Source organism: Protopterus annectens, chromosome 3.part0, assembly GCF_019279795.1.
Source record: "Protopterus annectens isolate FY-2018-M chromosome 3.part0, PAN1.0, whole genome shotgun sequence".
NCBI lineage: Eukaryota > Metazoa > Chordata > Ceratodontiformes > Protopteridae > Protopterus > Protopterus annectens.
The window spans coordinates 1,654,807,058-1,654,879,146 of NC_056731.1; positions in this window are offsets into that span (position 1 = coordinate 1,654,807,058).

Below are 72,089 nucleotides of genomic sequence, written 5' to 3' on the forward strand. Positions count from 1 at the left end.
TATAACAGGCAAGGTTTAAGTCTTTAGAATAGGTAATTATGGTGCTGTTTGTTTTGCATATATGCAGGAGGTCCATCAAAGTGGGGTCCAGTGATGCCTTGTATGCCAGGTGCAGATTTCCCCTCAACAGCTTGGAGGAGACAGAATACAGGAAAGGAATTTGAGGTGGTCTGCACAGGCATGTTATTTACATCCTGTATTCTTTCACTGATGAAACTATGTGGATGCTGCAATTGCTGTATGAACCTGGTTAGGCACATACCAAAGGGGGTATTGTACTAGATGATAGGTGTGAAGAATTCCAGTGCTGCAGGGAGACAGGGTAAACATAGTGCTGAATTTGCCTGTCCGTATGTTTGCTATATCTTCTGGCTTAGGATAGGTGGCTCCCTTAACTATAAACTCTGTACACCATTGTGTATTACCTTTGAGGTTGTGGATATAGCTAAAGTATGCCTTGTGGTTTTATTTGGTCTGGGTGGCCAAATTAGCCTCAAATTTGACTTTGGTAGACTTTATTTATCTTCTGAGTTGTTTGTTTATTTTGATGAGAGTGCCTTTATCCTGCTGGGTGCTACACCTCCTAATTTTTGCCATGATTTTCCTCCTTCCTTTATTCATTTTGTTATTCTTTTGTTATTTTGTTATTTTGTTTTGTTGTTCCTGTTGTTTTGTTTATCTATTGATGTGATTCCACCATGATTTCTTGTTTTTGTGTTAGTTCTGTACTTATTCCTGGTAGGTACAGCTGCCTCTGTGCAGCCATTGACATGCTTGTATAGGATTTCTGTGAACTGTTCCACATAGGCAACAGGGTTCTCAGAATTGAGAAGGGCTTGAAATTTTGCCAGATATTCACCTAATAGTAGGAAGTTAGTCTTAGAGTAGTTCCTGAGGATTCCAGGGTTATCTGAGGTTCTAGGTTTGATTGTTTTTTCTTCAAAGAAGACCGTTTTGGGGTCTTACCTCACCAGAGAGGACATTACTGTAGGTGTGTGCAACACTGTCCCATATTAGAGAGGACCTGATCCAGGATGTTTGCACCTTTTGTCTGCATACTGAAAGTCTGGTCCAGGGAGTTTACAAAATCCAGGAATCTTTGTGCCTTACATTTGGTGTCATATATGATTCCCAGTTAATAGTAGGGTAATTAAAGTCACCCATGAATATGGTATTGGGTTGGATGGTGAGTGTTTCCAAAATGCTTGAATACATGCTATGGTTTCCCTGGGTTGTAAATTTGGACCTATAGCTTATGTATATGGCTTACAAAGAAGTGGTATGGGATTTTACCTGTGGTAATTTGAACATAGAGAAATTCAAGTGCATTGTCCTGTTTGACCAACCTTGAGGTATATTTATTTTTGATGTAAATCGGGTCACTTCAGCCTTTAGTTCCTGCTGTGTAGTAGCTGGTCTAAATGTGTGACAGGGCTTGTAGCCTTGCATTACTGGGGTGCTCTCCTTGGCTTTAAACTATGTTTCAGTGACTGTACAGATGTCAGCATTCTCTAGGGTGAGGAGAGCTTGTAGAGAATTGAGTTTCTTGATTGGAGTCCTTGCACTGAGCAGTAACACCTTTAGATTTTTTTGGTTTTGATTTGCCATGTCAGAAGTATTTTCACTCTGGTATTGCCTAAAAAGGCACTATGGGTAGGACAATGTTTTAGCTAATATGTGAAAGCCTAGAGGGGAGAGGTGCAGACCATCTCTGGCAAAACAGCATGGTCTGTTGACCATCTCCATCCATGCTGACAAATATTGCACCTGCTTAATGTGACAGTATTGCACCCCCTTTCAATCTGCACATTTCAGGACTCAGCAGAGTTGTGATATTTTAAAAAGTTACTGTTTGTTAACACAATTTGATAGATATTATGTAATTGTTGGAGGTGATTGGAATACCTACCAGAATCTGAAGTTGGATAGATCTTGTCCACAAAGAGCATTTAACAAGCATGCTGTACTAGCACTGAATGATCTTAAAGAAGACTTTCAATTATATGATCCATTTCACTATCTGAATAACGATAATAGCACAAGTAATTTTACCTTTTATTCCCCATGTCATAAAATGTGGTCTAGAATAGATTTCTTCCTGATTTCAAGAGTATTGATCAATCTAGAACCTACAGTTATTACACATGCCCGTTATCTATCAGACCATTCAAAAATTTAGTTGAGTTTTACTAAGGGGGTAAAGGATACTTTGAGTCAAAGAGGTTATAATTGGTCTCAATCCAAATTTATTGAATAAGGAGGATATAATACTGGAAATTACAAAGTACCTGAAAGACTTATTGATTGGTTTAGGGAAACAACAATATGCCCCAGATATTGAATGGGCAACAGTTAAAGCTCAAATAAGAGGGACACTTTTGCAAAAAGCATCTTATTATAAAAAGATATTAAACAAAGATATTCAAACTTTAGAAATAAAAATTAAATTACTTGATGAAGAACTGATTAAGGATTTTGATGAGCAAACAGAGAAGGAACTGATCAAATGTCAAAAGGATCTCTTTTTACTTCAGAATAGTAGATTAACATTCCAAGAGTACAAGTCGTTAGTGAGGTATGCCAATCATGTTCAAACACCATCAAGAGTGTTAGCTAGGATCATTAATCAATCGAAACCAACCATGCAAATTTCAGAAATACAATTTAATAATAAAATATATTCTACAACTGAGGATGTTCTTAATATCTTTGAGAAAATATATACTAATATTTATGATGGACAAAAGGATATGACCCCTAACAGAAATTATGAACATTTTCTACAGTCAATTAAGTTTCCAACAATAGGAGAGGACATTCAGAATGACTTGATTAAACCGATATCTGAAGAAGAAATAGTATATATAATTCAGCATATGAAATCACATAAATCACCAGGTCCTGATGGCTTGACAGTGGAGTTTTATAAAAAGTTTACAGATATTTTCGGTAAGATACTTTCAGTTGTGTTTAACTACATAATTAGGAATAAAATTAATGATCCTCATCTTAACGCCTCAAAAACTATTTTTATACATAAAGCCAATTCAGACCCTCAAAATTCAGATAATTATAGACCAATATCATTAATAAACATAGATATGAAAATTCTAACCTCTATTATTGCATCTAGACTGAAAAGAATCATGACTCATATCATTTCCAAAGAACAGGCTGGTTTTATGGCAGGTAGACAAACCAGTGATAATACACTTACATTACATACTATGTTAGAGCATGCTAAGCAAAATAATTTAAATATTTATGCCCTTATAATTGATGCCCAGAAAGCCTTTGATAAGGTTGATACAAATTTGTTGTTTGATCTTTTACCATATTTTAATATATCACATGAGTTTGTTCAAATGTTACAAATATTATATAGTAATCCCTATACTACATTGTATATTAATAAAACTTCTAAAAGAATACAGATTAAGACTGGAACAGGCCAGGGTTGCCCTTTGTCCCCTTTATTATTTAATATCTATCTTGAACCATTGCTTTTATATATTAAACAAAATGTTTATCATAATGTCCCAATAATTTATGGAACTAAAATATTAATGGCAGCTTTTGCTGACGATCTTAGCATTTATTGTGCATCTCCATTATCAGACACTGAAAAATTGTTGAAGGCTGTTGATGATTTCTCAAAAGTGTCTAACTATAAAATTAACTTGAAAAAAAACAATATCTTCCCTTTAAAGACACCTAAACTCTTTTCGTTACTGCCCTTAGTGGGACAGGTATCATTTAAAGAAAGTATTAAATATCTAGGTATTGAGTTCTCCACAGATAATAAAGACACAATAATAATATAAAAGCAATCTGGGAACAAATAATTTCTGATTTTGGGAGATGGAAAAATTTACGACTGCCAATATTAGCAAAAGTTTCAATTATCAAAATGAACATATTACCACGATTACTGTATATTTTTAGGTCAGCCCATCTATTACTTTCAAAGACGTTTTTTTAAACAGATTCATAAAGAATTGACTAAATTAATTTGGGATCCAAAGAAAACCAGGATATCTTATGATAAATTAATGACCCCAAAAAATAGAGGAGGACTGGAATTACCTAATTTTGCAATATATTATTTAATTGTAAACTCCAATAGAATTTTAAGAATTGCCAATTATGATATAAATAATACTAAATGGACACCACCTTGGGTAGTTTTGAATTATAAATATATTCTAAAGTTAAATATTAATCCTAAAGCAATACTTTTTTTGGGTAAGGATATGTTGAAACTATATGGGATTATTGAACACATCAAAACAAACATATTTCTTTACATAACTTATTTCAATCATTAGATCTGGTTCAACATATGATGGTTTTCCAACCCTTTCATAAGAATCCAAATTTAAAATTGAATAATCAACTAATTGATCTTAAAAAGTTTCCATTAATAGCCAATCTAACTTTGATTGATATATATAAACATCTTGACAGTTCGGCCAACCAAATAAGACAAGAACTTAATTTACCTAAAAATTATCTAGTTATTCTGAGACAAATTAGAGAACTCACTATAAGTTATTTAAAAAATTTTAAACCGGAAGAAGAGGCTGTAAATAGATGCTCTTTGTTGTGGCAAGCTCTCCAACAGGATATTAAATATATCACGACAGCAAATCAATTAATTAAAGAATTTAAATTTCATGATAAAATTTTGTAATCAAACTATTGGGAAGAGAAAATTTTACTGACAGATAGAAGTAATATGTTAAAAGCAATTGACTTGACCATCAAATCTACTTCTCTTCAAAAATTAATATATACCCAGTTGATGATTTGGAACAATGCATATTATACATGCCTTGCCCTGCATAAATTTAATCCTAAAAATTCCCCAACTTGTCCATATTGTAAAAATCAACCAGCTGATCTTCTTCATATGTTCTGGAGTTGTAAATGTATTTTCAAACTTTGGAATTCCCTTAAGATTCAACTTCAGAAGGTGGGTTACCAAAGTACAATGTTATCATGAAAATTTATGATTCTGCATATTCCCCCGAAAGAGATCCCTAAATCATAAATTATTATATATATTAATATTTTTTTATTAATGAAGCTTTATATAGCTAGAAATTGGTTAGACCCATCTAAAACTTCATGGCAAAACTTTAGAGTTCTAGCGACAAAGCATATATTGGCTCATAAACTACTGTTAAACCCACATAATAAGAATGTTAACAATCCAAAAATTTGGGAACAGATTTTTAATATCATACTAGCATAGTATTTTCAACTTGGAAATAAATAATTATTTATGTGTGTGGGGAGAATTTCGTAATCAGCTGTCTATTACTTGCATTTACTCTTATGTTTTTTTTATATTTAAATGTGTTACATGGAAGCATTCTTGTAAATATTGTATATAGGGTGTGGTTATTAGTGATATTAGATAATGGTTTTTGTTTTGTGAATATATGTTATTTTTGTTCTTCATTGTGTATGAAAATAATATAATAATAAAGATTTATTATGGAAAAAAAAAAGTTACTGTTTGTACTGTTTGCATAATTTTTATACACTGTTCTGTTGAGAACTACCTCACTGTCTTCCCTGACTCGTGGCTGGAGTTAGCATATATAATTAGCATAGTTGGAAGTGAAAGGGGGCTTGTCCCCCTGCAAGAAAATATGTTTTTTACTAGTGTTTAAATTAATGTTTTGCTTGTGCTGAGATTGCCGCTTAGCACTTGCAGATGTTTGTCGAGGTTTACGTTGTTGATGCTTCTACTATCGTTTTGGTCTGTTTATGTAGTTCAGTAGACCCATACAGTAACTTCCCTTTATCCCCTAGGTCTCAAGTAATTTGCCCATAACCCATTCACTCTACTGTCAAGATGAGAACCAGGCATCTTCCAGCTTGGGCGAGAGCTCTATGACTCATTAGTTTCCTGTCTGGATAGACTATGTATACATATATTATAGGCACATGGAGTCTGTAACATTATGAGAATGCCACACTATCACTATTATATGTACATGAGCTTCAATATTTGTGAATGTCTGTCTCTGCATAGTGAACAAATAGCAATAATCCAGTACAAATTATATGTTCTACAGAGCATAATTTTGTTACAAAAAAACATGTAATACTTTGAACAATGGATGCCTTTAGCATCTCATACCAGATACTTTTAGACCTTGCCATGGCAGATTGATATATTGCCCTCACATTGGCCATGTTACAACTAAGTATAATGCTGAAAAGAGATGTTATCTAAGCCAGCAATAACCATCAAATACCCAGTGAAGGTTTTGTATGAAATGCCACCTATTTAAGCATTCACTGTATAAAACCGTAAAGCTTATGTAGTGAAGTTCTATGATATATATGCAAATGACTACTTTAAGGACATAAAAGGTATTTTGGCTACATTACTTCTGAACTTTAAGTCTTTATTGATGCATTCAGGCCAATAAAATCAAAGTCCACTAGTTGCAGACATGCACGTTTTGCCTTTTTTGACTATCTCAGTACAGCATACGTGGATTGTTTGGCTATACTTTAGAATGACAGAGCTTAAAATCAAGCATGATGTCCATAAATATAATTATGCACGCTCTGTGTTTCTAAAGTAGAACCAAAAGCCCCCTTATGCTCTACTGCTGAGGTTAAAAAACAAACAAAAAAACCCCTCTGAAACATGCGTATCTACGCCAGTAGGGTTTGGTTTTTAATGGCTTGAATGTACCCATAAAGACCAATTCAGAAGCCATCTAGCTGAAACTTTGTTACAGCCTTAAGGATTTATTTGCATATATGTCATGGGTCTCCACTACAGGAGGTTTAATGTTTTGCACAGTGAAGATTTTAGCTTGGCTGAGGCTCAGCTTTTGCAGTATTATATGAAAGTGGACACAGGATTAATGGTTCAAAGACAAGTCCTACACAGTCACCCTGTAGACCATTACAAAGATAGTCAATATACCATAGTTTCATAGTTTCATAGTTTAGTACTAGGCTATCTGCCCTGGGACATTTATAAGCCTAACCATAGTGATGTGGCTTTCGCCACCCCATGTAATGGTACAAAAGTGTACAGAATAGATTTAGAATACTGTGCCTCTGTCTAGTAGTGACACAGTGAGGACCCCCTTACATAATATAATTAGTTTACTGTGCCTCTGTCTAGTAGTGACACAGAGATGACCCCTGGGGTAAACCTATGATCTCCCATCCACTCGTCAAGATTTCTCTTGAAGACAGTCAGTGAGGGGCTCTGCATAACATGAACTGGGATTCTATTCCAGAGTATGGGAAGCCTCTGAGTTATGAATCTGTCCCTCCAGCATGTCCTATTCATATTTGTGCTGAGGTTTAAATCTTTAGCTCTCGTGGTTTTGACGGATTTGGATTTTTTGAGGTGGAGCATGTCCATCAATTCCTGATTGGACATGGCCTTGTACGTCAGGCACAGATCACCTCTGAGTAGGCGGTATGCTACTGAATAGAGCTGGAGTTTCTTTAGTCTGGCAGCATATGACATATGTTGGAGACCCTTGATCCTCTTGGTGAGGCACTTCTGGGGTCTCTCTAGCTGTTGCAAGTGCCGGGTGAGGTACATACCAAATGGGGCATTGTACTCAATCATGGGCCTGATAAGGGAGGAGTATAGAGGTACAATGACCTCCTTTGATCTGGATGTGAATCCCTTCATGATAAGGTGGGCAAGGTAGAAAGTCTTTCTAACCACTTTGGCAATGTTGGTGTCAAATGAGAGGTCACTATCGACTTGGGTCCCCAGGTCTCTGATTACTTTTTCCGTACTCAGTGGGTTACTGTCTATGTGATAATTTGTGGGTACTTTGTTTTTCCCAAAAGGGGATGACTATACATTTTTTGGCATTTAGTTTAAGGTCATGACTCCGGCACCAGTTGTCCATTTCAGTGAGGCCTTTCTGTAGGATGTATGTGTCAGCTGGTGTATCGACTATGGTGCCTAGTTTGCAGTCATCTGCGAACTTTGTCAGCCACAACCCTCCCATGTTTGCTTTCACATCTGAGAAATAAATGCCGAACAAGAGGGGTCCCAGGACAGAGCCCTGTGGGACACCACTTGTGACTGGCTTTGAGTCTGACATGGCTCCAGCGATTTTGACTTTATGGGTTCTATCCTTTAGCCAGTTTGCAACCCATCTTGTGACATATGGATTTACATTTAAGCTGTTGAGCTTGTCTATGATCCCTGAGTGGGGTATTGTGTCGAAAGCTTTAGCCAAGTCCAGGTAGGCTGTATGGACTGCTTTGCCCTCATCAATGGCTCTAGTGACTGTTTTGAAAAAGTCAATCAGGTTCATATTTAAACATTTCATCCAACCTCAACAAGGGTAGCACAAGGTAGTCCAGGAAGGGAACCTGATGTTGCTAATCTGATTTTCTTCATCTGCTTTGAAGGTCTGGCAGTTAGTGCAGTGTATTAAAGCTCCAACTGTTAACAAATTACTTCCTGCAACCAAGGGTACAATGTTTGTGTCCTTCCATCTCCATTTGCCTACTGCATAGAGCAAGTCACTTAATCAAGTAGTGCTCCAGGGACACTCATGAAAATGACTTCTGTCTAGTGAGCTCATCTGAACTGTACAAAAAGGTGGCAACAGCGCTAGTCTGCTTGACATATTGTGGAAGTTTGTTTCTGTGGTGTGAGATTCAGTGAGATATAAATCTGTCACATTCATATGACTTATTTACCTGTTGATGATGATATAGGAACTTCAGCTGAGTGTTTGTGGAGAAATTGGTTCTGTAAAGGCATAGGATATCAAGGATGGTCAGGTCTTTCATGACTTAAAATGCTAGACACAGATTATTATGGAGGAGAACACAGGAGACCAAGTACAGAAAGATGACTGCTAGTCTGTCAAGATAATCAAGAGTCTTAAGGCCATTAATCTCTTATTTTTTTATTAGGAATTTGTTGTTGTTCTCAATTTGTGAGGTATGAAGTTTGTTTGGAGGGAATTTCTGAGGTCTCAAGTGCACATCAATAATGGGTCTGATAAGAGATGAGTAATGTGGATTTAAGACTGTTTTAGTTGCAGCAGGCAAGCCTTTGGAAATTATTTAGCTAGGTAAAAAGATTTCTGAACTACTATGGATGGTCAAAGGATTATCAACAAAAAATTGTAAATCCCTTATGACAGTATCTGCCTGGAGGGGTGTATTATCTCTTTTGATTTTGTTTGAGACCCTTGTTTTTTCACCAGTTGTTAACATAGCTAAATCCTTATAGGAGCACATGTGAATCTGAGGAGGAATGAATAACAGCACCCAGTTTCAGTTATCCTCATGCTTAGTTGACCATAGCAATGATGGACTGAAGGTCTGAGAAACAGATGGCAAGTAGCAAAAGGTCCAGAAATTAGCCTTGTGGCACATCATTAGCAACTTTGTGGTTTCAAAAGTGTCACCTGTGATTCTACCACATGTGTCCTGTCAGTCAGTAGAGTTACAAGTCTGTTAATAATAACTGCATAGGGAATTGTCAGAAGTCTTAGCCAGCGCCAGGCATATTTTAGGTACTGTATAAATGCTAGCTACTGCTGTGGTGATTTCTTAAGAAATGAATGAGTTTAAGGAAGCTGGGCCTGCCTTTGACAAACCTGATTTGATGAGATACCATATTTAAGAGATTTAAAATATCGAAATATGAGATAATACATTCCATAGCTTTTCACAGAAAGTTAACGAGGCTAATGGGCCTGTAGTTACCTGGGTCCATGGTTGGACAACCTTTGTCTGACAATATTTCAGTGGCTGTTTTTCAGGTTTTGGGAATGCAGCCAATGGAAAGGCTTAGATTAATCAGGGTAACTATATTACCAGATTCTATAGATAACATATTAGATTTTGAGAGGACCAGGAAAATTTGTTTCATAATATTATAAGATTTGGTTAGGACTGTGGAATCTGTAGAATAGTTATACCTATGAGCAGTGAAACATTTGCACTAAATTTGTCAGCAAGGATATTAGCTATTTTCTTTATGTCACAGGTTTATAGGATGATACTAAACTATTGGCCCAGAGGCCCTTATAAGCCTAGCCAAGAATTTCGCCCATGTTCCCTCAAAGCCAGCACCTGTTTCTCCTGTCCAGCAGGGACACAGGTGGATCCCAGGGGTAGATTTTGTCAGAGCAGAAAGTATTGTTATTGACTAGCTCTGAATAGTGCTGAATTAGTTCCTGATTTCCTGACATAGATAATGAAAGGTTTCTTGTTATTTTTTGTTTTCCTTGTCTGTTTTACGTTCATAATCATCTTTGAGCTTCCTAGTAGAACCCTTATTGTCTTTGCTTGTTTAATTAAATATGCTCTTAAGGTAGGTAGAATGGGACCTGTTATAAGGAAAAATGTAATTTATTTCTCTTGTTATATAATTTATTTATGCAGTATTACACCACAGGGATTTATTTTTAAATCTTCCATAATGTTCATTGTGGATAGGGACAAACTTATCAACACAGCTATTTAAGTGGAAGTAAAAATCATAGGCATAGAAGTTGCTTCAGCAATGTGGTCTGTCAAAGACAGATTACAGTAGAATTTATCCATCCTTCGGATAAGATGTTAAACTGAGGTTCCATATGATGCAGACTGATATCTTTCTATCTCTCTTTTTCATTTTTTTTTAAATCTCTTTCATGGGCATATGCGCGCACACACGCATGCACACTCACACACACACACACACACACACACACACACACACACACACACACACACACACACACTCATAAAACCATATTATACCAAACTTTTATTTTCCTTTTCCCATCAGCTTCATGTATTTCTAACTTCTATAATTTAATTTTATTGTTATGTTCTTTTTTGTCCATCCTGTCATTTTTTCTTTTGCCTTTTTTTCTTACCATATATTTTTATAATTTTTATGTAGATGTTGCCTATCATTTCTTTTCTCTTTCTTTTACCTTTCTCATTAATCAAAATAAATGCAAACATGCTAAATGCACCACTGGATTTTTTAAATTCAAACCAGCTTCTTCATTTTATTATAAATAATCATTCTTCTTACTGGGTTCGGCCTTGAGCTCCAAATGAAACTTAAAAAATCTTTGACACCTCTTTTCCATTTGAATGGGAAATATATATAGTCCATCTAAATGTGCTATATTATATGCTACATAAATATGCAATTTTCCTAATACATAAGTATTCAACATATATGTCTTTTTCTGAATTGATAAATAAAAACGTTTCTACAAAGCTAGCAATTATCCCTCTAACATGGTGGTCTGGCACAAAAACATGCAGCACTATGTAGAGCTAGTTTTTTGGCTGTGTTGAATGCTAATGAGGTAGTCAAGGGGAGATGCAAATTCTAATTAGCCATGTGATCTCTCTTTTATAGTTATTTTTAGGAAGTCATGTAAATCACTCGGATGTGTATATCAGCATGGTCAGCCCCATCAAATCACAGTAGTATCTACCAAAATTTAGAATGTTATAGAAATTGGTGGGGTGAGGAGATCACTGGACACCAGGGATAATACAATTGTGCAATAGCACCATCAGCAATTTGGGGCATAGGGGTGAGGAAACTACTAGCCACCAGGGACATGAAACTTGTGTCATAATAGCACATAAACAAGTATGGGGATCAAGGGGGTGGGGAAAACATTACCTAGAACTGATAATACAATTGCACCATAATGGTACCAATAGCAGTACAGGGAATGGGGGTTGAGGGAAACTCAATCACCAGGGAGACTACAATTGTGATATAATGCAACTTAAACAGTTAAGGGGATTGGGTGGGGAGAACATTACCCACCAGTGAGACTAAACTTGTGGTATAATGCCACTTAAGTAAGTGGATTGGGGTGGGGAGAACATTAGCTAGCAGGGATACTACACTTGTGGTATAATGTCACTTTAATAAGTAAGGGGATTGGGGTGGGGAGAACATTAGCTACCAAGGAGACTACACTTGTGGTATAATGCCACTTAAAGAATTAAGGGGATTGGGGTGGGAAGAACATTAGCTACCATTGAGACTACACTTGTGGTATAATGTTACTTAAACAAGTAAGGGGGCTTGGGTGGAGAGAACATTAGCCACCAGGAAGACTACACTTGTAGTATAATAGCACTTGGAAAGTACTGGGATTGGAGGTGGGGGATCCAGTACACACCAGGGAGACTACACTTGTGTTGTAATGATACATAACCAAGTATGGGGATTGGGAAGTAGGGGGAAACACTAAGTCATTGAAGGGCATACTCAGGGACAGGTATTAGGACTGTAGTGTGTGGGGGGGTAGGGTGTTTGCCTGGTTTATTTGTTTGTTTATTTTTGAATGTGGACTTGAGTTTGTGGGAGAGTAACAGTGGGGAATGCATATGCCTGCATTACTGCAGTTAACAATTGTATCCTGCAGATCAACAATAATCTGCACATTGTGATACTAACTATGATTCAGAGACATGCAAATTAGCTGATAATGAAGGTTGTTCCTCAGCATGGCTAACATGTCCGTGAATTGGAAAATAGCATGTTATGGAAGAAGGGTTTCTAGCATGAGCCACAAGGCTTGCACAAGGCCTTTTAATAAATCCCCATGTGTATCATATGCAGATTAAATAGCCATTTTGTCCACATCCATTGCTTTGTTGACCTTCTAAAAGAAGTCCATCAGGATGAGTAGGCATGATCTGCCATTAACAAAACCAAATTTGGTAGGGTCCACTGTCTGGAGGTTTCCTATATCATTATTGATTGTTTCTCTAATAGTTCTTTCCATGGCTCTGCATATGAGACTACTGAGACTTATGGGCATGTAGTTTCCAGGGTCTGTTGATGGCCTGCCGTTGTGCTGAAGGATGATTGTTGTTCTCAATTTGTGAGGCATGAAGTTTGTTTGGAGGGAATCGTTGAATAGTGATTCCACAAGCCTGATAGGTCATGTTTCATGCTATGTAGAAGGTAGTCTGGGATATTTTCAGGACCATTGCTGCGGTGTTCATGGGTTTAGAGAGAGAGAGAGAGAGCACAGAGGACTTGTTCTTTATTGATGGTAGGGGGAGTTATATTGATGGTATTTCCTGAGGGGTGGCTGGAGGGAGAGAGGGTAAACATAGTGCTGAATTTGCTTGTCCGTATATTTCCTATATCTTCTGGCTTAGTATTGGTGGCTCCATTAACAATGAACTCTGCACACCATTGTATATTGCCTTTAAGGTTGTGGACATAGCTAATGTATGCCTTGTGGTTGTATTTGTCCTGGGTTGCCAAATTAGGCTGACATTTGACTTTTCTAGACTTTATTTATCTTCTGAGTTGTTTGTTTATTTTGATGAGAGTGCCTTTATTCTGCTGGGTGCTACACCTCCTAATTTTTGCCATGATTTTCCTCCTTCCTTCATTCCTTTTGTTATTCTTTTGTTATTTTGTTATTTTGTTTTGTTATTCCTTTCGTTTTGTTTATCTATTGATGTGATTCCACCATGATTTCTTGTTTTTGAGTTAGTTTTGTACTTATTCCTGGTGGAAACAGCTGCCTCTCTGCAGCCATTGACATGCTTGTAGAGGATTTCTGTGAACAGTTCCACATAGGCAACAATGTCCTCAGAATTTATAAGGGCTTGAAATGTTGCCAGATATTCACCTAATAGTAAGAAGTTAGTCTTAGAGTAGTTCCTGAGCATTCCAGGGTTATCTGGGGTTCTAGGTTTGATTTTTTTCTTCAAAGAAGACCATTTTGTGGTCTTACCTCACCGGAGAGGACATTACAGTAGGAGTGTGCAACACTGTCCCATATTAGTGAGGACCTGATCCAGGATGTTTGCACCTCTGGTCTTCATACTGATAACTTGGTCCAGGGAGTAGACAAAATTCAGTAATCTTAGTGCCTGACATTTGGTGTCATATATGATTCCTAGTTAACAGTAGGGTAATTAAAGTCACTCATGAGTACGGTATTGGGTTGGATGATGAGTGTTTCCAGAATGCTTGAATACATGTTCTGGTTTCCTGGGTCATAAAGGTGGACCTATAGCTTATGTATATAGCTTGCAAGGAAGTGGTATGGGATTTTACCTGTGGTAATTTGAACATAGAGAAATTCAAATGTATTGTCCTGTTTGACCATACTTGAGGTATATTTATTTTTGATGTAAATCGAGTCACTTCAGCCTTTAGTTCCTGCTGTGTAGTAGCTGGTCTAAATGTGTGACAGGGCTTGTAGCCTTGCATTACTGGGGTGCTCTCCTTGGCTTTAAACTATGTTTCAGTAACTGTACAGATGTTGGCATTCTCTAGGGTGAGGAGAACTTGTAGAGAATTGAGTTTCTTGATTGGAGTCCAAGCACTGAGCAGTAACACTTTTAGTTTTTCTTGGTTTTGATTTGCCATGTCGCAAGTATTTTCAGTCTGGCATTGCCTAAAAAAGGCACTATGGGTAGGACAATATTTTAGCTAATATTTGAAAGCCTAGAGGGGAGTGGTGCAGACCATCCCTGGGAAAACAGCATGGTCTGTTGACCATCTCCATCCATGCTGACAAATATTGCACCCACTTAATTTGACAATATTGCACCCCCTTTCAGTCTGCATATTTAAGGACTCAGCAGAGTTGTGATATTTTAAAACTGTACTGTTTGCATTAGTCTTATACACTTGTTCTGTTGAGAACTACCTCACTATCTTTCCTAACTCTCTCTCTGTATATATATATATATATATATATATATATATATATATATATATATATATATATATATATATATATATATATATCAGTGGCGGCTGGTGGTGTCAAATCAAAGGAGGGCTGGAAGAAACAGCAGAGTGGGTGTGGCCAACGAGAAGGGGTGTGACCAATTAGAAAGGGGTGTGGCTATGCTAAAAAACACAAAAATGGGGACTGTCATTATGTGAGTCCAATCAAGACAAAATGAAGTGTAGAAGAAAAAAAAATCAATGCATTAGCTACATGACACCTTATTTAATATCTAGATGGAAACAAAAAGGTTGTGAGGCATGAAAAAATAAATTACTTTTTAAATACATTACTGGAATGCCAGTCAAAATCAGGTATAAAAAAACAAGCAACACTTAACGCAAACCACTTCTCCTTGCACTGCATTCTAATTGTAATGTATATTCAGCTTTATAAAAGTACCAAGTAACATGCTGAAAGTAGCAATCTCTATGATACCCCCACTTGTAAAAATGTTTCTTATCCAAAAAAGACTTGCTGCCTGACAACAACTGTCTACTTGTTTCATGGGGAAAACATGATCAAAGTAAAAAATGAACAGCAAACAAGAAACAAGCTCAAGATAAATTGCTTAAAGGATTACTGCACAGGTTATGGACCACACATGATAGATTGGCATTATGCTTAGTTTACAGGTAAAGCCTGCAAAGATGACTGCAAGTCTCCAGCAAATATAATGAACTTCTGAAAATACTGTAATCCTGTCTTTTATTACAAATACTGTCATATGCATTTTAATTCTCAAGGCTTATACACTATCTAGTTATGTAAATATTCTCTGCATATCAACAACAAAAAGGCTTTCAATGTTGGTAATTCTTTAACAGTATGCTTATTAAAGCTTACTTGGATCTTACAGCTGATAGTCATTAAAGCATTGCTACTTAAACACAGAGCAACAGGCACTGCAACAACATGCATTTTCTGAATAAGAAGCATAAATCAACAATATAAAAATGACAGAAAACCAGAGCATTCTGCAAAATCAAGGCCAGATGAAAAGCCACTGTAGTACTTGTGTCTACCTTGGATGGGAGGATACTATGCACACTTAACACAGAATAACTGCTCCTTGCCTTGCTTGGACATATCCAGAGTCACTAAGTGGGGAAGTGGGGTGCAACCAGTATGTCACAATTTGAAATGTCTCTGGCTGATGGTGATGGCCTTGACAGATTTGTCATACCTCTCATCCTTAGAGCAAGAAATCTTGACAAAGCCATAAATAGAAGTGGGACAAAAGCTCAAAAAATTAGGACAATTTTTAAATATTGCTCTTATAAACTGAGAAATATAATTAGGTCTTGCGTTAGTATGAATTTTCTGAAGGTAATGAAATCTGAAACTCAAATGTCTTTCATCATTTTCTAACTTCAATCTTTAATGATTTGCCACTAATTTGCCAGAAAATCACAATTTTGAAAAACGGACCAAAAATGTGATGCAAAAATATAAAATAGCCACACAATACAGCTGGGAACCTGTCAAATAAGGGACACTTTTTTAATATTAGTACTGTTAACTTGAGCAGCTGACAAAATAAGAGAATCTACATGCATTTCTGAAATTGAAAGTAATCTATAACTCTGATCATTACAATTATTTATTAATTGTAAACCCCCCATGTTTTCTTCCAAATTTGCCATTTTGCAGAGGGATTATTAGGGGGAGAACAACATTTTGAGCCAAAATTGAGGACATTTGAAATGTTTGGATATACCCAATTCTATAAAGCGATTTGCGCATATGTCTTAACTCAGGAAATTTGGACAAGGCCAAATATAATGGGGGAACATACAAACACTACTAAAAATTGCTCTTGTATAAACAGACAATTGACAGAATAACAGGCCTTGCATGCATTTTTCTGAAGGGTATGAAGTCTTGAAACTCAATGTCTGTCATTATTTAGTGACTTCATTCCTAAGTGATGTCAAAAAACTACAAATGTTATGAGGAAAAAAACAAAAATAAGAAGCAAAAATCTATTCATTTTGCAAAATTCTGGACAGTTGAGAGGTATAGTTCAGCCAGGGCTGTTTGAGTTTGCCACCCCTCCCTTACAAAAACCTGGTCGAATGGGGCCTTCCCCCTGCAGCTATTACAATGTCCCATTACTTGGCTATTTCACCCCATTTACCATAACCACTAATGTGTATACTGCTTTATTTCTACAATTATTTGGATTTCATTTAAAAGTTTTATTTTACATTTTATAGCACAAACACTAATAGACATCTGCTAAACAAAGCAAGGCAGTCTCCCAATGAAAATAGACTTGACATTAAAACTTCTCTACCCTTGAAACTTACATTCATTGAACAGCATTGAAACCCACATTCAAAGAAAATACATCTGGCCAGTGGCAGATAAAGATTAACTTTGGGCTGTTTTCAAATCATAGGCCCCTTGCACAGGAAACATACATGTTCTTTCATACAACTTCCTGATTGTATTAAATTATATTCCTTGTATAATACAGTACAGCTGTTAGAAGGCATTTTAAATTTGTTTTGAACATTTGTCCAGTAAACAATGAAACAAAATGCATGCACCAATAATGACAAAACTGCCCAATTCAGAACATGTCCATCATAAAAGTCTACTCAAACTTCTACAATCTACCAGTATCAGTAAATATGCACATTATCTGCAGAAGTAAAAGTCATCTAAATAATTCCACATTAAAGAGATCTGTAACTAATGAAGAGGTTGCTGTTAGCACACAACTTTATATTTCATTGTTTCATCTACAAATAAAGTACCTGTTGCCCTTGAGGAATAAAATTGCCTATGTTACATAAAAAATGATAAGCTAGTAATATTGCAATAGGGAATGGATGGCAAACTGATAACAGGTTCATTGTTACTAGATATCTCCACCAAAGAAGACATTCTCAGGATGGCAGCATCCACCGCCTTTAAAAGTGCAACACAGTATAGTATCAGCAATGGATCTATATATTGTGGGAGTAGAACCCATAGCCTTCTGCATCAAAAGCAAGTAGATTACCTGTTGTGCTATTAATAATGCAAGCATATTCAGCATAAGCAGCACTAAACTTCCTTCAAGCTCTCAGCTCCTTGTAAAATCCACTTGACACTCAACTATATCTCTCAACTTTGAAGCACAAGAAATCTGGAAAAAGCCAAAATTTATTGGGGCGGACAAAAGCCCAAAAATTAGGGACACATTTTAAACATTGCTTGTATAACACATTGGAACGTTGCTAGAATAAAATGCTGTGCTACCACCATGCGTTTCCCTGCCAAGTCTTGAACCCAGGACCCTGTGCACTACAACCAGAGCAACATATCACTATGCCAAATCAGCTGTTTCTTGAAAGGCAGGTAGACTGAAACTTAAAAGGCTATCATTTAGTGAATTCAGTTCTTACCATAGCTCTCAACTTCTTAGCACAAAACAAAGACAAAGCCAATAACGGGGGAATACAGCGCCCCAAACATATTCAGTGAATTCAGTTTTCACCGTAGCTCTCAACCTGTTAGCACAAAAAACTGGATAAATCCAACAATTATCTTATAAACAGAAAATTGCTAGAATAAAAAGGTTTTGTGTTACCATGTGTGTTCTGAAGAATATGAACTCTGAAATTCAAATGCCTGTCATTTTCCAGAAAAAAAACACAGATTTTATGAGGAACAGAATAGCAACATGAAGTAAAACTTTCACAAGTGATGGTATATAGGGAATTCAAGCTCTTGTGACCTACTCTCAAGGTACAGGGTTTGAGTCTAGCTACCACCAGGTATAATTCCCAAGTTCTTCTAGTCACTGGACACACACACACACACACACACACACACACACACACACACACACACACACACACACACACACACACACACACACACACACACTATCTGCCTGAGCTTAATTCCCTTCCTGCAGCAGCTCCATTCCACTTATATCCTACCAAATGCGCATTTCAAAAGGCCAGCAAGATAGCAGCAAGGTCCTTGTCCCTGCGAGAGTGGATGCCAGCCTGCAGATGTTGCAGTCCAATCCCCTTCCAGTCTATGCAGTTGTAACTGTATAGACTTCTGGGATCTCTGTACAGAGAATGGCTGTCTTCCTATCCAGACTGGTTCAACAGTAGTCTGGATTCCTGTGTGCATGCATGATGTTCCGGGAACACTGATCACGCATGCACAGAAGTTCTGGGCTCACATTTGTTTTTGTATTTCTTTTCAATTTTTTAATTGTTTCATTTTTTTTTAAGTTTGTTTTATTTTCTGCAGACCAATAGCACGCGCTGCCCCTGTATTTATGTATATATATATTTTATATATATATATATATATATATATATATATATATATATATATATATATATATATATACAGAGAGAGAGAGAGAGAGAGATAGAGATTTATTTGGGGGAACTGCATTTCACCAAAACCCTGTTTAGTTGATATCTCTGTAGTCCACACAGACGTTTGAAAGATGTGTGAGATCACACATTTCTCGTGGCTGGGAAATATGCCCTTTCCTTGACATTGTGCAATCTTTGTTAGCATATATAATTAGCATGGTTGGAAGTGAAAGGGGGCTTATCCCCTTGCAAGAAAATATGTTTCTACTACATTTTAAATTAATATTTTGCATGTGCTGAGACTGCTGCTTAGCACTTGCAGAAGCTTGTCGACGTTTACGTTGTCAGTGCTTATACTGTCATCGTTTTGGTCTGTTTATGTAGTTCAATAGATCCATATAGTAACTTCCCTTTATCCCCTAGGTCTCATGTAATTAGCCTATAACCCATTCACTCTACTGTCAAGATGAGAACAAGGCATCTACCAGCTTGGGCGAGAGCTCTATGACTCATTCATTTCCTGCCTGGATAGACTATGTATACATATATTATAGGCACATGGAGTCTGTAACATTATGAGAATGCAACACTTATCACTATTATATGTACATGAGCTTCCACATTTGTGAATGTCTCTGCATAGTGGACAAATAACAATAATCCAGTACAAATTGTATGTGCTATATAGCATAATTTTGCTACAAAAAACATGTAATACTTTGAACAGTGAATGCCCTTAGCATCTCATACCAGATACTTTCAGGCTTTGCCATGGCAGATTGATACATTGCACTCACATTGGCCATGTTACAACTATGTATAATGCTGAAAAGAGATATTATCTAAGCCAACAATAATTATCAAATTCCCACTGAAGGTTTTGTATGAAATGTCACCTATTTAAACATTCACTGAGTAAAATCTTAAAATGTATGTAGTGGAGTCCTATGGTATATATGCAAATGACACTTTAAGGACATAAAAGGTATTTTGGCTACATTACTTCTGAACTTTAAGTCTTTATTGATGCATTCAGGCCAATAAAATCAAAGTGCACTAGTTGCAGACATACACATTTTGGCCTTTTTTGGCCATCTCAGTACAGCATAAGTGGATTGTTTGGCTATACTTTAGAATGACAGAGCTTAAAATCAAGCATGATGTCCATAAATATAATTGTGCCTGCTCTGTGTTTCTAAAGTAGAACCAAAAGCCAACTTATGCTATACTGTTTAGGTTAAAAATCAAAATACAAAAACACAAAAAAAGTCTGAAACATGCGTATCTACAGCTAGTAGGGTTTGGCTTTAATGGCCTGAATGTACCCATAAAGACCTATTCAGAAGTCATGTAGCTGAAACTTTGTTACAGCCTTAAGGATTCATTTGCATATATCCCATGGGTCTTCACTACAGGAGGTTTAATGTTTTGTACAGTGAAGATTCTAGCTTGGCTGAGGCTCAGCTTTTGCAGTATTATATGAAAGTGGAAACAGAGGATTAATGGTTCGAAGAGAAATACTACACAGTCTCTCTGTAGACCATTAGAAGGATAGTTAATATACCATATTTAAACATTCCATCCAATCTCAACAAGGGCAGCACAAGGTAGTCCAGGAAGGGAACCAGATGTTGCTAATCTGATTTTCTTCATCTGCTTTGAAGGTCTGGCAGTTAGTGCAGTGTATTAAAGCTCCAGCTGTTAACAAATTACTTCCTGCAACCAAGGGTACAATGTTTGTGTCCTTCCATCTCCATTTGCCTACTGCATAGAGCAAGTCACTTAATCAAGTAGTGCTCCAGGGACACTCATGAAAAGGACTTCTGTCTAGTGAGCTCATCTGAACTGTACAAAAAGGTGGCAATATCGCTAATCTGCTTGACATATTGTGGAAGTTTGTTTCTGTGGTGTGGGATACAGTGAGATATAAATCTATCACATCCACATGACTTATTTAGCTGTTGATGATGATGTATGAACTTCAACTGGATGCTTGTTGAGAAACTGGTTCTGCAAAGGAATAGGATATCAAGGATGGTCAGGTCTTTAATGACTTGAAATGCCAGACACAGATTATTATGGAGGAGAACACAGGAGACCAAGTACAGAAAGAGGACTGCTAGTCTGTCCATACAACCACTGGTCTTGAGGCCATTAATCTCTAATTTTTTATTAGGAGTTTCTGTGGTCTCAAGAAACAAGTGAGATATTTTCACAAGTGCATATCAATAATGGGTCTGATAAGAGATGAGTAATGTGGATTTAAGACTGTTTTAGTTGCAGTGGGCATGCCTTTGGAAATTATTTAGCTAGGTAAAAGGATTTCTGAACTACTATGGATGGTCAAAGGATTATCAACAAAAATGTGCAAATCCCTTATGACAGTACATGACTGGAGGGGTGTATTACCTCTCTTGATTTTGTTTGAGACCCTTGTTCTTTCACCAGTTGTTAGCATAGATAAATCCTTATAGGAGCACATGTGAATCCGAGGAGGAATGAATAACAGCACCCAATTTCAATTATCCTCATGCTTAGATAACCATAGCAATGCTGGACTGAAGGTCTGAGAAATAGATGACAAGTAGCAAAAGGTCCAGAAATGAGCTTTGTGGCACATCACTAGTAACTTCTGGTTTCAAAAGTGTCACCTGTGATTCTACCACATGGGTCCTTTCAATCAGTCAAGTTACAAGTCTGTTAATAATAACTGCGTATGGATTTGTCAAGGGTCTTAGCCAGCGCCAGACATACCTTAGGTACTGTATAAATGCTAGCCACCGCTTTGGCAATTTCTTAAGAAATGAATGAGTTTAAGGAAGTTGGGCTTGCTTTTGACAAAGCTGATTTGATGAGGTACCAAATTTAAGAGATTTTAAATATCCATATATGAGATAATACATTCCATAGCTTTTCGCAGTAAGTTAATGAGGCTATTGAGCCTATAGTTACCTGGGTCCATGGCTGGACAACCCTTGTCTGACAATATTTCAGTGGCTGTTTTCAGGTATTTGGGAATGCAGCCAATGGAAAGGCTTAGATTATTCAGGCTAACCATATTACCAGATCCTGTGGATAAGGTATTAGATTTTGAGAGGACCAGGAAATTTTGTTCCATAATATTATAAGGTGTGGTTAGGACTGTGGAATGTGTGGAATAGTTATACCTATGAGCAGAGAAAAATTTGCGCTAAATTTGTCAGCAAAGTTATTAGTTATTTCCCTTAATTCTTAGGTTCATAGGTTCATAGGATGATACTAGACTATTGGCCCGGAGGCCATTATAAGCCTAGACAAGAATTTTGCCCATGTTCCCTCAAAGTCAGCACCTGTTTCCCCTGTCCAGCATGGACAATGGTGGGATCCCAGGGGTAGATTTTGTCAGAGCAGGAAGTATTGTTATTGACTAGCTCTGAATATTGCTGAATTAGTTCCTGATTTCCTGACATAGATAATGAAAGGTTTCTTGTTATTTTTTGTTTTCCCTGTCTGTTTTATGTTCATAATCAACTTTGAGCTTCCTAGTAGAACCCTTACTGTCTTTGCTTGTTTAATTAAATGTGCTCTTAAGGTAGGTAGAATGGGACCCGCTATAAGGAAAAAAGTAATTTATTTCTCTTGTTATATAATTTATTTATATAGTATTCCACCACAGGGTTTCATTTTTAAATCTTCCATAATGTTCATTGTGGATAGGGACAACCCTATCAAAACAGCTATTTAAGTTGAAGTAAAAATCATAGGCATAGAAGTAGCTTTAGCAATGTGGTCTGTCAAAGATGGATTACAGTATAATTTATCCATCCTTTGGATAAGTTGTTAAACTGAGGTTCCATATGATACAGATTGATATCTTTCTATCTGTCTTTTTCATTTTTTTTTAAATTTCTTTCATGGACATATGCGCACATACGGGTGTGCACACACACACACACACACACACACACACACACACACACACACACACACACACACACACACACACACACACACACAAAACCATATTATACCAATCTTTTATTTTCCTTTTCCCATCAGCTTCATGTATTTCTAACTCCTATAATTTAATTTTATTGTTATGTTCTTTTTTGTCCATCCTGTCCTTTTTTTCTTTTTCCTTTTTTTCTTACAATATATTTTTATAATTTTTATGTAGATCTTACCTATCATTTCTTTTTTTCTTTCTTTTACCTTTCTCATTAACCAGAATAAATGCAAACATGCAATAAATGGAAACTTCTGGGTTCTGGCTGGTGTGATTCTCAAACAATCTGGAAATATATTACTGATTAATAAGTATATTTCTTGGCATTTTAACCTTTCAGAGTCCTGCATTGTCTTAATTCTGCCTGACTGAATTATTGTTTGCCTGACAGAATTATTTTATATATTTTCTGGCATTGTTTTATGTTTCTCACCTGTCCTGAAACTGTTTTTCCCCCTCCCTCCTCCCTCCCACCCTATTTTTGTAGAGTTGCTATAGTTGGTGGCTTTGCTGTTGCCCGCCCCTACTGTAAATTTGATCTGGGACACCCCTCCCAGTCTGGTGTTCACTCTACTTAATACAGAGAGAACATCTGAGAAGGCCAACCCACTTAGGTTCTTAACCTCTGCTCCTCCGTCCTCTCTCCTTGTACTTTACTAAAAAAAAAAAAATGCACTTTATTTTGCTTTTGCCTCTTCTTAAAAGTACTCAATTCTATTTATTCTGCTGCATTTATTACTGCTTGATAGTAGCCTGATTAAACTGTAACTGTTATTCTAAACCTTTCAGTTTAAGCACTTGGGCTTTAGAGCAGTTGTTTTACATTAAGAAGGTTTGTGGTCTGCACTGTTGCTGCAGGACAGGTAGCTTACATCCTTTTAAGTTAGGAATTGCTGATTGAAGGCTCAGTGTCTGTTATTCTAAAAGTGTATTAGTTATTAGTTCTGTTTTAAGCACTTGGGATTCGGGCTAGTTATTTTACATTAAGAAGGTGTGGTCTGCACTCTTATGAGAGGAGAGGGTAGATTCTGCCCTTCTGAGCTGGGAGTTTCTGGTTAAATGGCTTATTGTGCCTGCCTATTTGAACTGTTTCTTTCTGAAATTGGTACACCTTGTTTGCTGTAGCATAGACTAAATTCAGACCTGCTGAATCTAGCTTTGTTTGTATAACTTGAGCACTAATCCAGACCATCTTTTTAGGAGAAGGTTCCCCTGCACTGTAGTGGCAGGAGTGTGAAGTTAGAACTTGTTTAATTGAAGACTGCTGGAACGGGGCTCAGTTTTTAGCTTTTTATTGGTTAATTTGTTTAAATCAGTTTGCTCATTTGCTACTGTTATATTTAAACTTTATGCATCGCTGTTTAGCTAGGGTTAAACTATTCCTGGTGCCATAAAGTCTAATCTTCAAAATTTCCCTTAGAACTGGCCAGTTTTTTAGTTTTAGCACTCAGATCTGTTCCTTTGAGCTCAGCACCTGTTCAGAACTCGTTGTAAGTACTAAATAAACTACAAATCACTACAGCACTCAACTTTCCTCACTTGTCTAGAGGAAAACAGTTTTTATTACTTAATAAATAAGCACCTATCCCGGCGTGTCTAAGGGTCAGCTTCCGGTGTTTTCTCCTGTCTACCTGATGAATCTGGGCATCTTGGGGCAATGCAGAAATTGCTCATGTACACAGACAACCCTCTCCTCCTACCACCCAACACTACAACCTGTGAGAGTTGCACTTATATAGCCAAACTGGAAGCAAAGCTCTCTTCACCCAAGACTGGACCAGACAGTCAAGAGGAGAAGGTAAACACTTGCACCACACCACACTCATCACATAGTCCCTCAAAACCTACACCACCAAAACACACATAGCAACACAAAACACACACCTACATTTGTGGAGGCTCTCAATAAAAATCTGCTCAAGCAACAGACACCTCCAAAGCACAACCCAAATGACATATAGCCCACAAACTGAGTGTACCATTCAACCACAGTCCATAAGGCATAACAACATACCCAACACTCTAGTCATAGGTGACTCTATAGTGTGGCACACTGATGTTCCACTCACCAGGCTAAGCAAGGAGAAAGTTACTGTCAGCTGCCTGTTGGGTGTCAGGGTCTACCACATAATGCACGCACTCAGGTCACTCCACAACAAGTACAAATATGACTCTGTCATTGTGTCATTGTCCATGTTGGTGTGAATGACCTGAGAAGTACCTCCCTGGACTACATGAAAAGAGACATGGAGGAGCTCTCCGATCTTGTAGTCAGGCAGGTATGACCCTAGCCCCGAGTAACATCCTGCCATCACCCAGAATGATATCACAGTACAAGGACAAAATGATTGACTTCAACAATTGGCTAAGCTTCTGGTGTCATTCTAAGGGGATCCAGTATCTGTCTGCCTGGGACGACATGATAGATAGACCGCGATGCTTTGCCAGAGATGGCCTGCACTTGTCGCCCTTGGGATTCTGGATACTGGCTAAGGCTCTTGCCACCCCTATAGTGCCTTTTTTAGGCAAGGTTCAAATGACAAATTCACCACTGTAACAGGTACAAGCAAGCAAAATCTAAGGGTAATGCTACTCAATGCTTGAAGCTTAAACCTCAAAATGCATTCATTCGAGGCACTCCTTAAAATGGAGAACATCGACATCTGTGCAGTGACATAGACCTGGTTCAAGGCTCCAGAGAGCACCCCTGCATTACCAGGCTATAATTCATACCACACCTTTCAGCCACCTAACCTGGACCAAAACACTAAAGGTGGAGGCGTGTCCATATTCATTAAGGATATCCACACCTCCAGGCTAGTTGCTCAGCATAATGCATCCGAGATTATCCATGTGCTACTAACTCTGGGCAAGACCGCAATCCAAATTGTAACTTGCTACAGATCCCCCACCATGGCCCAGGATTCCCTCTCCTCATTTCTTGATACACTGGAAAATATTAGGGTACAACCCAACACACTAATAATGGCCGATTTCAGCTACCCCACCATTGACTGGGAAACTACTCATGTACCAACTATTTTGCTCAACGTTTTCTGGAATTCATAAATTCCAACGCCTTGGAACAACTTACCATACCCCCAACAGGAGCAGCAGTATCCTAAACCTGGTCATTACCAACATGGGCGACCAGTGTTCCACACCAGAGGTCAATTCCTCATTGGTCAGATCCAACCACAAGCTAATCAGCCTAGACATCCACATCCTGCCCCCACCCCTCATTAGGGAAACCACTGTAAAAAATTTCTCGAAAGCCAACTTCACGCTTCTTAAGACAGAAGTGGCAAACTTCACGACAGCCATGCAGATGGACAATAGAGGTACGACTGCTGAATCCTACACAAATGCACTTTATAAGCACTTACACGAATGCATGGATCATGCTATCCCTAACAGAATCAAGATGCTATCCTCCAAAAAAAGGAAGTCAATCTGATGGTCCCCTGCCATAACAAACTCCACAACAGAAGAAAGAAACTGTTGCAAAAAAGAGTAAAATCCCATGACTGGAAGACCTCCCTGGTCAGCCTCAGTAAGAAGCTGAGATCCCTCCTAAAATCCTCCAAAGCTAGTTATGAAAACAAAATTGCCACTGATTCTAAAGACAACCACAAAGCATTCTATACCTATGTCAATAATCTCAATGGCAACACTCAGATCTGCTCTGAGTTATAGCACAATAGCACTAAATATACAGAACCAACTGATATTGCCAACATCCTGGCAGATAGGTTCAGTGCTAACTTTACCTCCCCCTCATCCCCTAAAGGGCCCATCTCTATACCGGAAGAATCAAAAGTTCCTGTAATCACAACTGCACAGGTAAAAACCACACTCTCCAAAGCCAAGAACACAGCATCCATGGGACCTGACAACATCCCAGGCTGCATTCTACATGAACTACAGAATGAACTGGCACCCCACCTAAGCACCATGTTCAGTCATAGCCTCACTGCAGGCTTTGTGCCCACTGAAAGGTGCACATTGACAGTTATCCCACTCCCCAAAGGGGGAGCCACCATGGACCCCGGGAACTACCCCCTCATTAGCCTAATGAACCTGGTCTGCAAGGTCATGGAATGTATCATCATGGAACTTATAAACAAAGACATTGGTAATCTTCAAACTCTGGACCCCACCCAATTCGGGTTTGTAAAAGGCAGATCATGTTTCCTAAACCTGATTGACTTCTTTGAAACAGTCACCAAAGCCGTAGACAAGGATACGGTGGTTCACACAGCCTATCTAGATCTCACCAAGGCTTTTGACACCATCCCCTACTCTGGAATTATAGATAAACTCACTAAACTATGTATAAATCTCTATGTCACAAGATGAGTTGCCAACTGGCTCACTGACAGAACTCACACTGTGAAAGTAGCAGACTCCAAATCTGACTTCAGACCACTGACAAGTGGAGTACCACAGGGTTCAGTCCTGGGTCCTCTCGAATTTGGTATCTACTTTTCTGAAGTACAGGCTAACACAGAAGGTCTTTGGCTAATGAAGTTCGCAGATGACTGCAAACTAGGAGCCATAATTGAAACTCCTAATAATATGGACATCCTACAAAAAGGCATCACTGAGACAGATGCCTGGTGTCAAAGCCATGGCCTCAAGCTTAATGCCAAAAATTGCATTTTCATCCCCTTAGGTAAAAACTCTGTACCCTTGAGCTACCACATAAGTGGTAGTCAACTTAACACCGAAAGTGTGATAAGAGACCTTGGGACACAAGTGGACTGTAGTCTCTCCTTTGATAATCACATTGCCACAGTAGTCAGGAAATCCTTCTATGTGGCACACCTCATCACAAAAGGTTTCTCATCCAGGAAAAAAGAGGTCATTGTTCCCCTCTACTCATCACTCATTAGACCCATTATAGAGTACAACACCCCTTTTGGTATGTACCTCACAAGACATCTACATCAACTGGAAAGGCTGCAGAAATACCTCACAAAGAGGATTACCGGCCTCAAACAGATGCTCTACGCAGACTGTCTCAAAAAACTTCAGCTTTACTCCATCGCATATCGCCTACTCAGAGGCAATCTCTGCCTAACATGCAAAGCTATGTCAAACCCAGAGCTGTTGGACATGCTCCACTTAAAGAAATCACAATCCCTTCGAGCTACACGTTCTGGGGACATAAACCTTGTCACCACAATAAACAGAACATGCTGGAGGGATAGATTCCTGTCTCAGCGACTTCCCATACTCTAGAACAAATTACCTATCTATATCAAACAAAGCTCTTCATTAGCACTCTTCAAGAAAAATCTTGATGATTGGATGGGAAATAGGAAATTCACCCCGGGGATCACCTCTGTGGCTCTGCTCAACAGGGGCACAGGAAAATAATATTCTTGGGTGGCGAAAGCCAGGGTAGCTTTTTGGTTAGGCATGTATAGGCTCTAGAGCTGATAGCCTAGTACCTATCTATGAACCTATGAACATGCTAAATGCACCACTGGATTTTTTAAATTCAAACCAGCTTCTTCTTTTTTATTATAAATGATTATTCTTCTCTCTGGGTTCAGCCTTGAGCTCCAAATGAAACTAAAAAAATCTTTGACACCTCTTTTTCCATTTGAGTAGGAAATATATATAGTCCATCTAAATATACTATATTATGTTGTTGTTTCTCTTTCGGCTTTTCCTGGATAGGGGTCGCCACAGCGGAACTCCGGTCTGCTAATGATTGGCAGTAGATTTTCACGAACGCTGAGGTGCCAGCTCGACGTCCAACCTTCAACTAAGGCACGCCCATTTACGCATGCCTTTTGAAGACCACCCAACCGCGGGGAACATACATTATATGCTATGTAAATATGCAATTTTTCTAATACATAAGTATTCGACATATATGTCTTTTTCTAAATTGATAAATAAAAACTTTTCTAGAAAGCTAGCAATTATCCCTCAAACATGGTGGTCTAGCACAAAGACATGCAGCACTATGTAGAGCTAGTTCCTTGGCTGTGCTGAATGCTAATGAGGCAGTTAAGGGGAGAGGCAAATTCTAATTAGCCATGTGATCTCTCTCCCACAGCCACCTCCAGGAAGTCATGTAAATCACTCGGATGTGTAGATCAGCATGGTCAGCCCCACCACATCACAGTAGTATCTACCAAAATTTAGAATGTTATAGAAATTGGTGGGGTGGGGGACCACTGGACATCAGGGAATAATAGCACCATCAGCAATTTGGGGCATAGGGGTGAGGAAACTACTAGCCGACAGGGAAACAAAACTTGTATCATAATAGCACATAAACAAGTATGGGGATCAAGGGGGTGGGGAAAACACTACCTAGAACTGATAATACAATTGCACCATCATGGTACCAACAGCAGTACGGGGAATGTTGGTTGAGGGAAACACTAGCCACCAGGGAGACTACATTTGTGATATATTGCCACTTAAACAAGTAAGGGGATTGTGGTGGGGAGAACATTACCCACCAGGGAGACTAAACTTGTGGTATAATGCCATTTAAGTAAGGGGATTGGGGTGGGGAGAACATTAGCCAGCATTGAGACTACACTTGTGGGATAATGCCACTTAAACAATTAAGGGGATTGGTGTGGGGAGAACATTAGCCACCAGCGAGACTACACTTGTGCCATAATAGCACTTTGAAACTACTGGGATTGGAGGTAGAGGATCCAGTACACACCAGGGAGACTACACTTGTGATATAATGGCACTTAAACAAGTAAGGGGATTAGGGTGGGGAGAACATTAGCCAACAGGGAGACTACACTTGTGGAATAATAGCACTTGGAAAGTACTGGGATTGGAGGTGGGGGGTCCAGTACACACCAGCGAGACTACATTTGTGTTGTAATGACACATAAACAAGTATGGGGATTGGAGAGCAGGGAGAAACACTAAGTGGCTGAAGGGCAGACTCAGGGACAGGTATTAGGACTGTAGTGTGTGTGGGGGGGTTAGGGAGATTGCCCGGTTTATTTCTTTGTTTCTTTTTGAATGTGGACTTGAGTTTGTGGGAGAGTAAAGGTCGGGAATGCATATGCCTACATGATGCAGTCACTGGAGTTAAGAGTTGTATCCTGCAGATCAACAATAATCAGCACATTGTTATACTAACTATGATTCAGAGACTTGCAAATTAGTTGATAATGAAGTTGTTCCTCACCATGGCTGACATGTCCCTGAATCGGAAAATAGCACGTTATGGGATTAGGATTTCTAGTGTCAGCTGCAAGGCTTGCACAAGGCCTTTTAATAAATCCCCATGTGTATCTTATGCAGATTAAATTGCATTAATTGCTAAAAATATAACATGATTAAGAGAAGTAATGAAGAAGTTAGAGAAATGGTCGAGCTATATTGATCTGGCCATTAACTTAGAAAAAGGTAAAGGTTTTTGGGAAATTACAAGGAAAGCAAAGATGTATTTTAATAGAAGATAATTTCAGATGTTTGGCATTCTTTTGGACCTAATGAAAGGATGAAGAAATAGCGGCAGGAATTGTTATAAAAGATACAGGAAGTAAAATATGCAGTGTCTTAAGGCTACGTTTTATAAAAAAATAGGTAAACTGCATTATTTAGTTTCTATAGTGGCTTTCCAAACAGAGCTAGAAAAAAAGTTATTGCAGATAATATTTGCCATTATAAGGGGATCAAAGCTAAACTCTATAAAGTAAGAAGGGCAGTTTATAATAAAGTATAGAAAGGATTACATTGGATAAAGCAAGTGGTAACTTTTGCTTCTTTATGTATTCTTTATAAAGTCATTGGATGTTGAACATTATAAAGTTTGACAACCAGAAGGCAACTGATAAATTCTTAAGTGTAAAATATGTTGGAGAATGCTATATTTTGTAACCTAAAAAGGATAGTGAAGGGGAGAAGTAAACTGTGAGTGTTGAAAATAGAACAGCTTGTAGGAGACAGAATACGGGAAAGGAATTTAAAGTGGTCTGCAGAGGACATGTTGATTACATCCTGTATTCTTTCATTGATGAAACTATGTGGACATTCAAATTGCTGTATGAGCCTGGCTAGGCACATACCAAAGTGGGTATTGTACTAGATGATAGGTGTGCATTGAGACTACACTGTAACCTAAAAGGATAGTGAAGGGGAAACTGTGAGTGTTGAAAATAGAACAGCTTGTAGGTAGGGAGAGAAAGACGGGAAAGGAATTTAAAGTGGTCTGCAGAGGACATGTTGATTACATCCTGTATGCACATACCAAAGTGGGTATTGTACTAGATGATAGGTGTGATGAATTCCAAATGCAGTGGAACAGAGATATCCTTGGTCCTAGATGCCATAACTTTATTTATAAGTTTCACAACATAAAATGATTTCTTCGCTATCATAGACACATGATGGTCAAAGCTAGATTACTATCTACGTGTGTTCCCAAGACCCTGTTTGCTCATCAACTCTTAGGTATATGTTGCAATATGTTAATTACCAGGGGTGGCTGACTTCCCAAAGGATACTGTTATGCATTTCTTGGCATTTAGATTTAGTCCATGCCTCTAACACCAGTTATTAGCTTGTGTCAACCCTTCTTGGAGAACAGTAGTGTCAATAAGAAATTGTTTGGCTGCTCCTAATTTGCAATCATCTGCAATTTTAGTCAGCCTGAGGCCCTTGATGTTGCCATTGTCTTCAGAGAAGTAGATACCAAAAAGAAGTGGTCCCACATTTTATCCCTGACGGACTCCTCTGGTGACGTGCCTTTTTGTAGAGGTGGACTCCCCAGTTCTAACTTCCTGGGTCCTGTCTGTGAGCCAGCTGGCTATCCACTGGATGACATAAGGGTTTATACTTTACCTCTTGAGTTTGCCAATAATAAAATGCCCAAGTGAGATATTGTGTAAAATGCCTTGGCCAAGTCAAGGTACATAGTGTAAACCATTTTGCCCACATCCATTGCTTTGTTGACCTCCTAAAAGAAGTTCATCAGGATGAGTAGGCATGATCTGCTGTTAACAAAACCAAACTGGGTTGGGTCCACTGTTTGGAGGTTTCCTATATTATTAATGATTGTTTCTCTAATAGTTCTTTCCATGGCTCTGCATATGAGAATAGTGAGATTTATGGGCATGTAGTTTCCAGGGTCTGTTGATGGCCTGCCATTGTGCTGAAGAATGATTGTTGTTCTCAATTTGTGAGACATGAAGTTTGTTTGGAGGCAATGGTTAAATAGTGATTCCAGAAGTCTGATAGGTCATGTTTCATGCTATGTAGAAGGTAACCTGGGATATTTTCGGGACCATTGATGCAGTGTTCTTGGGTTTAGAGAGATCACTGAGGATATGTTCCCTAGTGATGGTAGGGGGAGTTATATGTGATGGTATTTCCTGAGGGGTTGCTGGAGGGAGAGAGGGTAAACATAGTGCTGAATTTGCCTTCCCGTATGTTTCCTATATCTTCTGGCTTAGGATAGGTGACTCCATTAACAATGAACTCTGCACACCATTGTGTATTGCCTTTGAGGTTATGGACATAGCTAAAGTATGCCTTGTGGTTGTATTTGGCTTGAGTGGACAAATTAGCCTCACATTTGGCTTTGGTAGACTTTATTTAACTTCTGAGTTGTTTGTTTATTTTGATGAGAGTGCCTTTATCTTGCTGGGTGCTACACCTCCTAATTTTTGCCATGATTTTCCTCCTTCCTCCATTCATTTTGTCATTCTTTTGTTATTTTGTTATTTTGTTTTGTTGTTCCTGTTGTTTTGTTTATCTATTGATTTGATTCCACCGCAGTTTGTTGTTTTTGAGTTAGTTTTGTACTTATTCCTGGTGGATACAGCTGCCTCTGTGCAGCCATTGACATGCTTGTATAGGGTTTCTGTGAACTGTTCCACATAGGCAACAGGGTTCTCAGAATTGAGAAGGGCTTGAAATGTTGCCAGATATTCACCTAATAGTAAGAAGTTAGTCTTAGAGTAGTTCCTGACCATTCCAGGGTTATCTGAGGTTCTAGGTTTGATTTTTTCTTCAAAGATAACCATTTTGTAGTCTTACCTCACCAGAGAGGACATTACAGTAGGGGTGTGCAACACTGTCCCATATTAGTGAGGACCTGATCCAGGATGTTTGCACCTTTGGTCTACATACTGACAGTCTGGACCAGGAAGTTTACAAAATCCAGGAATCTTTGTGCCTTACATTTGGTGTCATATATGATTCCCAGTTAATAGTAGGGTAATTACAATCAATCATGAATATGGTATTAGGTTGGATGGTGAGTGTTTCCAGAAAATCCTGACTACATACTATGGTTTTCCTGTGTCACAGAGGGGGACCTATAGCTTATGTATATAGCTTACAAGGAAGTGGTATGGGATTTTACCTGTGGTAATTTGAACATAGAGAAACTCAAGTGCATAGACCTGTTTGACCAACCTTGAGGTATATTTATTTCTGATGTAAATCGAGTCACTTCAGCCTTTAGTTCCTAATGTGTGAAAGGCCTTGTAGCCTTACATTGTTGACGTGCTATCCTTGGCTTTAAACTATGTTTCAATGACTGCACAGATGTTGTTGTTGTCTAGGGTGAGGAGAGCTTGTAGGGGAATTGAATTTCTTGATTGGACTCCTAGCACTTAGCAGTAACACCTTTAAGTTTTCTTGGTTTTGATTTGCTATGTGGGAAATATTTTAAGTCTGGTCTTCTTCTTCTTTCGTTTTTTTCCCAGTTAGGGGTTGCCACAGCGGATCACCTGTCCGCTCATGATTGGCAGTGGATTTTTACGGTCTCGAGTTGCCAGCCCGGAACCCAACCTTCCATAGAAGGTACACACACGCATGCACTCACGCCTAGGGCCAATTTAGAGTGTCCAATCCATCTACAGCATGTCTTTGGGATGTAGGAGGAAACAGGAGCACCCGGAGGCAACCCACGCGACCACAGGGAGGACATGCAGACTCCGCACAGAAGCACCCCAGCTGAGGATCGAACCGGAGAGAGAGAGAGAAGTATTTTAAGTCTGGTATTGCCTAAAAAGGCACTATGGGGGAGGACAATGTTTTAGCTAATATTGGAAAGCCTAGAGGGGAGACATTCGGACCCTCCCTGGCAAAGCAGCATGGTCTGTTGACCATCTCCTTCCATGCTGATAAATTGCGCACACCCTTAGAGTGACAGTATTGCACCCCCTTTCAGTCTGCACATGTCAGGACTCAGTAGAGTTCTGATATTTTAAAAAAGTTACTATTTGTACTGTTTGCATCAGTTTAATGGACTGTTCTGTTGAGAACTACCCCGACTCTCTCTCTCTCTCTATAATATATATATATATATATATATATATATATATAATATATATATATATATATATATTTAGGTTTACTATGATAAAGTCTAACATGAAATGGTCGAACATGAATTGGTTGAAATCACTGTATGCATTAATTAAAAAGTAGAAATAACATGAGTCTAAACTCAAAATGTCGAATTGCCCATTTCCGCACTGTAGTGCGATCTCGGAGTTGGTATATTTAAGTGGGGGGGGCAGGGGGGCACAACTCCCCTGCAAAATAGTAGAGGTGAGCTAATTGTTTTGTCAATGAAATGATTTTTAGACATTTTTCTCTTTCAATATTTTGGGTTTAGATGTTATTTTTCGATCAAATGACCATTAGACATTATTGCATTCAACTTTATCATAGTAAACCCATATATATATATATATATATATATATATATATATATATAGAGAGAGAGAGAGAGAGAGAGAGAGTTGGGGGAACTTTATTTCACCAAAACCCTCTGTGGTCAATATCTGTGTAGTCTGCACAGATGGTTGAAAGATGTGTGAGATCACACATTTCTCGTGGCTGGAAAATATGCCCTTTCCCCGATATTTTGCAATCTAGGAGTTAGCATATTAATTAGTGGGGGGATGAAGGTGAAAGAGGGCTTGTCCCCCTGCAAGAAAATATATTTTTTACTACTTTTTAAATTAATGTTTTGCATGTGCTGAGACGGCTAATTAGCACTTGCAGAAGCTTGTCGACGTTTATGTTGTCAATGCTTATGCTGTCATCGTTTCGGTCTGTTTATGTAGTTCAGTAGATCCATATAGTAACTTCCCTTTATCGCCTAGGTCTCATGTAATTAACCCATAACCCATTCACTCTACTGTCAAGATGAGAACCAGGCATCTTCCAGCTTGGGCGAGAGCTCTATGACTCATTCATTTCCTGCCTGGATAGACTATGTATACATATATTATAGGCACATGGAGTCTGTAACATTATGAGAATGCAACACTTATCACTATTATATGTACATGAGCTTCCACATTTGTGAAAGTCTCTGCATAGTGGACAAATAGCAATGATTCAGTAGAAATTGTATGTGCTAAATAGCATAATTTTGCTACAAAAACATGTAATACTTTGAACAATGAATACCTTTAGCATCTCATAACAGGTATTTTAGACCCTGCCATGGCAGATTGATACAATGCAACCACAGAGGCCATGCTACAACTATGTATAAAGCTGGAAAGAGATATTACCTAAGCCAACAATAACCATCAAATACCCAGTGAAGGTTTTGTGTCAAATATCACCTATTTAAGCATTCACTGTGTAAAACCTTAAAACGTTTGTAGTGGAGGCCTATGGTATATATACAAATGACCCTTTAAGAACATAAAAGGTATTTTGGCAGTATTAAATCTCAACTTTAAGTCTTTATTGGTGCATTCAGGCCAATAAAATCAAATTCCACTAGTTGCAGACATGCACGTTTTGGCCTTTATTTGACCATCTCAGTACAGCATAAGTGGATTGTTTGGATATACTTTAGAATGGCAGAGCTTAAAATCAAGCATGATGTCCATAAATATAATTGTGTCTGCTCTGTGTTTCTAAAGTATAACCAAAAATTCACTTTCGCTGTACTAGCGAGGTTAAAAAACAAACAAAACAAAAAAACCTCTGAAATATGCATATCTACATCAAGTAGGGTTTGGCTTTAATGCCCTGAATGTACCCATAAAGACATATTCAGAAGCCATGTAGCTGAAACTTTGTTACAGTCTTAAGGATTGATTTGCATATGTACCAGAGGTCACCACTACAGGAAGTTTAATGTTTTGCACAGTGAAGATTCTAGCTTGGCTGAGGTTCAGCTTTTGCAGTATTATATGAAAGTGGACACAGGATTAATGGTTCAAGGACAAGTCCTACGCAGTCACTCTGTAGACCATTACAAGGGTAGTCAATATACGATATTCAAGCATTCTATCCAATCTCAACAAGGTAGTCCAGGAAGGGAACCTGATGTTGCCAATCTGATTTTCTTCATCTGCTTTGAAGGTCTGGCAGTTAGTGCAATGAATTAAAGCTCCAACTGTTAACAAATTACTTCCTGTAACCAAGGGTACAATGTTTGTGTCCTTCCATCTCCATTTGCCTACTGCATAGAGCAAGTCACTTAATCAAGTAGTGCTCCAGGGACACTCATGAAAAGGACTTCTGTCTAGTGAGCTCATCTGAACTGTACAAAAAGGTGGCAACAGTGCTAGTCTGCTTGACATATTGTGGAAGTTTGTTCCTGTGGTGTGAGATACAGTGAGATATAAATCTGTCACATTCATATGACTTATTTACCTGTTGATGATGATATAGGAACTTCATCTGGGTGTTTGTGGAGAAATTGGTTCTGCAAAGGCATAGGATATCAAGGATGGTCATGTCTTTCATGACTTAAAATGCTAGACACAGATTATTATGGAGGAGAACACAGGAGACCAAGTACAGAAAGAGGACTGCTAGTCTGTCCATACAACCACGGGTCTTGAGGCCATTAATCTCTTAGTTTTTATTAGGAATTTCTGAGGTCTCAAGACACGAGTGAGATGTTTCCACAAGTGCACATCAATAATGGGTCTGATAAGAGATGAGTAATGTGGATTTAAGACTGTTTTAGTTGCAGCAGGCATGCCTTTGGAAACTATTTAGCTAGTTAAAGGGAATTATGAACTACTATGGATGGTCAAAGGATTATCAACAAAAATGTGTAAATCCCTTATGACAGTATCTGCCTGGAGGGGTGTATTACCTCTTTGGATTTTGTTTGAGACCCTTGTTCTTTCATCATTTGTTAGCATAGTTAATCCTTATAGGAGCACATGTGAATCTGAGGAGGAATGAATAACAGCACCCAGTTTCATTCATCCTCATGCTTAGATAACCATAGGAATGCTGCACTGAAGGTCTGAGAAATAGATGTCAAGTAGCAAAAGGCCCAGATATGCACTTTGTGGCACATCACTAGCAACTTTTTAGTTTCAGAAGTGTCACCTGTGAATGTACCACATGGGTTCTGTCAATCAATTAACTTACAAGTCTGTCAATAATAACTGCATAGGGAATTGTCAAAAGTGTTAGCCAGGGCCAGACATACTTTAGGTACTATATAAATGCTAGCCACTGCTGTGGTGATTTCTTAAGAAATGAATGAGTTAAAGGAAGCTGAGCCTGCCTTTGATACAGCTGTTGATGAGGTACCAAATTTAAGAGATTTAAAATATCCAGATTAATGAGATATGAGATAATACATTCCATAGCTTTACACAGTAAGTTAGTGAGGCTAATGGGCCTATAGTTACCTGGGTCCATGGCTGGACTGCCCTTGTGTGACAATATTTCAGTGGCTGTTTTTCAGGTTTTGGGAACGCTTAGATTAATCATGGTAACTATATTACCAGATCCTGTGGATAAGATATCAGATTTTGAGGGGACCGGGAACATTTGTTCCATAGTATTATAGGGTGTGGTTGGGACTGTGAAATCTGTGGAATAGTTATACCTGTTGGTAGAGAAAAATTTGCACTAAATTTGTCAGCAAGGATATTAGCTATTTCTCTTTTGTCATAGGTTCCTAGGTTCATAGGATTATACTAGACTATTGGCCCAGAGGCCCTTATAAGCCTAGCCAAGAATTTCACCCATGTTCCCTCAAAATCTGCACCTGTTTCCCCTGTCCGGCAGTGACACAGGTGGGATCCCAGGGGTAGATTTTGTCAGAGCAGGAAGTATTGTTATTGACTAGCTCTGAATATTGCTGAATTAGTTCCTGACTTCCTGACATAATTAATGAAAGGTTTCTTGTTAGTTTTGGGTTTCCATGTTTATTTTAAGTTCATAATCAACTTTGAGCTTCCTAGCAGAACCCTTATTGTCTTTGCTTGTTTAATTAAATGTGCTCTTATGGTAGGTAGGATGGGACCTGTTATAAGCAATAAAGTAATTTATTTTACTTGTTATATATTTTATTTATACAGCATTCCATCACAGGGATTTATTTTTAAATCTTCCATAATGTTCATTGTGGATAGGGACAACCATATCAACACAGTAGAATTTATCCATCCTTCGGATAAGATGTTAAACTGAGGTCACGTATGATAGAGTTTAATATAGCAGATGAAAACCATCTAATGGCACTTACTGAAAACAATTAATGATTTGACATTTATTTAATACCATATATAAACTTTAAATCAATTATTTACACTCTCATTTTTACATTCATACTTCCAATTGTTTATGGCATCAACACAAAAGTAGCTAACTAAACAATTCTTTCTTTCATTCTTTCTTCTTTTATATTTGCCATCTATCACTACTCTTTCTTCCACAACCATCTTCTTATTTTAGATAATACACCATTCTCTTCTATTTTCTTATTATATACCAAATTCTCACATCTTTTTCCCTGCACCCATGCTGTCAGAAACAGGACTTTATCTCATTTATCAATATTACATTTCTTTATTTTATCATACCTCCCATATAATATCATATTCATATTTATACATTTAAATCCTTCCCAGCTATATTCATTTTTAAACTTTTCCCCAAATTCTTTATTCTTTTTGCAATCCAAAAATAAATGTTTTGCTGTTCCTTTTTCACCACAGCTAATAAATTTTCTTCTCCATATCACCTTATATTTCATTTTCTCTTCTACCCATAACTTGTCTAATAAATTCTCTACAAAAAATCCTCTGCTTCACAAAAAAATTGTAAACCTTTTATCTGTTGTATTTTACTGTATTTTTTTTAAAAAATTCCTTTCTTGGGCACACACACACACACACACACACACACACACACACACACACACACACACACACACACACACACACACAAAACTATTTTATACCATTGTTTTATTTCCTTTTCCCATCAGCCTCATATTTGTCTAACTTCCATAATTAGTTTTATTGTCATGTTCTTTTTTGTCCATCCTGTCCTTTTTTCTTTTCCCTTTTTCTTACGATATATTTTTATAATTTTCATGTAAATGTTACCTATCATTTATTTTTCTATTTGTTTTTCTTTCTCATTAATCAAAATAAATGCAAACATGCTAAATGCACCACTGGATCTTTTAAATTCAAACCAGCTTCTTCTTTTTATTATAGATGATCCCTTTTCTCAACGGGTTATGCCTTGAGCTCCAAATGAAAGTAAAAAAAAATCTTTGACACCTCTTTTTCCATTTGAATGGTAAATATATATGGTCCATCTGAATATGCTATTTTCCCTAATACATAAGTATTCAATATATATGTCTTTTTCTGAATTCATAAATAAAAACTTTTCCACAAAGCTAGCAATTATCCCTTTCCCTTGACTTATTACTTTCATATTGACCAAATGGCATTCCCAAAATTTTATTTCCTTTCTTGTGAAATATATTTCGTTTATTTTTATCTCACCAAATCCCTTAGATTTTATTTTGTTTAAATGCAAACTGTCTTTTTTAGTAGCTTTTCAACCCTTATTACCACTTCACTTATCCATCCCTTGATCTTTGTTATTAGAATTAAATCATATGGCATGCACTTTAATAATATGACATTTCCTTAAAAATTCTATTAATTTCCTTAGCAACGTAATATCTTTTTCACTTTTCTTTCCTCTGGTTACAGTTAAAATCTCCTACCACCACTGTTAACATATTTACTAATATATGTATGTATGTATGGTTTGCCATCAAAATTTTCTAAAACAGTTACGCGACACTGGAAGGTCAAAAGCCACTCTTCCAAGGTGTAGTAACATTGATCTTTAAATGTTTGAATTCACAAGAGCGAATGCTAGTGTGCATTCACTCTTGTGGATTCATCATTTTGAATGGAGATCGCACTACAGTGGCAATTGGGAAATTTACCCTGTCCCTCACAGTTGTGCACATCTTGGAGTTAGTATATATAAGTAGTAGTGGGTGTGGGGGGAGCAGCTCCTCACATGGGGGTACAAAGGGGCTTGTCCCCCTGCAAAATGTTTGTAGGATATAACCGGAAGTCCAAGTAGTTTTGGTAAAGTTGGCATCCTGAGTTGTCGACTTTCCTAAATTACCACTTTCGGTTATGTGCACGTTCGACGTTTGGATTTTACGACATTCTGCGTTGGGTAAGGATTTTTTTTTAGTAAACCTATATATATATATATATATATATATATATATATATATATATATATATATATATATATATATATATATATATATATAGATATATATAGATATATAGATATATATTTTTAATTTCTTCAAATAACTGTTTTCTGACTGCCATATTAGTATACACAAGTACACAAGTCACTATCAATCTTAAACTTTTTTTGTTACATATTACATACCTCTACCCTTTTTGGTGCTACTATTGTTGCATTTAGAATTCTTATTTTTTTTCATTTTCTTATAAGAATTCCTAATCCAGAACATGTCCAATTTACTACTGACCAAATATTCTGACATCCCCCCTTACTGCCTGTATTCTTTTCTTTCTCCTTTGTTCTTGTTAAATTTGGTATCTGGCAAGGAAATGTAAATTCATTTTTATGTTTATTTTTTCCACTATTCCTCCACCCTCAAACCTCTTACATAATTTCAAAGGTTATTCACATCTGATGCTTAAATTCCTGTATGATCCTTTTCCTTTTTTGTGTTTTAATTCAAGATCTTATTTTTCTTCTCCTTTTCCTAAGTTTCCCACCAACTGAATTTTCAGTATCTTTTCTTGTTCTTTTCCATTCTCCAGTTCTCCATTTTCTTCCACTTCACTATCTAAAATTGTAAATCTGTTCTCTTCCTGTATGTTAATAACCTCATTTTGAACTGTAACTTCTTCTCTAACTACGTCTTCACTGTTTGATTGTTGTATTCCCTCCCCCTTACAACCTCTCTTTCAACATCCCCTTGGTAATATTTTAGCTGTTCATTTTCCTTCTGAACTTTCTTCTTCATGTGCCCTTTCCTTTTCTAATGGATTATTAAACTAGGGGGTTTATTTTTCCAGGGTTGAATGAACATATGTAATGAACAATATTTTGAAGTAAAGGTCTCTGTTGCTTTAAATATGAATGTCTGCTTAATTGAAGTTAATTAACTACAGTTTAAGTATTTGGGAGTTATGCGTTGTATTTTATCACTGATGAAGGCTTGGTTGCTGAAACCGGTCTTATTTTTCATGGTGTGGCCACAATAAAAGGAATATATACACTCTGTGGGTGCTGGCTTTGATTTTTTTGGAGTGCTAAAATAGTAATATCCACAATGACTGTTGAGAAATTTAAATCTGTTTCCTCTCAGTTCCTTCTTCCATTTTTCCTTGTCTTGCTGCATCTGTATTACGTCTTCCTTTTCATAACAAAAGCACTGCTACAGAGGTAAACCATTAAAACTGGTTACACCACCAGCCAAGTATATCTCCAGTGTTTTCCCTTCACCAGCTTTTGCTTCTGTTTCCAGGTGCTCACTTTCTTCCTCCTGTAATATTTTTTTTCACCATGTCACTGCATCACACTTCCACTCCTTCCTTTGGCTCTCCCTGATTCACCAAATATACCAGCACTTGTGTCTCCAGTCCTTTAATTTCCAGCTCTGTAATAGTTATTTCATCTCCTTCTCCTTCCTTTAGCAAGTTTTCTCTTGCTCCTCTCTTCATCTCTGCTGCATTCACAGGCAACTTGAAATTCTTGGAACTGCAGTAGCAGCCCTCTGGCACCACTTAGCAGCTCCAGAGAGGGCTTCACCTCCTCTACTCCAAAGCTTGGAGGGAATACGCCAGTGCCTTGGCCAAATTTCCTGTAGTTAGTATGAATAGCACCTTGGGACTCCCCTGAAATTGGGGCAGAGAAGTAGTGAGACTAAATAAATAAATAAATAACTAAATTTAGATCATCAGGTAACTGAAGAAAATGTGTGTTTTTTTTAGAAGTCCTTAAACATAGAGTTATATGAAAGGGAGGTGCCATCAATTGTAAAGGAAAAGCTCACTCTTGTATGATTGTATTTAATGAATGAAATTATTACACATAGAGGTGTTCAAGAAGGGACCATATTTGCGAGGATAAGATCAGGGTATTTCAGTCACAGTGGATTTGTTAAATGTTTGTACAAGGTATTTACATTTTATAATGTCTAGGAGGCATTGTGCTTGCTGAGACTTTGGCAGTGTAGTTCAGACACTTAATTGATGAATTGTTAAGTCTCCTAGTATAAAAGCGTTCATATTAATGAGGATTTTGGCTAAGGCATTAAGATAGTTATAATTGTCCATAGGCTACATAGACAGTGTTCTGTATTTAGATCTGGACATCCATGAGTTCAAATGTTAGGTTCTTGGGGGATCAGTCATGAGATGATGATATCTTTGACAAATACTGATAGGCTCCCACAACTGTCATTCATTGTGTGTCTTTATCTGTATATGTACTAAACTCAAGATTAGAGGAAAATCTTGCATTGCTTTGAAATTATGTCTCTGTAACTACACACATATGAATGGGTTTAAGCTGCAGGATGGCTTCAAGACTGGATTTTTTTGTGGACATGATTAAGGGTATTTAATCCTTTGGTAAGATGGTTAACTAGTTGTACAATGGAGTTAGCATTTATAATGTCAAGGGAGCTCAATGTATGCCAACCACTGACAGTATCAAGATTGGGAAAGAACACAAGGTGTGGTGACTGACCAGTTTGCAGTGTTTCGGGGTGAGAAGACATAGATGGCTATTTTTAGATAGAAACTACTCTTTTTCAAAGGTATGAAAGTATGGGGTCTGGGTTGATTGACAAATAACAGGGGTACTGGTTCTGAGGCTTGTTTTCATGAAAGGTTGGCAGATGCATAAGATAGTACTAGGATGGAGGCTATGCCCATGTGTGTAAATGTTGCTCCGTCTAAAGACACATGCAACCAAAGGTAAACAAATCACAACTAGTTTATAGGTACTGGACAATGAATCTGCAGACCATTACAAGTCTAGCCAAAAACATATGTTCAGAAGTTCCCTCCAGCCTCAAGGAGACCAGTACAAGATAGACCAGGGGAGAATTTGGGACTGCCCGTCCAATTATCTAGGTTTGTTTTGTAAGTGACAGTGATGCTACTCTGCTTGACATAAGGTCATACTGTTGGGAACAACAGAAAGCATAAAGAATGCAGATCCTCACAACACATGGTAAGGGTGCAAATTGTGTGGGAGTCAGTAGGACACTGACAGCTGGTAGCATTGAAACTGATCTGGAGGGAAGTTTGGTCTCAACTCTGTTGTTTTACATACATCCGGATTGTGGTCATGCAGAGTCTTTCCATGGCATGGGCTTCATTCTATGATTTATTTGTTCATATTTGAATTTATGCACTTGTTAACTGTATAGCCTCATCAGACACCATTGTCTCTTTTTAGGCGAGACCAGGAGCATTGTCTGATTAATGGGCTTGCTCAGAATCACTCAGTAGACCAATGGAGACTGAAGGAATTAAACCCAGGAAAACAGGATGAAGTTCATTACCAACTCAGTGTTATTTCCTTCTGCTAAACTGTTAGACTCTTCCTCTAATGGAATCTAGACTAGAGTTTTGTGACCTTATTCTATCAAAGCTGGGATCGTACCTGTTTTTAACTATTTTTTGTTAATTTCCTTATTCTGTGTGGAAGAAAGACTTTTAATTAGACTGCAATAAAAAGACATGCATAATGTGGAAAAAACTCACAGATAAAGTCTGTGCAGCAGAATGATGTAAATGTAAAAAAGTAGTCACATTTTTTGGGTGGTCTATGAGGAGAAATAGGGGGTCTAACAAAAATGGTTGCTGTAATAAAAATGTTCTATAAATTAATGAATGAATGCCTGAAGAAGAAGTACTCCAAGAAGACTTTGAAAAGGAGGGGAATAACTAGCAAGGAAAAGACAACATCCAAATTCACAAAAAAAAACAAAACAAAAAAAAACAGTGGGACGATATATGTATGTCTCCCAAATATACAACAAAATCTAGAAGATTTAGGATTTTTGCTTGTAAATATTTACATAGATATTTCTATACTCCAAGTAGACTCCAGAGAATTTTTCGTCAGGTAGACAGTAAATGTTGGAGGTGTGATGGGGAAGAAAGAGATACTTGAGAATATATCTTCTGGGAGTGTGGTGGGTTGGCGGACTTTAAGGATTCCCTGCGGGATGTACTGTCAGAGATGCTGGGTGTGTAGATTGGTGTGATGAGGGAGATGATTTCTCTAAGCTGTGATATAAAATCAGAATTTCCTAGACATGGTAAGGTCTTGCTGTGTCTAATTATGGTGGCTGCCAAAAAATCAATTACTAGAAAATGGAAATCAAAATCTAAACCAACTATATTAAAAGTAGTGAATTTGGTAACAGAGATAAAACAACTGGAACTGAGATCTTTAGAAAAGGGTAGGAGCAAACTATATAGGAAAAATGGGAATTGTGTGAACAATACATACAAGGGAGGACTGAGGTTTAAAAGAAGGCAAGGCTTAAATGAGCTATCTAATGCTTTACTGAAAATAATTGGGTAGATTATAAATGATGTATAATGTTTGCAACTGGGAGTGTGTCAGTATGGTTTGTGACATAAAATACTTGCAACTAGGATTGTGTTGGTGTGGTTTGTTTTCATATATATAAATGTATGATTGCTTATGTCATAAGTGATGGTTTAATAAAGATGTTTCTTGTTTAAAAAAGGGACAGGAACTGTATAATTTATGTGATGTTGCTTAGGATATATGATATATAGAAATATATGTGTAGTATAATGGTTATTAATGTTAATTTGTTAATACAGTTTGATTACTTTTGTATAAATGTAAATGTGACTATGTCAAAAATGATAATTCAATAAAGGTGTTTAAAAATCAAAATATTACAAATAGAAGATAATGATGGTTTAAGAGAGCAATAAATGAAAGGAAGAACATCCATCCATCCTCAACCCCTTTTTCCCATTTTGCACATGTAGTCGGAGTGTCACTTCAACAGTGACAATCATCTTGAGCCAAGGTTTACACCGCACGGTGGATGGCAAAGAGTCAGAGATAGAAACAGATTAATGACTCTAAAAGAAAATAAAAAACAAAACAAAAGAAAGGAAATGGTTAAATTCCATATAGCATCCCTTAATATAAATAGTATAATAAATGCTGTGAATTGATTGTAAATCTGCTGGCATTATGTGTCTAATAGATAAAAGATGTTTGAAAAATGAGGGAAAAAAACATCTGACATTTCTATAGGGAAGTGAAATACTGTGAAATTTTGGGGTTGAGCAATAATCAGGCATGGGGGTATTATTTACATAGGAGGGATAGAGATTTGATCAGGTGTGGGGTATTATTTACGTAGGAGAGGTAGAGCAATGATCAGGTATGGTGGTATTTAAATAGGAGGGTAGAGCAATGATCAGGTGTGGTGATGTTATTTAAATAGGATAATATTAGAATTTTGGGATCATATAACTGTAAAGGCAGGGAGACTGTCTACAGTGGATATTAAGAATACAGGTGTACCCATCAGAGTCATACTATTACATGCATATTCTGGTGTTAAAAAGACAGAGCATTTATTTGAACCAATAATGCCATATGTGGTGGTAAATATAGATTTAGCTGTTATAGGTGATCTGGACTATAACTGTAAGGAAAAAGTTAAGATGACAAAAAATATAAAAAAATAAGAGAAGTTATTAATGATGGGCAGTTACTATAAGGGGGTGAGAGAGGGTTTACATACTATATGTAACAGCAAAAATAGACTATGTGATGTTTGCATAGATATAAAGAGATGCACAGATGAAAAAGGAGGGCAGAACTGACGGCAAGAACTAGAACTGATGCAAATATTATTCAATTGAATGGATTAAATGTAGATATAGGAATTTTGGAAAATTGAGGTACAACAACAATGGGAAGATCATAAACCTACGCAAATGTATGCAAATTAGACAGAGTAGTGGAATGTATACAAAAAAGAAATGTAAACAGTTATATATGGAGTTGGGGAGGGAATATATAAAACCAAAAAATGAAAAGTATTGGGAAATGGTAGAAGAGATGACAGAAATGGTGTAAAAATAACAATATTTACTTAAGAAAAGAGCAGAAAGTGTATGAAGAAAATAAGAGAATAAAATGTTTAATAAAAAGATAGCCATACTTAATTCAAGGAAGTAAGGAGAAACTATCTCTCTTTTCTTTAAAGAATATTAAAAATCTAAAAAAATTATGGTATAGAAGGAAGTTCATAGGTTCATAGGTAGGTACTAGGCTATTGGCCCAAGGACCTACGTAAGCCTAGCCAACAAGGTTCCCTGGCTTACGCCACCCAAGAAAGTTATTTTCCTGTGCCACTGTCGAGCAGACACAGAAGTGATCCCCGGGGTGTATTTCCTATTTCCCATCCACTCATCAAGATTTTTCTTGAAGAGTGCTAGTGAAGAACTTTGCTTGATATAGATGGGTAGCCTGTTCCAGAGTATGGGAAGTCTCTGGGACAGGAATCTATCCCTCCAGCATGTCCTGTTTATTGTGGTGAAAAGGTTTAGGTCCCTAGAGCATGTAGCTCAGAGGGATTGACATTTCTTTAGGTGTAGCATGTCCAACAGCTCTGGGTTTGACATAGCTTTATATGTTAGGCAGAGATCACCTCGGAGTAGGCGATATGCTATGGAGTAAAGCTGGAGTTTTTTGGGGCGGTCAGTGTAGGGCATTTTTTTGAGGCCAGTAATCCTCTTTCTGAGATACTTCTGTGGCCTTTCCAGCTGCTGCAGATGTCTTGTGAGGTACATTCCAAAAGGGGCATTGTACTCTATAATGGGTCTAATGAGTGTCGAGTAGAGGGGAACAATGACCTCTTTTTTCCTGGATGAGAACCCTTTTGTGATGAGGTGTGCCACGTAGAAGGACTTCTTGACTACTGTGGTGATGTGACTATCAAAGGAGAGACTACTGTCCACCTGGGTCCCAAGGTCTCTTATCACACATTCGGTGTTAAGTAGATTGCTGTCTATGTGGTAGTTCATGGGTACAGAGTTTTTACCAAAGGGGATGACACTGCACTTTTTGGCATTGAGCTTGAGGCCATGGCTCTGACACCAGGCATCTGTCTCAGCAAGGCCCTTCTGTAGGACGTCCACATTATTTGGGGACTTGACTATGGCTCCTATTTTGCAGTCATCTGCGAACTTCATTAGCCAGAGGCCTTCTGTGTTAGCCTTTACTTCAGAGTAGTAGATACCAAACAGGAGAGTTCCCAGGACGGAACCCTGTGGTACTCCATTTGTCACTACTTTGAGGTCAGATTTGGAGTCTGCAACTTTTACAATGTGGGTTCTGTCAGTGAGCCAGTTAGCAACCCATCTTGTAACATAGGGATTTATACCTAGTTTAGTGAGTTTAGCTATAATTCCAGAATGGGGGTTGGTGTCGAAAGCCTTGGCGAGGTCAAGATAGGCTGTGTGAACCACCTTACCCTCATCTACGGCTTTGGTGACAAGTTTTGATGTTAGAAAGTAATATTAAAAAAAGGAAACTGAACAGGAAGTATTGCAGTATTTGAAAAGATGATATGAGAAGACTAATGGCAATAAAAGAATTGAATGGAAAGTGAATTTGGTTATTGAAAAAGAAAATAAAGTATTAATGAGAACAATTTATTTTGAAAAGGTATAAGATGTTTTAAAAAAGGCAAATGATAATTCAATACCATGGTTTGGTGGGTAAGATTATAAATTTTACAAAAATATGAAATTAAAGCAGAGTTAATGTTTTGTGAAGGTATTAAATGAATGGAAGGCATTTTTTTCAACTGAAAATATATAAAGAGGTGGTGAAATTAATTTGCAAGAAAGGAAGTGAAGAATTTATTAAGAACTGAAAACCCATTTCATTAATAAATGCTAACTATAAAATCTTTATGATGATTTTGCGATAATAGATTTGAAAATGTTCTGAGAAGAGTTTGGATGGAAAGGATTTTTAGTATAAAAGAAAAACATGTTCACAAATTTTTAATAATTATTATGAAATTGCTTATAATATTGTAGAAACAGATGGAGTAAGGATTTCTGGACATATGTTCATAAATCATTTGGTTATATAAAGCATGACCAGCTGCAGGATATTTTGAAGCATTTGGATTAAATGATGGACTAATATGGGTATTACAACTAGCCTATGTGAACAATATAGTAAGTGTGATTATGAATGTCTGGATTACAGAAAAAAAAATAAAAATAAAAAGAAGTAAGGCAGGGGTGTACACTCAGCAGCATTTCACTATCTTTAGTGATGAATGCAGTCCTGGAAAATACAAGTAAAGGATTGGAGGAGGGGAAAATAAGTATATAAACTGAAGCGTGTTTACCCTTATCTAGGGGAGGAATTCATAAAGGTACAGCAACGTGTACACCTTTGTGTAGTCATTGTGATGACCTTTTTGAATTCAGAAACAGCCCTAACAAGGTAGTCTAGCACAAAGACATGCAGCACAATGTAGAGCTAGTTCCTTGGCTGTGCTGAGTGCTAATGAGGCAGTTAAGGGGCGAGGCAAATTCTAATTAGCCATGTGATCTCTCTCCCACGGCCACCTCCAGGAAGTCATGTAAATCACTCGGATGTGTACATCAGCATGGTCAGCCCCACCACATCACAGTAGTATCTATCAAAATTTAGAATGCTATAGAAATTGGTGGGGTGGGGGACCACTGGACATCAGGGAATAATAGCACCATCAGCAATGTGGGGCATAGGGGGTGAGGAAACTACTAGCCACCAGGGAAATGAAACTTGTGTCATAATAGCACATAAACAAGTATGGGGATCAAGGGGGTGGGGAAAACACTACCTAGAACTGATAATACAGTTGCACCATAATGGTACCAACAGAAGTATGGGGAATGGGGGTTAAGGGAAACACTAGCCACGAAGAAGACTACACTTGTGGTATAATGTTATTTAAACAAGTAAGGGGATTTGGGTGGGGAGAACATTAGCCACCAGAGAGACTACACTTGTGGTACAATGCCACTTAAACAAGTAAGGGGATTGGGGTGGGGAGAACATTAGCCACCAGGGAGACTACACTTGTGATATAATGCCATTTAAATAAGTAAGGGGATTGGGGTGGGAAGAATATTAGGCACTATGGAGACTACAACTTGTGGTATAATGTCACTTAAACAAGTAAGAGAATTGCGGTGGAGAGAACATTAGCCACCAGGGAGACTACACTTGTGGTATAATGCCACTTAAACAAGTAAGGGGATTGGGGTGGGGAGAACATTAGCCAACAGGGAGACTTCACTTGTGGTATAATGCCACTTAAACAAGTAAGGGGGTTGGGGTGGAGAGAACATTAGCCACCAGGGAGACTACATTTATGGTATAATAGCACTTGGAAAGTACTGGGATTGGAGGTGGGGGATCCAGTAATCACCAGGGAGACTACACTTACATTGTAATGACACATAAACAAGTATGGGAATTGGGGAGCAGGGGGAAATGCTAAGTAGTTGAAGGGCAGACTCAGGGATAGGTATTAGAACTGTAGTGTGTGTGTGTGTGTGTGTGTGTGTGTGTGTGTGTGTGTGTGTGTGTGTGTGTGTGTGTGTGTGTGTGTGTGTGTGTGTGTGTGTGTGGGGTAGGGAGTTTGCCCAGTTTATTTGTTTTTTTTTTTGTTTTGTTTTTGAATGTGGACTTGAGTTTGTGGGAGAGTAACAGTGGGGAATGCATATGCATGCATGATGCAGCCACTGCAGTTAACAACTACATCCTGCAGATCAACAATAACCTGCACATTGTGATACTAACTACAATTCAGAGACATGCAAATTAGCTGATGATAAAATTGTTCCTCATCATGGCTAAAATGTCCCTGAATTGGAAAATAGCCTTTTATGGGAACAGAGTTTTTAAAGTGAGCCACAAAGCTTGCACTAGGCCTTTTAATGAATCCCCATGTGTATCTTATGGAGATTAAATAGCAGTAATTGCTAAAAATATAAGATGATTAAGAGAAGTGATGAAGAAGTTAGAGAAATGGTTGAGCTATATTGATCTGGCCATCAGCTGAGAAAAAAATAAAGTTTTTTGGAAAATTGCAAAGAAAGCAAAATATATTTTACTGGAAAATAATTTGATATGTTTAGCATTGTTTTGGACCTAATGAAATGATGAAGAAGTAGTGGCAGGAATTGTTAGAAAAGATACAGGAAATAAAATACGGAGTGTCTTAAGGCTAAGTTTTATAAAAAAAGTTTTATCTAGTAAATACCGTAATATTAGGTAAACTGCATTGTTTAGTTTTTATAGTTGCTTTTCAAACAGGGCTAGAAAAAAAAGTTTTTGCAGATTATATTTGCCATTATAAGGGGATCAAAGCTAAACTCTATAAAGTAAAAAGGGCAGTTTATAATAAAGTATAGAAAGGAAGATTACATTGAATAGAGCAGGTGGTGCCTTTTGCTTCTTTATATATTCTCTATAAAGTCATTGGATGTTGAACATTATAAAGTTTGATAAACAGAAGACAAGTGATAAATTCTTAAGTGTAAAATATGTGGGAGAATGCTATAGTTTGTAAAATAAAAAGGATAATGAAGGGGAGAAGAAAACTGTGAGTGTGGAAAATAGATATGAATGAGAGCAAAAAAGTAAAAATGTTATAAAAAATAGTGATGGATTATTACCATATTGATCTGGAGGCAGGGGTAGGACAATATTGGAACGATACTATTGAAAAAAGAATGAAATGCTTTAAAAATTGGTATGAGGATCAGAATGTTAAAAACTGCAAGTGAAAAACTGGTATGAAGAAAAGGATGTTAAAAAAAATTGCCAGTGAAAGGATCAAAGTTATACAAAACTTTAAATGAGAGATTGTGTATTAAATGTGATTTAAATGAAATAATGGAACATGTTCTTAGAATATCCCTGAGTAGTTCAATTGTGGGATAAATTAAAAAGTTTGAATATATGGAGGTAAGAAATAAATACGGAAAATACAGATTATAGGCTTTATGGTGAGAATGATGATAGTGTACGGAATAAAAATGATAAGAGTTCTTTGAGTTGATTATCCAGTAGAGAGTTGATTATCTGAACGCTGATTATCAGAAGCGTCAATTATCCGACGGCAGCCTTCCAAAGTTTTTGGGTAGGAAAAATCATAAAGTCTAAATATGTAAATGTTATAGGTATTTGCTTGCGTGTGTTTTTTGAGCTTGTAGCCTGCGTGTGTGTGAAAAATATTCTTCACTGCAGCTGGAATTGCTGAATGGTTGAATAGTGTATTCCTTGCCTACAGAAAAAAACATTTTAGAAGTTTTTTATCTGGTTCAATTACATGTTTGCTTATCCGAATCGTTTGACTATCCGAACTACCCTAAGTCCCAATTAGTTCGGATAATCAACGGTCTATGGTATTTGATAAGCAATAACAAAAGAATTATTATTTAACAACATTTGGGTTTAGGTGAAATCATAAGGTTGATACGATTTTGATAATGACAAAAGAGAGAGGGAATAAAATCAAAATAATTTTATGGAGTAAATAATTTCACAAGCATTTTGTTAATATTAGTTATTCATCTGTTCTTGTTAGTATTTTGTTTTAATTCTAAATGATATGCTGTTCTTGTATGTTTAGAAGTTTGTAAATAAAGGACCACTATTTTTTTTAATAAGTGCAGCAGGATCCTTTACATCCACCAGAGCTACCACAACTCAGACAGATAATATTTGTTTAACATCTCATCTGAAGGATGATGCACTCAGGAGTGCAGCACTCCCTAATGTTCACTCCAATGTCAGTAAGAGAAATTGAATCTATTCACCTGGGTTGGGAATAGAACTCATAACCTTCTAATCTTCCAACGGTAATTGTGCTACTTGCTGAGCTACTATAACAACAAAATATCAGAGGACTCCAGAATTGACGTTAATATCGTCCGTATGGACTGTACTGTGAGCCCTCTAGTCTTGAATTCTGAAAGGAGCAGGACTGCAATGCACACCATTTCTACCCTTGTTGTTCTGGCCTCACTACTGATTCCTGTAAGATAGAAGACTAGTGAGAATAAAGGGATCATTAGACCAGAATTATGTCAATCAGCTGGAGAAATTTTGGCAAGTGCTAAAGCTATGGAGATTACTCTCTGAAAAGCACTTACAGTGACCTCCAAAACTGATATTTTGCCTCTCCACAACCCCCGTATGAGAGAAACAACAGAGGGAGTAAAGGGAAGACTTCATTGGCTCAGAAAGTAGCTTTCAGCAAATTTACTTTGCAGTATTGTGGTACTCCCAGAAAGAGTGTACATACTATCAATAGACTCCCCTTAGACCATGCTATGCACTAGTAGCCTATGAAATATCGATAATATGCAATCAGTACATATAGATACCACTTATCTGCCAACGTGCTCTTCTCCTGCATGTTCATAGTTTAACCTGCTGTTATTTGTCACAACGGAATAGGATACATCATGGTATGGTACCAAAGAGCACATACCATCATTAGCAGCACCCATTTTCAGTGTCTGATATGACAAACTGCCAAAGCAGTTATACATATAAATCTTTTAACTGACTTGTAAATGTCCTTTAGATGACATATCCTGTGGATCATAACAGTCGTGCTATGAAAAGCTATGATTGGGAAACCTTTAATTTTCTTCTGTACTAAGAATCATCTAAGCTACATTACAATCTGACAGCAAACAGGATGTCCTTTGTATACAGTTTCATGGAAACAGACCAATATAAAATGCAATATATAAGTGGAGGCCTGTACTTTTACTAAAAGCTAGATGGCACTAGTTTTGCCTATGCTCTTTAAAGAGTACCATATGCTTAGGTTAGCTTCTCCACAAATAATTGCATCTTTGGCTTGATTCATTGACTTGTGATTTGAAGTGCTATACTCCAGGTCATGTGTGATCCCTTCCCATTTCTCTGTTGTGTGAAATGACACATGTTGACCCATTTATGCTTGTGTTGCTGCAGGTGGTACAACATAATTAGTGTCTGTTGATTTCCCTATGAAATGTCACTGTACTGTACTCTTCTGTATGTAACATTATTCCCTATAACTTACATTACTGTACTCAATGAATAAAATGCCTGCCTCCAAACCATACCTCTCAACTTGCAGACACTGAAAACAGGTACAAAGGCTCTTGAAAATTAGGCACTTCCATCCAGAAATCTTGACATCTAACTATCATAAAATGTGAATTGCGAACAGCATATTCTCACCTCTAGTAGGAATGTGAGAAACTACTCAGAAGCACGTTTTAAAAAACAGAGTGACAAAATGATGGAAAACTATAAGCACGTTATAAAACAGAAAATGCAAAATATGTAGACTTTAATGAATTGTATTGCAAAATTCTACCATACAAGGTCATTTATTTTTGCTTCTGAAAAAGGGAGATGCAAGATGTATGTCCTCTTTCTTCAAAATTATTAATGCCACTGGTATGTTGGTCATGCATTGTGGTTTCTGTGTACTAGATACCTTCACAAATCACATGTGATGAATCAGAAAACTGTGTGAAGGGGTCAGTCAAGCCTGTGAACAGGATACCCTTCAAAAAGTAGACACATCATTTGCAAAGATAGATCAGGCCTAAAAATAGGTATGTTCCTCCAAACTAGGGCCAGTTGAGAGGTCTGCGTAAGCATGTAAAATGATCTTGAACCCTGTTTTGTTACTGAAGGAAAATGAAAAAAATACAGACCGAGGTTTACAGCCTGATGCACATAGATACAGCCATTTCTGACTGCAGGAGGCACTTGGAATGGTAGACATTTTTAATAAAGTTAAAAGATTATACACAGTGGTTACTATCCTGTCACTCTTTGCGGACCACTTGCACTATAGTCCAGGGACACTGTTGCATGGCATGCTACATTATAAACTGGCCCAAGCAGGTGCTCACTGTAGACTTTCAGTCATGGAGTGCCTGACATAGTGAAGGCTGTTTTACGAAGGTAATGGCTTATGTGACTTATATTCTGAATAAAACTGGAGATCTGTCACACTAAGTATTAATGTCATATCTCTTTGTTATAAGAATAGTCTGCTGCCATGTTGTAAAGCTGTAGTTATATTATTTATTCATTTTTATGTTGTTTATATCAGCATCAGGCAGTGCATGTTGAAGCTTGGCAGTAGTTATCTCAGATCACTTTATGACAGGCCAGGAATGGTATTTAAATTACAGATTTCATAGGATCATATGAAATACAAAGTAACTGAGCCTTGTGACCATTTATGCTTTGCTGGTACCCTCTCTTTGACAGCACTTCCTTTTTTGAAGACAGCTAGGTCAGTTAAGCCCGGGGTGAATTTTTGAATACCCATCCAGTCATCTAGTTTACATTTGGAGGAAATTAATGTATCACACTCTTTCTCTTATAGGGGGTGTCTATTTCAGAGGTGGGTCCATAATATGACAGAAGGTAAGATATAGATCTCCCCTCAGGAGTCTGTAAGATACTGAATAAATGGACAGTGCTTCCAGTCTTTTCTGGTAGCTTAGGATTTTTAACCCAATGGTTTCCTTAGTTAAGATCTTCTGGAGTGTTTCTAGCTCCTTGATTTGTCTAGTGTGGTACATCTCAAAGGGGGCATTGTATTCAATAACTGGCCTAATCAATGCTAAATATAAGGGGACAATGAACTCTTTAGATCTGGATGATTTTCCTTTAGCAATTAGCTACATTAAGTGGAAGGATTTTCTGATACTGTCATTACATGCTGATCAAAAGGGGAATTATCAATGACTTCCAAGGTCTCTACAACTCTTCCATTTTTGACTGTGATATTGTGGTGTTGTCTATGTTGCATGCTGGAGGATGGGATATTAGTAAATTGGACAATATTGCACTTCTTAGCATTTAATATGCACCCATCATTAACACACCAAGTATTTATGGATGCAAGTTCTTCCTGAAGGACTTGGGCATCAGGAGTGGACTTGACAATGATTCCCATTTTGCAGTTGTCTGAAAAACTTGCTTAGCCAGTCTTGGTTCATGGTCTGGAGATCAGGAAAGTAAATGCTAAGCAAAAGATGTCTCAGCACTGAGCCTCTATGGGACACCGCTGGTGGGTCTATATTACATTATTGAAGTTTCAAAACTTTGAATCTGATATGGTCAACACCATATGATCGAAGTCTTGAAACTTCAGATCTTTTAATGGAGATCTCTGTACAGCGCGGAAAGGGAAGATTTCCCTTTTCTGCACAGTAGTGTGATCTTGGAGTTGGTATATTTAAGTAGTGGGGGGTGTGAGGGCACAGCCCCCCCACATGGTGGGTGCAGGGGTGCTTGCCCCCCTGCTTAGAGCATTTAAATAGTTTGTTTTCATAGGTTGTTGTGTTTTATTACATTTTTGATGTTTCAAGACTTCGATTATATCGTGTCGACCATATCAGATTTGAAGTTTTGAAACTTCGATAATGTAATATAGACCCCTGCTGGTTACCTCCATATTCTGTGATGAGGCACCTGCTATCTGCACCATGTTATATTATTATATGGCCCCTATCAGTTGATTGAGTTTTCAGGAACTCGAACTCCATATGGTTGAGACCATATGATCGAGTTTTTGAAAAGTCAAAGTTTTTTAATGAAGATCGCAGTATAGCTAGAATCAGGAAATTTACCCTTTTCCTCACTGTAGTGCAATCTTGGAGTTGGTATATATAATTTACAGGGGGTGTGGGGGTGTAAAAAAGGTAGAGTTTTGTGTTTTTTTGGATTTTTTAGAGTTTTCAGAAACTTTCATCCTTCTTATTAACTGTTGTGCTGGTGACAGATTGATGTCCTGCTATAGAGCATTCCTGTATTCCAAAATTTCAAGACTGATGCCCTGCTATAGAGCATTCCTGTATTCCAAAATTTCAAGATCACAGTCTTCTTAGTTTTGGTTACAGCACATATTAAATTCCATGACAACGCCATATTTCATGCAAGCTTACTAGAGCCAAAGAAATTAGAAATGTCATAGGTAAGTCACTTCCGGACCATGCCATGTGTGTAATTGACACTAGATTCAATTTTACATGCATATGAAAAAAATGAATTGGAAACAGAAATCAAACTCAGCTTTTTAAAGGTGTGGATAAACCTTCTCAAATCTGTGTTACAAATCCTTCAATGCACTGTAAAAGAGTTATGCATATACTTATAAAACTGTCTTTAAACAATGGTACTCTATTCCTATTTGATACTAATTGAAAAATGTGGTCATCTAAAACTGAATTAAAGCATTACATTGCTAAGAGTTGGCTCTGCCCATGTTCTTTCTCACGTTAACATCAACCACTTAATATGGCTTGATACCCAACTTTTCCATAGAACTAACAACCTATAGCTGACATCACACCAACCTGGAATTTCTCTTTGCTCAAAACTTCACAATAACAACCCATATCTTATGTACCCCTACTTAATATTCGGATGGAAGATATCCTTCCCTCTTCATTAATGATACTTATCGCTTCCATCCTATGATTTTCATCATCCCTTATACTGTTTTCTTTAATTATTGTACATACTGGCTCCAAGCCAAATAGTCAGCCTGAAATCCTACCAATCAATTTACTCTTTAAAACTAATGATGCTCCAATATCTTTGGAAGAATTACTACACATCTAATAATGGAATATGGTCTATTGTAATCTTTGTTCTATTTTATTATACTAAATACAAATAGTTCATGTGTTACTTTTCTCATCTGTTAATATACTATACTGTAATGTCTGCTAATGCAGTGTGAAATTGCACTCATCTTTACATTCTGCATTACAATACTTACAGTGCAGTGCAGTGCATTGTCCAATATGTATTTCATCCCTACTTCATCCACAGGTTATCTATTACCTTGTTCTGCAACTTGTATTGTGATAATTTTGCAGCTTTTCTTCCTAGGCTTCTGCTGAAAGGGGGTTTTATGTCCAGTCAGACTTTCCTGGAAAACACATGCAATAACTAAATATGATTTTTAATTAATTTCTTGGTCTGAAAAAAACAGCACTATTTCATGCATTTGAGAATGCCTTGTTATATTACAAAATGACATGCCAGACACAGTGTATGACATATCCTAGAATAAATGAATATTTTCTGTTTGGCTTTTTATAATTTCTCTGTTGGTCTACGCAGAACCAAAGCTAGGTCAATTGACACCTGGTTTAGTTACCCAACTGGCACAACCCTCAACTTGTAGTTGACAAAAAAGTCCTCCCACAAACAGAAAAAAAAAAGGAACTGGTGTTCCCATTTCTACAAATTTCAATAAATATTGTGCTCAGGTTTCATGGGCATGTCAAATCTTAGGTTTATGAGATGGTGAATGAACTATAATTAACTCTAAAGATATCGGTAAGCATGTTGGTGGGGAAGCTAGTTAAGTAGTTCATTATGCAGACTATCTAGAGTTATGCACATCTCTCAGGAGTATCTTATTTCCCCATCTATCTATCTAGCTGACTGTCTATTAAAGGGTTCTGCTGTATGACACATTAAATATCTTACACTGTATGCTTGGAGTATGCTTCACCCTCCCCATGTATGACCTTCCTCATGTGTGCTTACCCTATTCCTGCCTCTAACCCCAACCCCTACACATTACTATATGTAAAACTCTTTCCACAAGAATACAGCTATACAAGGTGTTCAGACACATTTAACATACACATACAAACACATACACAACACTGAAGCTTTACGCTTACCTACCCCTAACTCTATCCCTAACCAGCAAATACTCACAAATCTACTCTGATCCCTAATTCTGAAACTCAACATAGATTACCACACATGCACAAAACTAACACTAACCCCTTAAATGCTCCTTATTGTAACCCTAACTCACAGACACTGCAGTACACACACACACACACACACACACACACACACACACACACACACACACACACACACACACACACACACACACACACACACACACACACACACACATACCCACCATTAATACAAACCAACTTCCTCTTTCAGCAAAATGGATATTCAGCAACATGGACATTCAGGACACTATACATTGTCCAGGTCTTCGCATTTTCATAGCAGTGATCTGTGAAGAGCAACACTATGTGGATGTGCAAAACCCAGACTTTTTGCAAAAGGAATTGTTGTAAACATGCCTTCTATCTATACAGCTTACATACTTGAAGCATAGGTGATAGGGGAACAGCTACTACATTCATAAGGGACCTTACACATATGCATATGAATACTATTTATAGACATGAATTTATAATGACCTCATTAGCCTATTAAGCATGTAAATAGCCTTGAACTTATGGCAGTAAGCAGCGGTTTTCCAGCAAACTATGGAAAGGTAAGGGGAGATTGGCTGGTGCTTGTGCATACCTGGACATATTACTGAAAGAGTCACTTAGGTAAAAATGTAATTTTGGTGCTTGTGCATGCCTGGTCATTTTACTGAAGGGGTCACCTGGATGAGTGTTCCATTTTGGTGCTTATGCATACCTGGACCTCCTTAAGGGGGTGCTTGGGTAAATGTTTCATTTTGGTGCTTGTGCTTACCTGCACATACTCCAGTGGTGGCTGGTGACTTCAAATCAAAGTGGGGGGGGGCTGCAGGCGACAGCTGAATGGATGGGGCCAATGGTAAGGGGTGTGACCAACTAGAAAGGGGTGGAACTATGCTCAAACCCACAAGAACTGGGACTTTAATAAAATACACTGCCCTTGGTGCCAAACCATCATTATGAGAGTCTAATCAAGACAAAATGAAGTGTAGAAGAAAAAAATATTTCAATGCATAGGCTACATGACAGGTTAATAATATCTAGATGGAAACAAAAAGGTTATGAGGCATGAAAAAATAAATTACTTTTTTAAATACATTACTGGAATGCCAGTCAAAATCAAGTATAAAAAAACAAGCAACACTAAACTCAAACCACTTCTCCTTGCACTTCAATTCTAATTATAATTTATATTCAGCTTTATAAAAGTACCAAGTAACATACTGAAAGTAGAAATCTCTGTAACACTGCCACTTGTAAAAATGTTTCTTATCCAAAAAAGACCTGCTGCCTGACAACAATTATCTACTTGTTTCATGGTGAAAACATGATCAAAGTAAAAAATGAACACCAAGCAAGAAACAAGCTCAAGATAAATAGCTTAAAGGATGACTGCACAGGTTAAGGACCGCACATGATAGATTGGCATTCTGTTTAGTTTACTGGTAAAGCCTGCAAAGATGACTGCAAGTCTCCAACAAATTTAGTGAGCTTCTGAAAATACTGTAATCCTGTCCTTTATTAGAAATACTGTCATATGCATTTCAATACCTAAGGCTTATATGTTATCTAGTTATGTAAATATTCTCTGCATGGCAAAAACAAAAAGGCTTTCAATATTGGTAATTCTTTAACAGTATGCTTATTAAAGCTTACTTGCATCTTATAATCTCAGACAAGCTTACCTGGTGGTCATTAAAACATTGCTACTTAAACACAGAGCAACTGGCAGTGCAACAACATGCATTTTCTGAATAATAAGAAGCATAAATCAACAGTATAAAATATGACCGAAAGCCAGAGCATTCTGCAAAATCAAGGACAGATGAAAAGCCACTTTAGCACTTGTGTCTACCTTAGATGGTGGGATACTCTGCACACTTACACTGCATAACTGCTCCTTGCCTTGCTTGGACACATCCAGAGTCACTACATGGGGGAGTAGGGTGCAACAAGTATGTCACAATTTGAAATGCCTCTGGGTGATGGTGATGGCCCTGACACATTTGTCATACCTCTCGGCCTCAGAGCAAGAAATCTGGACAAAGCCATAAACAGAATTGAGACAAATGCCCAAAAATAACGACAATTTTAAAATGTCGCTCTTATAAACTTAGAAAGATAATAGAATATTAGGTCTTACATTAGTATGAATTTTCTGAAGGGTATGAAATCTGAAACGCAAATGTCTGTCATTATTTTCTAACTTCAGTCTTTAATGATTTGCCACTAATTTGCCAGAAAAACACGCTTTTATGAAATAATGGACCAAAAATGTGATGCAAAAATATAAAATAGCCACACAATGCAGCTGGGAACCTATTAAAGAAGGGACACTTGTAATCTATAACTCTGAGAATTACAATTATTTATTAATTGTAAACCCTCCACATTTTCTTCCAAAATTGCTATTTTGCAGGGGGATTATTAGGGGGAGAGCAACATTTTGAGCCAAAGACGGGGTCAGTTGAGAGGTTTGGATATACCTAATTTTATAAAGTGATTTATTTGCATGTACCCCTTAACCTCTTAACACAGGAAATCTGGACAAGGCCAAATATATTGGGGGAACATACAGACAGAACTAAAAATTGCTGTTGTATAAACTTAGACAGTTGATAGAATAACAGGTCTTGCTTTAGCATGCATTTTCTAAAGGATATGAAGTCTGAAACTCAATGTCTGCCATTATTTAGTTACTTCATTCCTAAATGATTTGCCAGGAAACCACAAATTTTATGAGGAACAAACCAAAAATAAAAAGCGAAAATCTATTCATTCTGTGAAAATCTGGACATTTGAGAGGTATAGTTCAGTCAGGGCTGTCTTTGAGTTTGCCACCCTTCCTCCTTCACAAAATCATGGTTGAATGGAGCCTCCCCCCTGCAGCCATTCCAATGTCCCATTACTTGGCTACTTCACCCCATTTACCACAAACACTGTAATGTGCATACTGCTTTACTTCTACGATGATTTGGATTTCATTTAAATGTTTTATTTTTCATTTTACAGCACAAACACCAATTGACATCTGCTAAACAAAGCAATGCAGCCTCACAATGAAAATAGACTTAGCATTAAAACTTCCCTGCCCTTGAAACTCACATTCATTGAAACAGCATTGAAACCCACATTCAAAGAAGATACATCTATCCAGTGGCAGATAAAGATTAACTTTGGGCTGTTTTCAAATCATAGGCCCCTTGCACAAGAAACATACATGTGTTCTTTGATACACCTTCCTGATTTAATTAAATTATATTCCTTGTATAATACAGTACAGTTGTTACAAGGCATTTTAAATTTATTGTTTTGAACATTTTTCCAGTAAACAATGAAACAAAAAGCATGCACCAATAATGACAAAACTGCCCAATTCAGAACATTTCCATCATAAAAGTCTACTCAAACTTCTACAATCCACCAGTATCAGCAAATATACACAATCTCTGCAGAAGTAAAAGTCATCTAAATAATTTCACATTAAAGAGTTCTGTAACTAATGAAGAGGTTGCTGCTAGCAAACAATTTTATATTTCATTGTTTCATCTACAAATAAAGTGCCTGTTGCCCTTGAGGAATAAATTGCCCATGTTACTGTAAAAAATATAAGCTAGTACTATTTCAATAGGGAATGGATGGCAAACTGATAACAGGTTGATAGTTACTAGGTATCTCCGCAAATAGGACATTCTCTGAACTGCAGCATCCACCCTCTTTAAAAGTACAGCATCAGCAATGCATCGACATACTGTGGGAGTAGGAACCACAGCCTTCTGCAGTGAAAGCAAGTACACTAACTGTTGTGCTATTAACATTGGAAGCAGATTTAGCATAAGCAGCACTAAACTTCTCTTCCCCTGAAGCTCTTAGCTCCTTGTAAAATCCACTCAACGCTTTGTAGCACATGAGCTCAATAAATCTGGAAAAAGCCAAAATTTATTTGGGGGGGGGGACAAAAGCCCAAAAACCAGGGACACATTTTAAACATTGCTTGTATAACCTTGGAAAGTTGTTAGAATAAAATGCTGTGCTACTGCCATGCATTTCACTGCCATGTATTGGCTCCAGGACCCTGTACACTATAGTCAGCACTATATACCACTATGCCAAATCAGCTGTTTCTTAAACAACAGGAAGACTGAAACTTAAATAGCTATCATTTAGTGAATTCAGTTCAGTCCTTAGGTCTCAACCTCTTAGCACAAAATACCTGGACAAAGCCAATAATGAGGAATACAGCCCCAAACACATTCAGTGAATTCAGTTCTCACCATAGCTTTCAACCTCTTAGCACAAAAAAAACTGCACAAAGCCAATAATGGGGGAATACAGCCACAAAATTTCAAGGATTGATCTTATAAACTTAAAAAATTACTAGAATAAAATGTTTTGTGTTACCATGTACTTTCTGAAGAATATGAAGTCTTAAATTCAAATGTCTGTCATTATTTACTGAATTAAAAAATCCAGAAAACCACAGATTTTATGAGGAACAGAACAGAACAAAAATATGAGGCAAAAATCTGAACACTTTTGACTAGTGGTAGTGGGTAGGGAATTGAGGCTCTTGCTACCGGCAGGGTTTGAGCCTTAGTTGCTCTTTCTAGTCACTAGTTATAGTTAACTGGGGCATTTTGCACACAAATCTTGAGTTAAACTGCCTGTGGATTATTATTATCTCCTGATTTTGTATCTGACTTTGATGACGATCATTCCATCATGTAACTGTTGCTGTTATTAGTCTAGGAACGCATTATGATGCTTCATATTTGAACATTGCAGTAGGTAGTGGGAAGCACAGAGCAGATCAGGCTTCTATCAAAACATGTGCATGTGATCTAAAAAAAATAATATTAGTCACTACGTGTTACTGTGTATTTAATGCAGCATTTCAAATGTAGCTTTGATACTGATCTGGCAACAGAGATGCCTTTTTAATAGTGCTCATCTAGCCATGTTCTTTGTTGCTTTATACATGCGTGCCCAGTATCTAATTGTGCATAATAACAAAGGATACTGAAGTTCTATGACAGGATAAGGAATAATCCTAAAACAGATATTATATTACAGACATGCCTGGAATTTACATTAACTTTACATGACGTTTACTTGTTTCACTGCAACACTAGACATCAACATTAGTTTTCGTGGTTTAAAACATATACCAAATTTGCTTATTGTTTAGGTAGAATGCTAGGGTGACTTATAGATTTTTAAGCATTTTAAAGTGTATTATGTTCGACTGTAGATTTAGTCTGGGACACTCCCCCAAGTCCCATCTCTTTACCTCATTCTACCTAATAGACTCCTTCTGCATTGTTTTTAGTCATTTTTAATTTAATTGCATTTTTTAAACTGTTTGGTCTAACATTGCTACATACTCAAGTGTGCTAGCTTGCACTGCATTTGAATTGTTTTGACTGCTGCTTTAGCTACTTTTCTGTATATATAAAAAAAAAATACCTTTCATGTAACTAGTGTAGTCCAGATTCAGATTTGCTTTATCCAGGACTGTATGTAAGCCTCTGAGCCCCCCCCCCCAAGCTTTCTGATTTGGAGGGAAGCCTTCTAGCTTATCAGTGGGATTGGTAAGCACTAGGTAACCATCTACCACATAAGGAGTGGTTCTGGCTCAGAAATTGTAGTTATTGGCCGTTTGGGCAGTTTTTCCATATCTTTCAACTTTCTGATTTAAAAGCCCACATTTGCACTTATTTCCCCCCTTTCCTGTAACTAGTTTAGTCCAGATACAGATTCTTACTTTTAGCACTTGAATTTGCTTATTCGTGATCAGCACTTGTTCAGAACTTGTAAGCACTAAATAGCCTACTAATTACTATATCACTCAACCTTCCTCATTACCTAGAGGAAAACAATTTTGGTACTTATTTTCCTCACTTGCTTAGAGAAAAACAGCTATTGTACTCACTTTCCTCACTTATCTAGAGGAAAATAGTATTTTTATTCAGGCATGTCCAAGGGTCAGCTCCCAGTGTTCTCTCCTGTCTATCTGATGAATCTGGGCATCTTGGGGCAATGTAGAAATTGCCTCATGTACACAGACAACCCTCTGTGGTGGTGGTGCTGTGGTAGCGCTGTTGCCTGACAGTAAGAATTTGTCCCGTTCGATTCTCATTTAGAGCGTCTTCTGTCTGGAGACATGCATGAATGGGCGTACCTTCGTTGAAGGTTGTGCGTCAGGGCTGGCAACTCGGCACGTAAAAATCTACTGCCAATCATTAGCAGACTGGAGTTCCGCTGTGGTGACCCCTAACCGGGAAAAGCCGAAAGACAACTACTACTACACTGACAACCCTCTCCTCCTACCACCCAACACTACAACCTGTGAGAGATGCACTTATCTAGCCAAACTGGAGGTAAAGCTCTCTCCAATCAGGACTGAACTTGACAGTCAAGACACTTGCACCACACCACACAAATCACATAGTCTTACTAAATCTACACCACCAAAATCCACACATAGAAACACAAAAACATTCACAGAGGCTCTCAATAATAATCTGCTCAAGCAACAGAGACCTCCAAAGCAGAAATGCAAGGAACCTCCACTCCCCAACACAACCCAAATGACACATAGCCTGCAGACTCAGTGTGCCACTCAGCCACAGCTAATAAGGTGAAACAATGTACCCAACACACTAGTGATAGACAACTTTATAGTCAGGCACAGTGATGTCCCTCTCACCAGGCTAAATAAGGAGAAGGTTACTGTCAGCTGCCTGTCGGGTGCCAGGATCTGCCACATAACCCACGCACTCAGGTCAGTCCACAAAAAGTACAAATATGACTCTGTCATTGTCCATGTTGGTGTGAACGACCTGAGAAGTACCTCCCTGGACTACATGAAAAGAGACAAGGAAGAGCTCTCCGATCTTGTAGCCCAGGCAGGTATGACCCTAGTAAATCCAGAAAAAAGTACTACTATTGCGAGTCCACAAACCAGTTTATTCCAAATGTAAAACACAAGTAAAATTTAGCGCTTTCATGAATGCCAGTTGATTTCATCAGAATAACCCAATAAACATAAAAAAGTATTTAAATAGTATAAGCTTGGCAATGATTGGCTGTTACACCTCACACATTTAAAACTTGTTTTTAAAAAGACATTTACAGAATTTTCAAACAATACAGAAGTATGAATGCTGCAAAAAACAAAATATCTTGCTCAGTTTAAGCAGTTTGCCACAAGAAAACATTACATTAATTTAAATTTGCAATACAGAAACAGGTGTACTTTTATGTTATTTATATTACATAGTCACATTTAAACCCGTGAAGGACATTTAAACATGTCCTGCCATTTCTTTCAGAATAGGTAATATAGTCAAATGGTCATTCAACCCTGGGGGGTAGTTTGCTGCAAGTGTTAATTGCCATAAAAGTTCTTTCTTGTTCAGGACATTTTGCCACTCTCCACCCCTAACATCAATATTCACTACATCTAATATGGCAATTACAGCCACTGTAATCCACACATTGGGTACTATGCTTGTACAAAGCATTTGTTTCCTTTGTATTCTTTATATCATTTAGATGTTCATATAATCTAGTTTTAAACAACCTTTCTGTCTTCCCAATGTAAAAGGATATACAGGAATTACACTTTGCAATGTATACCAGTTTACTTGAATAACAATGACCCCTTGTTGGGTAAACTGTATTCTTATTCTTATTGTCCAAGGATATAGAATTGTCTTGCAATATGTAAGAACAATAGGCACACCTACCACAGGGTCTGCTGCCATTTAACTTGAAATGTTCACCTTGGTTTTTGTTTTTGTTTTTATTTTCCAAAATTACTTTTATATTAGGGCCAATCTTAGTTGTAAATATAGGCTTCTCACCTAAAACTTGAAAGATTTCAATGTTAATTTTAAAGATGCTCCAGTTTTTATAAAGTGTTTCTTTCACTTGATGGTATAGGGGGCTATATTGAACAATGCATGCTTGTTGTAAATCAACTTTGCTCAAAGTTTCAGTGGTATTATCTGTGTTATCCATGCTGTTCAAACCTCTACCTAAAAGGGGGATATATTTTGTACCCCAGTCACTTAATACACCAGAAAAAATTACATCAATAAAGCTAGCAGGGTAGCCCCTCTCAAGAAACATATTTTTCAAACAATTAAATTCTTGAATGACATCCTGTTTTAAAGATGTCTTTCTCGCAACCCTGATGGCTTGTCCCTTAAAGATGCTTTTCTTTTGTGACATTGGGTGGTGACTATCAAAATGTAAATAACTATTACAAAAAGTTTTTTTTTGCGATAGACCTTAGATACAAACTTTTCATGGTCCTTGATTATTTTGGTGTCTAAATAATGAATCTCTTGCTTGTGAAAGTTAAATGTGAATTTTAAAAAACTGGTAGTTTGATTTAGGTATTGCATGAATAGTGGAATGGACTCTGAAGTTCCCTTCCACAAAATAAAAATATCTTCCAAAAACCTACAGTAAAATACAACCTTGGAAAATAATTCACTTTTGAAAACATGCTCCCTTTCCCAGCCCAGCAACACCAAGTTAGCATAGGTTGGAGCACAAGCTGACCCCATTGCTACACTTGACCTGCTGGAAATATTCACCTTCAAAATATATGTAGTTGTTTTTCAAAATTATTCCCATAAGCACACATATTAAACCAATTTCATCAGCGTTTAAATTCGAAGATGTCCACCGAACATCTTCGAAAAAGTTTAACCCTTCTTGCTTTGGAATACAGGAAAACAAATCGTGTACATCAATGGTCAAAAAGTAAGAATCAGCACACCAAAAATCACTTTTTAATTGTCTTAGAAAGTCCCAGGAATCTTTGACCAAGTGTGGAAATTGCTCAACCACGTTTTATTTTTCTATCCACATATATAGCTAAATTATGTGTTTTTGAACCAGCCGCTGCCACAATGGGCCTAAAAGGCAGATTTTCTATGTTTTTATGTACTTTCGGTATACCAAAGATAACAGGAACTTTGGGATATAAATTCAAAAGAAAATCATAATCTGCCTTAGAAATCCTCTGGTCCATCACATACTCATATAAAAAACTGTCTATTCTCTGATAGGAAATGTGTATTTCATTCCTAGAGCATGAGGAATATGTTTCAGCATTGAATAAAATGTCTTTTTAAAAACAAGTTTTAAATGTGTGAGTTGTAACAGCCAATCACTGCCAAGCTTATACTATTTAAATACTTTTTTTATGTTTCTTGGATTATTCTGATAAAGTCAACTGGCATTGACGAAAGCACTACATTTTACTTGTGTTTTACATTTGGAATAAACTGGTTTGTGGACTTGTAACAGTAGTTTTTTTTTCTGGATTTATTTGTGTTTTTTGAGCACTACCACACCACTATTTCGGTTATCAGGTATGACCCTAGCCCTGAGTGGCATTCTGCCATCACCCAGAATGATGCCGCAGTACAAGGACAAAATGATTGACTTCAACAATTGGCTAAGCTTCTGGTGCCATTCTAAAGGGATCCAGTATCTGTCTGCCTGGGATGACATGGTCGACAGACCACGATGCTTTGCCAGAGATGGCCTGCACCTGTCACCCCTGGGATTCCAGATACTGGCTAAGGGTCTTGCCACCCCTATAGTGCCTTTTTTAGGCAAGGTTCAAATGACAAATTCACCACCGTAACAGGAACAGGCAAGCAAAACTGAGGGTGATGCTACTCAATGCTAGAAGTCTAAATCTCAAAATGCACTCACTCGAGGCACTCCTTAAAATGGAGAACATTGATATCTGTGCAGTGACTGAGACCTGGTTCAAGGCTCCAGAGAGCACCCCTGCACTACCAGGCTATAACTCATACCACACTTTTTGGCCATGTAACCTGGACCGGAACACCAAAGGCGGATGTGTGTCCATATTCATTAAAGATATCCACACCTCCAGGCTAGTTGCTCAGCATAATACAGCCGAGGTTATCCAAGTGCAACTAACTCTGGGCAAAACTGCAGTTCAAATTGTAGCTTGCTACAGATCACCCACTACCCCAGGATTCCCACTCCTCTTTTCTCGATGTACTGAAAAATATTAGGGTTCAACCAAACACTCTAATAATGGGTGATTTCTACTACCCCACCATTAACTGGGAAAACTACTCATGTACCAACTCCTTCGCTAAACGCTTTCTGGAATTCATAAACTCCAATGCCCTGGATCAACTTATCCACACCCCCACCAGGGGCAACAATATCCTAGATGTAGTCATTACCAATATGAGTGACCGGTGTTCCACACCTGAAGTCAACACCTCATTGGTCCGATCTGACCATAAGCTAATTACCCTAGATATCCACATCCTGCCTCCACCCTCCATTAAGGAAACCATGGTAAAAAATTTCTCCAAAGCCAACTTCATGCTTCTTAAGACAGAAGTGATGAACTTCATGACACCCATGCAGATGGACAATAAAGTTACGACTACTGAATCCTACACAATTGCACTTTATAAGCACTTACATGAGTGCATGGAGCGTGCTATCCCAAACAGATCCAAGATGCTATCCTCCAAAAAAAGGAAGCCAATCTGGTGGTCCCCTGCCATAAACAAACTGTACAACAGAAGGAAGAAATGCTTGCAAAAGAGAGTAAAATCCCACGAGTGGAGGAGCTCCCTAGTCAGCCTCAAAAAGAAGCTGCAATCCCTGATAAAATTCTCCAAAGCTAGTTACGAAAACAAAATTGCCACTGATTCTAAAGACAACCACAAAGCATCTTTAAGCTCCATGTTGTAAACTGCAGGTTCCCCCTGGTTGTCCGCGTGGTGTGCTGCCCCATTAAAGCCTAGTGCTCCTCATCAGGTTGTCCCCTCCCTGCTGGCCTATCTCACTTGGTATCCCTGAAGCAACAAAGCAGGCCAATTGTGTTGGCACCCAGGAAGCACTCCTATCTCCTCTTGAATGACGGTTTATTGGTGTTTAAACTTTCCATTACTGGCTCATTAAAGCCTAGTGCTCCTCATCGGGTTGTCCCCTCCCTGCTGGCCTATCTCACTTGGTATCCCTGAAGCAACAAAGTAGGCCAATTGTGTTGGCACGCAGGAAGCACCCCTATCTCCTCTTGAATGACGGTTTATTGGTGTTTAAACTTTCCATTACTGGCTCATTAAAGCCTAGTGCTCCTCATCGGGTTGTCCCCTCCCTGCTGGCCTATCTCACTTGGTATCCCTGAAGCAACAAAGCAGGCCAATTGTGTTGGCACCCAGGAAGCACCCCTATCTCCTCTTGAATGATGGTTTATTGGTGTTTAAACTTTCCATTACTGGCTCATTAAAGCCTAGTGCTCCTCATCGGGTTGTCCCCTCCCTGCTGGCCTATCTCACTTGGTATCCCTGAAGCAACAAAGCAGGCCAATTGTGTTGGCACCCAGGAAGCACCCCTATCTCCTCTTGAATGACGGTTTATTGGTGTTTAAACTTTCCATTACTGGCTGTATGTCATTTTGCCTAATTATTTTATTTTATGTTTTTGTCCTCTTGTGGGCTGCACACACGTGACACCAGCTAAGGTTTTTTCCTCTCCTGCCTACCTGCTTTCTAATAGTTACCCCTTCCACCTTTCATCTTTTATTGCTATTCCCCCCTGCCCCTGGTTGATCAACTTCCCCTTGTCAGCCTGCCTTACTACGGCTGGAACATCCAACTTGCCTTGCCTTTCTGTTCCCTCACTGTCTCTATTTTTCTTTCCTGGCTGTTGCACTCCTTTTCTCTCTTTTTCCTACCTTATGCTTCACCAAACGGCTGTATCTTGAATATCTCTACTTACCTACTTTCTAATACCTCCCTCACTGTCCCTCTGCTAACTATTACTGTCCTTATTTTACCTTCTGCCTGTTATATTCTTGTAAACTACTGTCGCCTTTTCATCTTTCTTTAACAAACTCTCCTTTACATATTGCTAAGCTACATAGCATATGAAACAGTAGTGTTTCAGCTACTCTGCTTAGCTGATTGACTTCCCTCTCTTCTCTGACTGGTTCCCAGTGCTCCTGCCTCCCGCCCCTATCCTACCCTTCATGCTATTGGTTTCACCTTCTGCTTCTCCTCCCCCCCTACACCCTCAAACTCTGTATGTAGTGGCTTCCTTGCTAAGGCGCCATCTTTAATCTCCATGTTGTAAACTGCAGGTTCCCCCTGGTTGTCCGCGTGGTGTGCTGCCTGTAAGTGAGTATTTCTACTTAGATATTGCCTTATTTTGCTCATACATTTGGCAAAACCTGTGGATAGTGTGTTAAGTTGCAGTCGCTGAGGTCCTGACTACCTGGGTGCTGTAAACGCTGTTTTATAGTGGTCTCTCACTGATTTAACCTCTGCAATTAGTCGCTAGTGTTTCCAAAGCAATAACCATTGTTTTTTTAGCTACTAGAGATTCCTAACACCACATATTGTATTATCTTCTAGTCGCTGAGGTCCTGACCTCCTGAGAACTGTAAACGCTGTTTTGTGGCTGTTTATTGTTGACTTATCCTCTGCATTTAATCGCTAGTAATTGCTACAGCAATAACCACTGTATTTAGTTATTAGAGGTTCTTAAAGCCTTTGTTCAGTGTATGTTGTTCTGCTTTATGCTACCTTTGTTTTTTGGCTACAGTACTTAGTCGATAAGGTGTCTTACACCACGTGTGTTTTAGCTATGGTTCTTTGGTAAATTGCCTTTGTTTTTAGCGACTGCACTAGTCGCCTGATATTTCCAAAGCAGAAACGTCTATATCAGCTGTTTTTGTCTCTCATTGGCCATGTGTTTAGCTACTGCATAGAATTGCTATAAGGTCTTATACCTTGTGCACTATTAACATTAATTAGCTGCACCTTGCCTTTGATTTGGACTTCTGCTTTCAATCACTAAGAGGTCTATAAAACAGTAATTAAGTAAAGCATAGCTCTACTGTGACTTTCTGGTCAGCTACTGTACACAGTCGCTAAGTGGTTGTATCTTATTTTAAAGAGCATGCTTACTACAAACGCTGCTCTTTCTTAGATTATTCTCAGTATATGGTGAATAGCGTTAAATCCTAATACCCCTCACTACTGATTAGATATACACTGTATTGTTTCTACACCTTGTATGTACATATAAATACCCTCACCTGTATAGTAAATGAACACATAAATCCCTTTACTTGTATAGTGAATGACAATGCAATTAACATCTACATTGAACCTGGTTTAGAACTACTATTTTTCTGTTCCTACTTAAATATCACTGGTTACTTGCATTAATGCATTATAACAACTGTTGCTAATATTGAATATTATCTTGGTATAACTGTTACAGTAACTTGCAGATATTTGTTTTTCCTTCTCTTTACTGACTTACTTCTTAATCTGGTATCTCTCTACCAACTCCTATGCTAACCTCCTATGCTCTTTCTATTTCCTTTGGTCTTCCTAAACCTAAATTTCTTTTGTTTTGTATTCCAGCATTAAAGCCTAGTGCTCCTCGTCGGAAGCACCCCTATCTCCTCTTGAATGACGGTTTATTGGTGTTTAAACTTTCCATTACTGGCTGTATGTCATTTTGCCTAATTATTTTATTTTATGTTTTTGTCCTCTTGTGGGCTGCACACACGTGACACCAGCTAAGGTTTTTTCCTCTCCTGCCTACCTGCTTTCTAATAGTTACCCCTTCCACCTTTCATCTTTTATTGCTATTTCCCCCTGCCCCTGGTTGACCAACTTCCCCTCGTCAGCCTGCCTTACTACGGCTGGAACATCCAACTTGCCTTGCCTTTCTGTTCCCTCACTGTCTCTGCTTAGCTGATTGACTTCCCTCTCTTCTCTGACTGGTTCTGCCCCGCTTC